Below are 53,264 nucleotides of genomic sequence, written 5' to 3' on the forward strand. Positions count from 1 at the left end.
TCCTTCCTCTGAGCCTCTAGCCCTCCCTCCCTCCCTCCTTGTTTCCTTCCTTCCCTCCTTTCCCCTCCCTCCTTCTTTTCTTTATCAACCTCCTGCTCTCCCTCTTTCTTTCCTTCCTTCGCGCTTTTCATCCCTCCTTCCCTTTTTTCGTCTGCCCTTGTCCTTTCTCAGCCTCCTTCCCTCCCTCCTCCTTCTTTCCTTTCTTCCCAGCCTTCCCTCCTACCCATCTTCCTTCCTTCCTCCCTTTCTTCTTTTTCTTTCCCTCCTTCCTGGCTTCCCTCCCTCGCTACTTCCTACCCTCCCTTCCTCCTTCTCATCTTCCTTCCTTCCTCCCTTCATACCCTCTCTTCCTCCTTTACTCCCCCTTTTCTACCTTCCTACCTTCTGTTCCTCTTGTCCTCCCTTTTCCTACCTTTGCTCCCTCCTTACTCTCCATCCCCCCTCCCTCCCCTCCTTCCTACCTTCTTTCCTTCCCTCCCTCCCTCCATTTCTACCTTCTTACCCGCTCTCTCTCCATCCATCCCTCCTTTTTCCCTCCTTCTTTTTTACTCTCCATCCCTCCCTCCATCTTACCCAATTTTACCTCCTTCCCTCCCTCCTTCCAATCCTCCTCCTCCTCCTTCCCTCCCTCCTTCACTCATATTCTTTCACTTCTTTTTTCTCTACATTGCTCCCTTTCTCTGCCTCCCTCCTCCTTATTCTTTTCCCCTCCTTTTGCCAATCTTCCTTTTCTCTCTTCTGTCTCTCTCCCCCCCTCCATCCTTCCTTCCCCTTGACAGTTGACTGTTGGCCTCTCTCTCCCCCTCTCCCTCTCTCTCTCTCTCTCTCTCTCTCTCTCCAGGATAAATAAAACATGGTTGTGTTTAGTGACATATGGACACAGCCCACTGTGGCATACTAATGACACACACACACACACACACACACACATACACACACACACACACACACACACACACACACACAGACACACATACACACATTAATGACTGCACACACACATCAGGTGTGTATATGCGTGTGTGTGTGTGTGTGTGTTTGTCGAACATTAGTGGAACCCAGAGAAAACATTTGCTCACTTATGATCACTCATTAGCTTACACACACAAACACACACACACATGCACACACACATGAACACACACAAACACACACACACACACACACAAACATATGCACACACACACACACACACAGACACACGCACGTGCACACACAAGCACACACGCAGGGAAACACAGTTGGTTGTCTTACGATGTCGCATTCCGCCTCAGTCACACACACACACACACACACACACACACACATACACACACACACACATACACACACACACAGTCGGTCGTCGTAGCAGTCCTGCGTCCATGGAGACGCCACGTTGCCGGGGGAGACGGGCCGTTGTTTACGACCTCGCGGGCGCCACGGCGATGGGGGGCATCGGCCAATCACAGACGGACATTTATCATACTGTTAGGAAACACAGAGAGAGAGAGAGAGAGAGAGAGATAAAGACAAACAGGGAGAAAAAGAAAGAAAGACGAGGAGAAATACATAAAAGAAAAGGAAGTAAAGTATGAACAGAATGTGTGAGAGAGAGAGGAAAGAGGAGGAGAAAGACGGAAGAGAGAGGAAGATAAAGAAGAAGAGAGAGAGGGAGAGAAGGAAAGGAAAGATGAGTTAATGGACAAATGAGAGGAAAAGGAGGAGAGGGAGATGAAAAGAGAGAAAGGCAGAGAGAGAGAGAAAGATAGAGGAGGGAAGAAGGGGGAGAGTGAAGAGAGAGAGAGAGAAGGAAAAAGAGTTGGAAGAAGAAGAAAAAGCTGGGAGGAGGGAGAGAAGAAGATGGAAGGGAGAGAAGGGAGAAAGGGAGAGAAAGATAGAAGAAGAAACGGATGGAAGGAGGAAGAAGCGAGAGGGAGGAGAGAGGGAGGGGGGGAGAAAGAAAAAGAGACGATGGAGATGAGAGAATGATGGAGAGAGAGAAAAGAGAGAAACGTCGGAGAGACAGAAGAAAGATGCAAGGAGGAAGAAATAGAGGAAGATGGAAGTGAAATGGAGGGGAAGAGAGAAAAAGGGAGAATGATGGAGGGAGAGAGAGAGAGAGAGAGAGAGAGAGAGAGAGCGATATCAGTTTAATTGGCCTCATCTTTCTTAACAAAGAAGCCATGATGATAAGCGTGGGAGAGAGCATGAGTGTGTGTGTGTGTGTGTGTGTGTGTGTGTGTGTGTGTGAGAGAGAGAGAGAGAGACAGAGAGAGTGTGTGTGTGTGTGTGTGTGTGTGTGTGTGTGTGTGTGGTAACCTATGCAGGGTGCTGCAGTACTCATTTGACTTGTTAATTCACTTCAAAAACAGCTCAATGGTCCGCCTTGTCTTCTAACACACACACACACACACACACACACACACACACACACACACACACACACACAGCTACAAACACTTTGGATCCAGAGACACGAACACGACCACACACACTTTGCACACACACACACACACAAAAATATTTTTTGAACACACGAACACACATATTTGGTACACGCACACACACACACACACACACACACACACACACACACACACACACACTTGTGATAGAGACATATACACACTCACACATGCGCAAAGACAGACACATACACACACTTACACATTTCTTCTCTTAAACACACATGCACACTCACACACCTTAAAGTACACACACAACCACTTTGCACACACACGTGCATACACACACACACACACACACACACACACACACATTGCACTTCGTATAGATACTTTTTTGATGTCACAAATATATACACACACACACATTTGGCGCACAATCACACACATATTTGTTGTGCACGGACTCTCACACACACACGCATACGCACACACACACACACACACACACACACAAGTACTGTGTAGGTTATAGATGAAGTGCTTTCAATCTTGTCCTGAAAAGAATACACTGATCTGAGGACTCTTATGTGCACCTGCAGAGAGAGAGAGAGAGAGAGAGAGAGAGAGAGGGAGAGAGAGAGGCAGAGATGAAGGGGGAGGAGTGGGAAAAAGAGGGAGGAGGGCTGAAGAGGACTTAAGTGACATTTAGTCTCTCTTTCATCTCTCTCTCTTTACCCCTCCTCCTCCTCCTCCTCCTCCTCCCTCAACCACTTTTCTCCTCTTTTTCTATATTAAGGCCAAACACACACACACACACACACACACACACACACCATGATCAGTGTGTGTCATGTGATAGCTAGCGCCCCCGCTGGTCTCTTGCGAAACCTGAGGAAATCACTAGTCATTTTCTATTAAAGTAATACTCACATCAATATTGATTCAACCTATATCCAGTTGATGAAATCTTCTCCTCTGTCTGTTCTAAACAGCCGGTGTCTGGTCGCTCTTTCCCGGGAAAAAAATCCTCTGCCGCACAGGAAGTGATGCGTTTTTTACGTTTCCTGGTTTGTTTGGAATAAACAGCAGAAGAAGAACTGGGTAGTTAGCATGAGCAGCGATAGCCACCATGGCTGAACAGACAAAGAAGAGAGAAACTCAAACCGCATCAAGAGGAAATCCAAGCTCCGCCCACACTGTTTGATTGACAGGTGATCTGTGGGAAGAGCAGAGGAGAAACACCACAGTGAGGCTGAGGGACAAAGATGGAGACTAAATAAAACAAACACAGATTCTTGCAGATTACCACTTAATTATAAAATCATTGCTCGTAAACTAAAAGCGAGAACTTTTGCCAGAACAAAATCAATGAGGTTATAAACTGTAATAACCTGCAGCAGTTCATGACAATAAAACACTGCAAATGCCTTGTTTCTAGCAGCCTGCAAGTAATTACAGCCAATAAATAAGGATTGTTTGTTTGTGCAGAGTTGTTTTGGATGCCCACCATTTTAAAAAGGTGACGATACTCTTATGGTACTTTTTGCAAAATAAGTCCTTGTTCGACAAAAAGAAAACACTGTCTTGACCCACCGTGTTTCAGAGATATCGAATCATGAACTTTAGGTCATTTTTGTTTTTTTACATTTCTAAATAGATACAGTGCTTTGGAAATTAACTCCATAGCACTAACTAATTCATGTCATGGTTTAAGTCAGTGTACTAATTTTTGTATTTTAATTTTATATCAAAATTTTACCATTTTAAAAGTTAATTTTCCCAATAGAGAAGTCGAGCCTTTCGCACAGCGCTTCTAGTGCCTTGCATTGACTTTAAAGGAAAACTTTATTTATATAGCACATTTCATACACAAGGCAAATTCAATGTGCATCACACAAAACACAAAAAAATGCATAATCTGCCTAGTAAAATGACATTAAAAAAGAAAGAAAGAAAGATAAAAAAAATAGGACTTTAACAGGGAATTGAACCCCCAACCCTTGCAGTTTTAGACTCAAATTAGCACACATCACCGAGACCAAAAGTCCACAATTCATGTTGAGCTGTTTACGCATTCAAAATGAGGCTAAAAGTTGTAAACTATGCAGCAATAATAACTTCAGTTGCCAGAGGAAGAGGAAGGTTTTCAGCCTTGAAGCCGTCGCCAGCGTCTGGGAGAGAGACACAAAATGGCCGCTGCAAAATGGCTGCAAATGGGGGTCTTTGGACATCCAGTGAAAGCGAAAAGATGGGCGACCTAAGTGCCGGGGCGCCGAGCTGAAATCTATTTGACTCAGCACTACTTGTGCAATCGAGTGCGTTTGCAAATTGGCCCTCGGAGTGCCGGAGCGCACTCTCCATGCGGGAAAGAGAAAAAAAAAACACCAACAACAACACAAAAAGCAAGAACAGAACGTTTCTAAATTCAGAACACAAAGAGCAATTCCTCTGTTTTCCTGTTTGTTTTATTCAAAGTGTCACTCCGTCTCTGAGAGAGCAGAGCACTTCGTCAGAGATGTAGGTGCAGCGGATTAAATATTTACGACCCGGCGGCCAAATGGGGCGGGTTTCACGCGAGCCGGGGGAGGGGGGGGGGGGGGGGGTTAGGACTCTCCAAGATCAACCGGCAGCCTTCAGCAGCAAAGTCGAGGCTGTTAGAGAGCGTTCAGACCGGGAGAGGAGAGGACACCGTCACCGTCTCAGCTAGAAGACGTACCGGGTGCCATTTGGATGCTCTTCGTCCAAAAAGTGCCTTACGGTACCAGAAGTACGTTTATTTTTTTATGGTGGGCGGCTCCGGTGGGAGTTGAACCTCTAACCCTGGCAGCGTTAGTGCCTTGCTCTGCCCACTGAGCTGCACAGAAGTCTAGCACGTACCGATCGGAGAATGGAGTTATTTTGCACGGGATTTTGAGGGGGAATCGGATGGTTCATGCAATTCCCACATGTCCAAAATGAATAATTAATGTCCAAAACACTGTATAGGCCTGTCCATTTGGGTGGATAATCATTACTTTAGGTTCATCATTGAATATTTCTGAGATACAGAGGGAACCATTCTTTAAAAGTGGTTTCATTTTGTCAGCCAAAGACTTAAGTTGCCTACCTTCCGTCAAAAAGTACCATCTTTTGTACTTTGTATTCTTTGTACTTTGTATTTGTGCCGGTGTCATGATTGTCAAATTGAATATTTCTCATTGTAGAAAGAAACTCTAAATGTTTCAGCACTATTAACAAGTGTTGAGTCCATTTCTGTTAACTACCCAGTTCTTCTTCCTCTGTTTATTCCAAACAAACGGTTGTGGTTGCTGTCGTAAAATGTAAAACGGGAGATTATTGTCTGGAAAGACACCAGAGTCTTTCTCAATAAGCATTCTTGTGCAATCTTGTATCGTCCTTGAAGCATTTGATGTAATATTTAATGGCCGAAGTACGACTCCAAAACAAAAGAATGCAAAAACAGAGAAAAGGTAAAGATCCTAGAAGTGTACTTACCGACTGATGAAGCATCAGATGGCGACTTGTCCGACGAGAACGTATCAGAAGCCCCAAGATTCATTGTGAGAACGATGCTTCACGTCCATTCAGCGCTGCAGTCTGTAGGACGGTCAGTTGAAACCGATGGGAAAATGACCAGCTGTATGTCTTCATTGATCGCACGATATCAAGCTCACAATCCATCTCAAATTGCAAAGATCCACTGTCTGTTCTCGTGTTCTTGAGCAGTTCGTTCTCTCCAAGACGACTCGGGAAGATCGTTCTCCACGAGGACACGAGTATCGGCTTCATCAGAGTTCTTGGATTTGATTTTCACTGTGGGTGTTTGGAACAGCAAATGGCAAAGATTTCATTACCTGGCTATAGCTTGAATCAATATCGTGTTAGAGCAATCGGTGATAGAAAGGAGCAGAACGGACATTTATTTATGTGAAAGTGTGGCGGATTGTTACTTACAGTAAACACGGTTTCCTACTGGTCATGGCATTTCTGGAATATCATGGAATCTAGACATGGAGAGATGGGGAATTTTGATAAATTTATGGGGAAGTCAGGGAATATCAGGGAATTTTTTTTACAAATGAGTCAGAAAATAGCAGAGTGTATTTTACAACTTCACTCATTCATTGCTTTAGATAGTTTTCAGCCCAACTGGAGTGGAAACCACACACAGAAACATAATGATTCTTAACTGGCTCTTTAAATGTGGAAAATACCCAAACCCCTCCAAAGTAGGCCTTTATATTGTCAAGTCAAGTCAATTTTATTTATAAAGCACATTTAAAAACAACCAGAGCTGACCAAAGTGCTGTAGGCTACAACATGTGAGTTAAAACAGCATAAAAAATAACAGACAGACAATAATACAGAGAACAGAAGATAAAAGACGTGCATGATACGCAGAACATTATAAAAAGAATTCAAAGCATGTGAGTTAACAGCATGTGAGTTAAAACAGCATCAAATATTACAGACAGACAATAACCAAGAGAACTGAAGATAAAAAAGACGTGCATGATACGCAGAGCGATTTTAATAAGATTCAAAGACCAGGGAGAAAAGGTAAGTTTTTAGTCTCGATTTAAAAGTGTCCAAAGAAGGTTCAGACCTAACAAGGAAGGGCAGCAGGCTATTCCACAGTTTTGGGGTAAGCAGCAGAAAAAGCACATTGTGCAATTACAAATGAAGCTGTACAAGGGCAGATAAACAAAAACACAACGCAGGAGTCTAAGCACAGGAGAGCAGGAATGGTTCTTTAAAGAACCTTGTGGAACCAGAGATGGTTCTTCTATGGCATCACCTTTATTTTTCTGTGTGTGCAGGCTGTTTAAACCTTTAGAAAAACATGAACAAAACAATTTTTCCAGTCTGATTTATTCTGGAAAGTCATGGAATTTTACATTGGGACCCACAGTGGGAATTCAACTCTTTGATTTAACCAATCAGACTTGACCTTTCCCCCCCCCCCTAAAAAACCTGGATGAGTCATTTTCTAACAAAGCTATTTATTTGACTTGAACCTGTGGCTTTTATTTTATCAGGCAGCTCCACTGAGACTAAAACAGCAAATGTTACAAATGACATGAGCATCGGTGGGAAAAAATACCTCCTGATTTTTTTTCAGTCCGGCTTGACTTCTCACACGACGCTGATGATTTCTTTCTTATCTTTCATAATCCCCGTCGATTTTCTCCTTTCCTTCTTTCTCTCTCTCTCTCTCTCTCTCTCTCCTCTCTTTTCCCTCGTTCGCCCTTCGGAAAGCATTAGGATGCACGGGAAGGAAAAGGAGATGGGTAAACAACGTATGGACAACCCACAGGGGACAGCTAAAACACACACACACACACACACACACACACACACACGGAAATGGACATACACTCACACACACACCCACACACACACACACACAGGAATAGACATATGCAAACACACGGGAACAGACGCACAGTGGAAAGGACTAAACACACACACACACACGCGCACACACACACACACACACACACTGCCTCTGTATAATGCGTGTGTCTTTGAAGCAGTCTGTCAATCAATCACTCACTAATTCCCAAGGTTCCGTGGTCGCCATTAGCGACGGGGGTCGATGCTCGGTAACCGTGGACACAGCGGACAGCCATCGATCTGAGAGAGTGAGAGAGAGAGAGAGAGAGAGAGAGAGAGAAAGAGAGAGAGTGTGTGTGTGTGTGTGTGTGTGTTTGATAGCCATGATGGAGAATACTATTGTGGCTCTGCCCTCTCTATTGATTGTCTTCTGGTTGCATTGAGGCGAAGCGGGCGTTCTGACTCTGTGTCCGAGTGTGTGTGTGTGTGTGTGTGTGTAAGAGAGAGAGAGATAGAGAGTGAGAGAAAGAGAGAGAGAGTATGTGTAAGTCTGCATGTTTTTGTGTTTGTGCACATGTGATTGAGTGTGTATGTCCATCTGTGTGTGTGTGTGTGTGTGTGTGTGCCTGTGTGTGTGTGTGTACCTGTGTGAGGCTGTTTATCTGTCTGTCTGTATCTGTATCTGCATCTTTGTGTGTGTGTGTGTGTGTCAAGGTGCTCCTCAGTAGAGTAATCAATGTGTGAATGCAGTTCAGATCCCATGGGGGGACTCCATTTTCCATTTTTATTTCTCTCTCTCTCGCGCTCTCTCTCTCTCTCTCACACTCTCTCTCTCTCTCCCCCCCCCCCCCCCCCCCCTCAGTCTTCATTATTAAATTTGAAAACCTTCATTTCCAAAATGCTCTGCCACTTTAGTAAATACAAAGTTATTTGTCCCACAACTCTAAAATCTAAAGGATCCAGTTTGTAAAAGTCTGGACTAAAAGTATTGACTTAATCCCCGACATTTTCATATAAATAAATCTCTGCCTGCTCCAAACCAACAGTGATCCAACCTGTATCCAGTTGATGAAATCTTCTCCTCTGTCTGCTCTAAACAGCCGGTGTCTGGTCGCTCTTTCCCGGGAAAAATCCTCTGCCGCACAGGAAGTGATGCGTTTTTACGTTTCCGGGTTTGTTTGGAATAAACAGAAGAAGAACTGGGTAGTTAGCATGAGCAGCGATAGCCACCTAGGGCTGAACAATTAATCGAAATTTTATCGAAATCGCAATATGGCCTACTGCCATTTTCAAATCGCAGGAGGCGCAATATTTGTTAAAGGTGAAATGTGTCAAAATAGCATTTTAAAGTAAATATTGTGGTGCTGCAGAGATGTCCTGGCCTACACATCATATTCTACAGACTTAAGAAAACATCTTTGTTTGGTACAGATCCCCGCAAAAATCACACCATAATCATTTTAATACGTTTTTCAATGAAAATGAGAATAATGAGGCAAAAATTATCATTCCCTCTAATTTCGCAAATCATATCGCAATTGCAATATCAGTCAAAATAATCGCAATTAGATATTTTTTCAAAATCGTTCAGCCCTATAGCCACCGTGGCTGAACAGACAGAGAAAAGAGAAACTCAAACTGCATCAACAGAAAATCCAAGCTCCGCCCACACACTGTTTGATTGACAGGTGATCTGTGGGAAGGGCAGAGCAGAAACACCACAGTGAGGCTGAGGGACAAAGATGGAGACTGGAAAAAAAACCAAGGAGCTTTATTTAGATGTCACTTCTTTCAAACAGTGGCCATCTACTTTTGGAATAAAACTCAACTATCGTGTTACAGCTCACATCTCTCATCTCTCATTACACGAGGATTCCTTTTATTAGTAACATGTGTTTAACGTGTATATAACATGTGTAGTAACATGTGTATATTACTATCTTATCTCTACTTTTTTTATACCTTGTGTTTCTTGATAAATGGCATTTTTTTTGTCATAATCCAAAACTTAAAAAAACAAACAAAAAACAAACAAACAAACAACCTATCCCAAACCAAGTAATGAGGAAAAATACTAATCCTAATACTGATCCTTAAACAATAAATAGGACCTTCACTTTACATTCTCAATGGTATAAATGGTTATTATTTGTTGTATTTCCTAGATATTACCCATGGCATTTAAATTGGTTTCGGCACATTTTTACATATTACAAATAAAAAAAATGTAATAATAAAATGAATTTCTATAGCACTTTACTCATGAAAAGTACAAAGTGCTGCACAATTAAAAGAATAAAAACACACAAAAAATACACAAATAGAAGACATACATAAGACAGTCATAGGGAAAGTTACATTTGAGAGGAAAATGAGAGGAAAAAAAACAAATTCCACTGAATCTGATATTTTAAATCCAAATACTGCACATTTACTGTCCATGAATTGAAAAAATCCGACTGTTTTTGACTTTTTTTTAGATATATATGTTTTCTTTCTTATCCTTCATGACCCCGCCTCCCTCTCTCCATCATCCATCCCTCCCTGTTCCCTCTCTCCTTCTGGTTTTCCTCTAAAAAATCAGGATCCGAACAGTTATTCCTCCCTCTCCATCTTTCTCTCTATCTGTTCGCCTTCATCCATCCCACTTCTTCCACGTGACTCATTCTTCTTTCTGTCCAGGTTTCCATTTCCACCTCTCTCTCTCTCCCTCTCTCTCTCCCTCTCTCTCTCTCTCTCTCTGTCCAGCCTTTTCCATCTTTATATCCTCTCTATCCCTCTCTCTTTCTCCTCGTCTCCCATCAATCCTACTTCTCTCCCTCTTCTATTTTCTCTCTTCATTTTTCCTTCCTCTCTCCCGTCGTCTTTTATGCCTTTTTTTTCGGTCTATTCTTTACATCCAGTGATGTAGCGGTAAATAAAAAGATCGGCAAACATCCGATCGATCGATCACCATAAGGCGAATGCCCGCCAGTGTGAGCAAAAATCAATTATATTTTCTGAAAAACATGAATTGATGCATTGTTTACCTTAAAAAAATCCTATTTTCATGTAACTTACATCAGTTTTATACTATTTACTATGATGTATAAGGCATATTTATGTCAAAAAAATTGATTTCAGAAAAAAAAAAAATGGGTATAATCTCTATTCCTGCTAATTAAAAGGTGGGTAAACTGAACTTTTGTGGGTTTATGCTCCACTACATCCCTGTTTATATCTCTATATGAAGAGTTTGGTTCCTAAATGTGACTCCTAATGTTACAAAACGATTGGTTGAACAAAATTAAAATAAATGACGGAATATTTTAACAGATAATTAGGTAAGTTATGTCCTTAACTGCCCAAATGTGAACAACTTTATTGCCTGGATCCTCTTTATTTTAGAGATATTGAATGATGAAGTTATGGTAATGTTTCTAAAATGGACATATGGAATAAAACTCAAACACATACGTATAAAAACGACGTTATCCATCCTTTCCTTCCTCTCCTTTTCCTCCCATCAATCCCACTCTTCCTCATCTTCCCTCCCTCCCCCCCTCCTTCCTAATCTCCTTGCTCTCCTTTTCTTCCCCTCCATCCATCCGTCCATCCATCCTAGTTTTCCATCTCTCTCTCGCAGACAGTTGTATTTGTCAGAGTGGTCAGCCCTCGGGCCTTTAGTCTAGGAGATATGGCTTTCATTCTCCCATCTTCATCTCTTTTTTTTTTCCCCCTCCGCCCATCTTCTTCACATCATCCCCCTCTCTTTTTTTCTCTCTTGCTACAAGACAACGGCATGCAATTTGTCTCTTTTATCTATTTTCTTGTCTGCAGAACCTCAAGAGCCTTAACAAAAATTGCCTCAAATTGAATTGTATAAGTTTGATTCAATTTTCAATTCAGTAAAATGTAACCTTTCATTCTTAAATACAGCTTCATTTTTAAATGCATGTTTTAAATACAGTAATGTTTGTGTGTGTGTGTGTGTGTGTGTGTGTTGTGTGTTGTGTGTTGTGTACATGAAAGTCAGGATTTAAATTCCTTAAAATATAGCCTATAATTCTGAAATTTAGTTTCAATCTTTATGATCTATATACATATGCTCAATCAATCAATCAATCAATCAATCAATCAATCAATCAATCAATCAACCAACCAATCAATATCAACCCTACATGCAGACTATTCTATTCTGCTAAATTGACAATTTTTGTTTTTACTTTTCACATTTTGTTTAATTTCAAAATGGCATAAATCCAAGAATGTTGCTTGATTTAATTTTTTTTGACTCAAAAATACAAATGTTTCTTGTCCACTGAGCGTATTAAATACAATTGCGACCAATGTCCTAACTTCCCAACATTAAGTTTTATCCACTTTTACACAATACACAACTCTATTGTCTCCCGGCTTATAAATCCCTCTCTACCTGGTCTTTTCCTCCGTGATAAAACCAGATTCATTCAGTTCCTCAGATGGAAGCTTCTACCTGGACTCACCTGGTCGCTTCAACCCTCCCCGATGTTTTCTACCCCGAGTTTAGTTTATTCAAAACCTGATTCCTCTCCTCGTTCTTGGCCTCATTTTCTTCATCATTTCTCTCTGTTTCTTCCCTCCCTCCTTCCATTCCTCTCTCTCTGTCTTTCTTTCTTTCTCTCTCTCTGCAGGACAGCAGACAATACGTCTGGTCACTCTGCCTCAGGCTGTTAGACTGGACCTCTCTCTCTCTCTCTGTCTCTCTCTCTCTCTCTCTCTGTCTGTCTCTCTCCCTCTCTCTCTCTCTGTCCATCTCTGATCTGTTCTTCATTTTCCCTTCCATCTCTCTCTCTCTTTCTACCCTTTCTTCTGAAGGTGCACTGATGAAGCGATTTGGCTGATTAATCGCGGCTGATTAGGAGTTTTAGAAACAGTCAGTTAGCGGCTGATTACAGCTGATTATTTTCTAGATAGATTCAGTTTAAAGGTGACATTTAAAAAAAAAAACGGTACATTTCACCCTCTTATTTTCACCAAGAAAAAGCTATTTTTTTTCAACATTTATTTACCTAAGCAAAGTTAATTGAGCATACAATATTTTTGCAGCTGCATCACATATCTCCTCACAACCAGATCTGGATCATGGAGGTTTATTGGATAATTGGTTGTCTGCCTAGCCTATATATAACCAAAACACTCTGAGTTGTAGCTTGAGAAGAGTCAGCTCAGTTAACCTGAACAAACTGTTAGCTAGCTAACTAGCCAGCAAACACACTGATGTTAATGTGAACATGCTAACGCTAGCTGCTACTAGCAATGTTAGCTAGTGTGCTAATCAGATGTGTTAACAACAATACAGTGATGGTTAGCTGAACAGATACTATGGTTAGCTAGCTAACAAGCTGACATTATCTAAACACTAAATCAATCAGATGGATCAGTGATGAAATGATCAGTTCAGTCAGAAACAGACAGAAATTAACCGTCTGTTCAGTTCTGTTGAGACTCCAATATGGCCGCCAGAAAGAGTGTTGTGTCACGTGAATGCTCTTTGGCAGCGTTAGCTTGCTAGTTAGCATAGAACGTTAGCAACTGTATGTGCAAGTTTTGTATCACAAATGTTCAACCAATTACCACACAGATGTTTCAATACATTTAAAGTCGTGTAATGATAAACTGAATTTAAATGTATTTTGACGTGACCTGAAGTTTTTCCTACTTCAAATGCCAACTTCCATCACATTTCTCCTCGTTGGAAGTGAAAAGTTCTGCTTTTCCGATACGTCTGGGATGCAGAATTACAGTAAAATGACCAAAACAAACATCTGGGTCTCACACTAAACAACAGTTTTTATCCTGTAATCTTGCAGGGAATGGAATAACTCCCAATTCTCTCCCTCCCTTTTTTCCATCTCTCCCACTAACTCCAATTTAGTTTCCTCCTTCTCTCCCTCCCTCTCCTCATCCATCCATCCCTCCATCCTCCTTTAAATTAAATTTCAAACAACTTGTCCCCCCCCCCCCCCCCCCCACCCGTCCCCCCGTCCCCCATCCCCCTCCCTCCCTCTATCTTGTTTTCTTTATAGCTTGCAGACAACTGTACTGTGTGTGTAATGGGCATTCCTCTAAGGCCCTCAACCGTGACTGGGGCAAAACCAACTGACCTACACACACACACACACACACACACACACACACACACACACACACACACAAACACATAAGCATGCGTGCATTCATTCACACACACACACTTATATGTGAAAGCACACATACTGTACACACATACTTGCGTGTACGTTTACACACACGCGAAAGTACACTTGCACACGTGCACATACACACAAAGTACGCACACACACACACACACACACACACACACACACACACAGCCAGGCAGGGTCATCTCTCTCACTCTGCTGGTTGTTGTGTATAGAAGTCAGTTCCAGGTCAGTGCACAGAGCCAGGGATCTTAGTCCATACAAAAGGGTGTGTGTGTGTGTGTGTGTGTGCGTGTGTGTGTGTGTGAGTGTGAGAAGGGGTGGGGCTGTGTGTGTGTGTGTGTGTTTTGTTTTTCTACGTGTGTATGAGTGAATATATAGCAGCCTGCGGCCTCAGAAACAGCACTCAGACCCTGAAACACTTCAACAAAACAGTAAAACTAAAGAGAACAGACGCCGGCAGTGGGGTGTAAAGTGTCAGTATGTGTGTGTGTGTGTGTGTGTGTCGTGGCTCGCCGCAAAGCATCATGGGTAGGCGAGACTGGGATGAGGCATTAATGAGGGCCGGTTGATTGGTCGGTTAGTAGAAATATCGGTGGGATGGATTTTTAGAGTAGACGGTGATATCGATTGAAATAGTGTTTGCCAATTAGGGACGTGTCACCTCTGGATGACACACACACACACACACACACACACACACACACACACGTACACACACATACATACACACACACACACCTACATGCATGTTAATATTTAATGGTGGCAGCTGCAATGATAATGTCATTTTTGGGTTTGTTTATTTCTATGTCTTCCTTTTTGTACTAATTGGATGATGATGAAGATGATGATGATGACACTGTGTGTGTGTGTGTGTGTGTGTGTGTGTGTGTGTGTGTGTGTGTGTGTGGTACAGGCCTGACGGCGGCAGCCATGGCCGAGCTCCAGAAGCTTCAGAAGATGAAGATGATGATGAGTCTCCAGAACGGCAACGAGTCGGACAACGATGACATGCACTCCAACACAGGTAACACACACACACACACACACACACGCACACACACACACACACACACACACACACACACACACACAGGTGCATTTCTGCAAACTGATCACTGAGTCTATCTCCAGCTGTCACCGGACTCGAGTCACATGACTTGGACTCGAGTCCCAGTTTTAATATCTTGAGACTCGACTTGATGCATGAAGAGAAGACCTGAGACTGGACTTGACTTGGGTTCTGGTGACTTGGGACTTGACTCTGACTTGTACTCTGATGACTTGAAAAGGTTTCTAAAGTCTTGACTTGAGATCTTGTGTTTGTGTAAATGACTCAGATTGAAAGTGATGAGATTTGTTCCAGCAGACGACTGAATTGAAATTCTGTTTTCTGAATTTGTATGGAATGATTGAATTTATTGAAGTTGAAACTGATTATAGAAATCAAACTCATGATGCTCTTACCAAGTTTTTATCCTATTAAAACCATATTGCATTGAAAAGTCCTAGATATTTAGTTTTCTTTAAGATATTAAATTGATACTGGACTCTTGATTTGTTCTGACTTGACTTGCTGTTCTACATTTAGACTTGAGACTTGACTTGAGACTTGAGCCTCAAGACTTGAGACTGACTTTGGACTTGAGCAGAGTTGACTTGGTCACACTGAAACCTTTATTTCATTTTATTGTGATTCATATCATTTGCCACCTTGCTGTTTGTTCCCTTTAGTACTTTTCACTCTTCTCTTTCCAGCCTGCAACTCTATTCTTTGCTGAATTTCCCCCTCAAGGATCACTTACCTTCATTTATTCTTTTCTTTTCTTCTTTTTTTTACCTCACCTTACTATTTATTAAATGAATATCAACACCTGGGAAAAAGGAAACCAAAGAATGAAAGAAAGAAAGAAGAGAAAGACGTTTAGTATTGAAACCCGACCGCTCCTTATGCAAGAGAACTGAGTCTTTTCACGAATATCATTAATATTATTGTGTGTGTGTGTGTGTGTGTGTGTGTGTGTTCTCTGCTTCATTTCATTGAGGTCACCGTGTTGTTGTAAGTGTAATGGTGAAAACGATATTAGTGAAAGACAGTTTTCTTACATAAGGGGGTCAGGTTTCAATACTATTCAGTGTTCTTCCTCTTCTTCTCTCATTCAAATATCTGTTCACTCTTTTTCTTCTATCCCTCTTTTTCCACTCCCTTCCTTCCCACGTGTTTCTCTCTTCTTCATTCATCCAGTCACATTAGTAGTTCTTATAGTTTCAGGTCCAAATCTTATATTTTCGGTGCGGCTGTTTTCTACTGCAACTGACAGCTGATTTATGGACTTTATTAGACAATTACACCAGATTTTGTCGTTTTTAATAATAATAATGATAATAATAATAATAATAATAATAATATATAGACAAATAATAGACAATAAAATAGAAGAATACTATATAAACTATACTGTATAATACTGTAATATAAAATACAATAATATTTCACAGAAATATGCCACAAAAATGGCTGTTCAAATACTATATTTTAGGGAAATGGTTGTTTGATCATGAATTATTTGTCAGAATACAATAATTAATAGAAACATTTAACAGAGATGGTTGTCTGAATATAATATTTCATGTAGATTGTCGTCCGAACATCATATTTTATGGAAGCGGATGTCCAGAATAGTTGTTGGAATGCTGTTTTTCACTTTAAAGTGAGTCTGAATACGACATTTAAAAGGAAATAGTTGTACGAATATGATAATTCATAGACACAGTTAACAGACATGTTTGTTTGAATACTATATTTCAGGGAAATAGTTGCCTAAAATCAATATTTCCCTTAATATTTTGCGGAAACAGACCTCTGAATTCTATATTTCACTGAAAAGTCTGTCTGAAAACGATATTTCATGCTATTTGTCCGAATGCGATAAATCACAGGAACATTTAACAGGAATGTTTGTCCAAACACTACATTTTGTGGAAAATGGTTGTCCAAAATCACAATTTCACTAAATATTTTGTGGAAATAGTTGTCTGAATATTATATTTGACTGTAAAGTCTGTCCGAATACAATATTTCATGGAAGTAGCTGTCCGAATGTGATAATTCACAGTAACATTTCATGGAAATGATTGTCTGAACACTAGATTTTGTGGAAAATGTTTGTCCAAAATCACAATTTCATGAAATATTTTATGGAAATTAGTTGTCCCAATGCTATATCTCACTCTAAAGTCTGTCTGAACAGGATATTTCAGGAAAGCGGTTTTCCGAATACGATATTTAACGTGAATATTTCCCAGGGAAACGCTTGTCTGATACTCTGTGTGTATCTGATATAAAACCACAGAGGAAGAAAGCGTGCGGCGACCCACACCTCCGTCCACTCACTCCATCTCTCCGGGTCCGCCTCTTTGAATTATTGAAAGGAGAGAAAACAAAAAGCAAAGAGAAAAGAAAAGAGAGGGAGAGCGATCCTTTCTGTTTCCACCCTGACTCTCCTGTTTCTATTTTTCTTTTTTTTCCTCTCTCTCTCTCTCTCTCTTTCTACTCTTCCATCTCTTCCGCCTTTTCTTCAGCTGACCTGGCAAATGGGGTGATAGAGTTTCTCTTTCCTATTCTCTCATTTTTATTCTCTCTCGCCTTGTCGTTTTTTATTTATTCCCTCCCTCTCCCTCTGCTCTTCTTCGTCTTCCTCTCTCTCTTCTTTCATTTCATTCAGAGTGATTTTTTGTGTGTGTGTGTATGTGTGTGTGTGTGTGTGTGTGTGTGTGTTAGTCTTTTCATTGTCCGACCTTATTTTCTTTGTAACAGACACTCACACCGGCCTGGGAAACTACCGCAGACAATAGAGGCAGAGGAACGAGTGTACCGCCGAAAAGAAAATAAAGAGAGGGAGGAAGGGGAGAAATAGACAAAAAGAAACAGAACGAGAAAGGGATATTTAGGGCGAGAGGAGAAGAAAAAAAAAAAAAAGAAGAAGAAGAGAGATATCCGATCGCCCGGGCTTGTTCGGCTTGTGGCGACGGCAATATTGTTTTCACACCGCGAAACGGGGGGGAAAAGACACTGCGATCGGAGCGAGGGATGAAAGAGAGATGGAAGGAGAGAGAGAGAGAGAGAGAGAGAGAGGAAGAGAGTTATGTCGTTTTATCTGTCATCGCTGTCGTCCGAAACCTCATATCTTTCGTTTCTGACAGTTAACTGTGTGTGAGAGAGAGAGAGAGAGACAGAGAGAGAGACAGAGAGAGAGAGAGAGAGAGAGAGAGACAGAGAGAGAGAGAGACAGAGAGAGAGTGGGAGAGAGAGCGAGAGAGAGAGAGAGACAGAGAGCGAGAGAGAGAGAGAGTGACAGAGAGAGACAGAGAGAGAGAGAGACAGAGAGCGAGAGAGAGACATAGAGAGGGAGAGACAGAGAGAGAGTGGGAGAGAGAGAGAGAGAGAGAGAGAGAGAGAGTTAGAGAGAAACAGAGTTGGAAAAGAGTGAGAGAACAGGTAAAAGAAAGAGGAGAAGAAGAGAAAGAGAGGGAGAGACAGACAGCTGGAAAAGAGTGAGGGAATAGGTAAAAGAAAGAGGAGAAGAAGAGAAAGAGAGGGAGAGACAGAGTTGGAAAAGAGTGAGAGAACAGGTAAAATAAAGAGAAGAGGAAGAGGGAGAGAGACAGAGAGCTGGAAAAGAGTGAGAGAACAGGTAAAAGAAAGAGGAGAAGAAGAGAAAGAGAGGGAGAGAGACAGAGAGCTGGAAAAGAGTGGGAGAATAGGTAAAAGAAAGAGGAGAAGAGAAAGAGAGGGAGAGAGACAGAGAGTTGGAAAAGAGTGAGAGAACAGGTAAAAGAAAGAGGAGAAGAAGATAAAGAGAGGGAGAGAGACAGAGAGCTGGAAAAGAGTGAGGGAATAGGTAAAAGAAAGAGGAGAAGAAGAGAAAGAGAGGGAGAGAGACAGAGAGCTGGAAAAGAGTGAGAGAACAGGTAAAAGAAAGAGGAGAAGAAGAGAAAGAGAGGGAGAGAGACAGAGAGCTGGAAAAGAGTGAGGGAATAGGTAAAAGAAAGAGAAGAAGAGAAAGAGAGGGAGAGACAGTTGGAAAAGAGTGAGAGAACAGGTAAAAGAAGGAGGAGAAGAGAAAGAGGGAGAGACAGAGAGCTGGAAAAGAGTGAGAGAATAGGTAAAAGAAAGAGAAGAAGAGAAAGAGAGGGAGAGACAGAGAGTTGGAAAAGAGTGAGAGAATAGGTAAAAGAAAGAGGAGAAGAAGATAAAGAGAGGGAGAGACAGACAGCTGGAAAAGAGTGAGGGAATAGGTAAAAGAAAGAGGAGAAGAAGAGAAAGAGAGGGAGAGACAGAGTTGGAAAAGAGTGAGAGAACAGGTAAAATAAAGAGAAGAGGAAGAGGGAGAGAGACAGAGAGCTGGAAAAGAGTGAGAGAACAGGTAAAAGAAAGAGGAGAAGAAGAGAAAGAGAGAGAGACAGAGAGCTGGAAAAGAGTGAGAGAACAGGTAAAAGAAAGAGGAGAAGAAGAGAAAGAGAGGGAGAGAGACAGAGAGCTGGAAAAGAGTGAGAGAATAGGCAACGAGGAAAGAAGAGGAGAAGAAGAAGGGGAGGGAAAGAAGTGAGAGCAAAACAAGATAGAGGGAAGGATGAAGAGAAAGAGAGTGAGCAAAGGATAGAGAAAGATGGAAAGAGTGAGAGAACAAGTGGAAGAAAGAGGAGATGCAGAAGAAAGAGAGAGAGGGAGAACAGGGAAAAAGGGCAAAAGAGCAAGTGAGGGAAAGAGGAGAGAGGAGAGAAAATGAAAAGAGAGAAGGAGAAAGACAGAGCTAGAAAAGAGAGGTGAAGAAAGAGGCGGAGGAGAAGAAGAGAGAGAGAGAGACAAATAGACGGGGCAAATCAGACAAGAGAGAGAGAGAGACGTGAAAGAAGGGAGAGAGAGAGCAAAAGAGAGAAGAGAAACAAGATAGAGGGGACACTAACAGAAAGAGAGAGAGAGAGAGAAAGAGAGAGATGGAGAAAGAAGAGAGAGCTGGAAAGAGCGAGAGAACAGGTGGAAGAAAGAGGAGACAAACAAAAAGGAGAGAAGACAGGAGAAAAAATTAAAAGAAAGAAGGAGAAAGAGACAGAGAGGTTACAAAAGAGGAGGGGGAGGAGAAGAAGAGAGACAGAAAAAGGAGAAGAAGAGAGAGGCACACAAATAGAGGGAGGGACAGGGCAAATCAGAAAAGAGAGAGAGAGATCGAGAGAGATGTGAACGAAGGATGAGAGAGAGAGCAAAAGAGAAACAAGATAGAGGGGGCACTAACAGAAAGAGAGAGAGAGAGATAGATGGGGAAAGAAGAGAGAGAGAGCTGGAAAGAGCGAGAGAACAGGTGGAAGAAAGAGGAGACTAAAAGGAGAGAGGGAGAGGGCAAAAGAGCGAGTGAGGAAGAGAAAGAATAAGAAAAGGAGAGAGAGAAAGAGAGGTACTGACAATTACACACACACACACACACACACACACACACACACACACACACACACACACTGATAGTAGGATTCAGGATGTTTTAATATTGATTAACTTGATATTGTTCTCAATATTTATGCCAATAAAGCTTGTTCAATTGAAAATGGAGATTGAGGGAGGAACGAAGGGAGAGAGAGAGCAAAGGAGCAAGTGTGAAGAAGAGAGAAAGGACAAATCAGAGAGAGAGAGGAAAGAGAAGAAAGAGAGAGAGAGAGAGGAAAGAAGGAAGGGAGAGAGACAAAGACAAATAGAGGGGAAAGACGAGGGAGAGAGAGAGCAAAGGACCAAGTCAGCGAAAGACAGAAAAGAGAGAGAGGAGAGGTAGACGGAGGAGAGAAGAAAATGAGAGAGCAAGAAAGGAAGTGAGAGAAAGGAGTGATAGAGGAGAGAGAGAGAGAGAGAGAGAGAGAGAGAGAGAGAGATAGAGAGAGGAGAGAGAGAGAGAGAACATCTGCCCATCTGTTTATACTTCTTTTCTTCCCCGGTGTAAATGGCAGAGGGGATGAGGCCCAGCTGTCATCTGCACACACACACACACACACACACACACACACACACGCACACACACACACACACACACATACACACACTCCGAGATAGACACACACACACACACACACAGAGCGCAGGGAATTCAGTAGGCAATAATAGAGAGAGACGGTTGCTAATTCAAACTAATGGAGGGAGATGAAGATGGATGAGAGAGGGAACAGGGGAGTAGAGGAGAGAGAGAGGGAGAGAGACAGAGAGAGAGATAGAGAGAGAGAGAGAGAGAGAGGCAGCGACAGAGAGAGAGAGAGCAGGAGGAGAGAGAGAGAGGGAGAGTGCAGGAATGAGAGGGAACGGTAATAGAGACAGAACAGAGAGAAATTGACAGACATTTCACTCTTTAAGTAATAATCAGAGACATTTTCATATTAATAAATGTCCGTTTTGCTCAGCGACTGAACGCGATAGGAGTTGTTCAACCTTTTGAACCTACAAAAAACTACAAAAATGGTTTCCTCTTATGAGCAAACAATGGCACAATCTCATTTTTATGATTTTGTTTGAAAGCTATTCAACAGCAAGGGCAAACAGTGCCAGAGCCCGAGGAAACTTTACTAATTCAGCAAATAAAACGCCACAGTGTTTTACGCCTGACTGCAATAACAGAAGAAGAAAAAAAGTGCAGTTTCTACCGATTCCCCGGAACAGAGAAAACGCTGGATCGAGATGATATTAAGATCTTTTGTGTAGTTTTTAAACCAAATTGTACATAAGGGGATAGAAATTTTCCATAGTAGACTGATGTGTGAAAAACATCTTTTTGATGAGGTTGTGTCGTTGTTGTTGCTCAAATTTGTTTGTCGTCTTCTGTGGCAGAGGTGTGACCAAGTCAACTTTACTTGAGTCCCGAGTCAGTCTCAAGTCTTGAGGCACGAGTCTCAAGTCAAGTCTCAAGTCAAGTCCATGTCATTAATATCAAGTCTCAAGTCTAAATGTAGAACACCAAGTCAAGTCCAAGTCATTAATGTCAAGTCTCAACTCTAAATGAAGAACACCAAGTCAAGTCCAAGTCAAGTCCATGTCATTAATGTCAAGTCTCAAGTCTAAATGTAGAACACCAAGTCAAGTCCAAGTCATTAATGTCAAGTCTCAAGTCTAAATATAGAACACCAAGTCAAGTCCAAGTCAAAGTCAAGCCAAGTCATTAATGTCAAGTCTCAAGTCTAAATGTAGAACAGCAAGTCAAGTCAGAACAAATCAAGAGTCCAGTATCAATTTAATATCTTAAAGAAAACTAAATATCTAGAACATTTCATTGCAATATAGTTTTAATAGGATAAAAACTTGATAAGAGCATCATGAGTTTGATTTCTATAATCAGTTTCAACTTCAATAAATTCAATCATTCCATACAAATTCAGAAAACAGAATTTCAATTCAGTCGTCTGCTGGAACAAATCTCATCACTTTCAATCTGAGTCATTTACACAAACACAAGATCTCAAGTCAAGACTTTAGAAACCTTTTCAAGTCATCAGAGTACAAGTCAGAGTCAAGTCCCAAGTCACCAGAACCCAAGTCAGAGTCAAGTCTCATGCAATTAAAACTGTGACTCGAGTCCAAGTCATGTGACTCGAATCTCCACCTCTGCTCTATGGTAGATCATCACTGTCCGGCTCTCTTCTGGGGTCCAGGTGGGACTTTAAGACTGTATCCAGTTCATGAAAGCTTTTCTATTCCAAGTGTTTTGTAGCCAAACGATTGTACTGTGGTCCAAACACAATATTTACCTCATAATGTATTTTCCTCAGTGACATTGATTCAATCTAGAACACGCCAACACATCTAAAACATGCCTTTTTTTTAACTTAAGAAGAGTGTTAAAGATTACCAAGTGCACACATTGCTTCTTGGTCACAATTAAAATGCATTTTGACATAACACAGGGAGGAGGGATCATTCAAAAGTGTAAACCAATAGGAGATCAGTCAGGGAGAGAGAGAGTCAGTTTTATTGGACTGTTCAAAAATCTGTGATCTGTGATTTTATTGGTTGGAATCCTTATTTACGCCTGCTGGTGCAGCATGATGTCACCAGTAAAGATACACTGTTTTCCATGAAGTAAAAGTAATGGGAAATTGATATATAAAAATACAATCAAATGAAAATTTTGTCATTTGTTTTCTTTTAATAAATTGTAAAATATATGTATGGTGTAATAGTTTGAATGAGCTAAAAAATTGAAGTGATTTTGCATTTCAGTGTGACTTTAAAGATACACTGATCAGCATAGAAAAAAACAAGAATCTAAGAATTTTGTACATTTTTATACATTTTATACATATATTTTTTTAACATTAATTCTTAAATAGGTGTATATTATGACATGAAAAATTAGCAAACAAGGTGAAAAGGACTTTCAGCCTGCAGCACTTCCAGCGAGTCTCTGAAGTATTGATAGTATTGGAAGTATTGAGTTTGGACGAATGAACATCCAGCCCCCTCTGTCTCTCTCTCTTTACCCAGGAGGGAGTGAGTGTTCCTGGGATAAGGAGCGTCTGACCAGCCCCCCCTCTGGAGCCCACAGTGGAGGAGGAGGAGGAGGAGGAGGAGGAGGGGCAGGGGGCGGGGCAGGAGGAGGGAGGGGGCCGGCCATCGGAGCTGTCAATCAACAACAACTACAGCAGCAGCAACAGCTACTGGCTAACAGTGAGTACACACACACACACACACACACACACACACACACACATACATACATCGGTATCATTAGTCAGTGATGGCTGACATAACACACACACACACACAAGACAGATATGAACACACACACAGACAATACACTTACACAAACCACATGGAAAAAAGATGGAGAAAACACATGCACACACACACACACACACACACACACTCGGGGTGTGTGTGTAAAGGGTGGCGATATTTGTTAATGTACGCCATTTAATCTGTTCCCATCTCCAGTATTAACACTCTGCCTGGATTAATCAGCACACACTCTACTAAATGACTCAATTCATCAACACCACACACACACACACACACACACACACACACACACACACACACTAATGCACATACAGACACAAATTTAAGCAGGCAAACACACAAACTCGCTCTTTCAAAAAGCACATCTACTGTGGTTTGAGTGCGCACACACTCACAGACACACATACACACACACACACACACACACACACACACACACACACACACACACACACGGCTGCAGCAAGCGACAAACACTCACATTGATTATTCTATCACTTCAGTCGTCACGACAACAGCAATCAGTGTTATTGTTTCATTGGAATGAAAGCTGCCGCTGTGTGTGTGTGTGTGAGTGTGTGTGTCATTGAGAAAGAAATAGAATCTTTATGCTTTTGTGTGTGTGTGTGTGTGTTACATTTGCTTGCGTCTGCATGCGTGTGTGACAGAAAGAGTGTGTGTGTGTGTGTGTATTTTTTCCATAGATGAATCCTCCAAAGTGAAAATGGGGGGTATTTTAGGGTCGGTGTGTGTTTGTGTGTGTGTGTGTGTGTGTGTGTGTGTGTGTGTGTGTGTGGTGTCAGAGGTCAGGGGTCAAGGGTCAAGGTTAGGCTTTTAGGAGGTTTGGGGTTAAAGAATGAATTAAAGTTAATGGAATGTCGTGTTATGTACTGGTGCTAATGTGTGTCTGGATATGTGTGGGGGAGAGAGAGAGAGAGAGAGAGAGAGGGAAGGGGGGAAGAGGTAGAACAAGGGTGGAAAAGAGAAAGAGTGAAGGGGGAAGAGAAAGAAAGAAAGAAAGAGGGAGAAAGGAAGAGATGCTGAAGGAGAGAAAGGAAAAGTGGGGAGAGGGAAGGAAAGAAAAAGGAGAGAGGGCTAAACAGGAGAGAAAGAAAAGAGAAAGGGAAGAGAAAGAAAGAGGGAGAAAGGAAGAGGAGTTTAAATTGAGAGAGAGAGAGAAAAGGGGGAGAGGAAGAAAGAGGAAAGGGGAGAGAGAGAAAGAGAGAGGGCAAACAGAAAGAGACAGAGGAGGTGAAAGGAGAGAGATGTAAAAAAGAGGAAAAATAGAGAGATAGAGGGTGAGAGAGAGAGGAAGAGGAATGGGTAAACAGAAATAAGATTAGAGAGACAGATAAGAAGACAATGAATGTAAGAGAGTGAAATAGAAGAAAGAGAGGGCATGAAAAAGAGGAAGATAGAGGAGAAAGGGAAGAAGGCAAAATGGAGAGAAAGGAAATAGGGGAGAATAAGAGAGAGAGGGAGAGAGAAACAGAGGAGGGTTTGACCTCTTTTCTTTCACTTCTCACCCTCTGCCCTTTGCCCTCCATATTTTCTCCTCTTTCTTTCTCTCTTTCTCTCCCTCCTCCTCCTCTCCTTTGTCAACTTTTATTAGCAAGACATTTGACACTGAGCTGACAAGTCACGTCTCTCTCTCTCTCTCCCTCTCTCTCTCTCTCTCTCTCTCCCTCCTCAATGTTAAGTTCAGCACAAGTTCATAGACACAGTACCCTTCTCTCTCTCTCTCTCTCTCTCTCTCTCTCTCTCTCTCTGTCTGCCTTTCAAATCAATTCAGTTCAATTCATTTCAGTTCAATTCAATTTGGCAACACTGTTAGATGAACACTGTTGCCAAAGCATCTAAATATAATTGAATGGAAACGATCAAAATAAATAAACATCTGTTCCACTTATATGAGTGAGTGTGTGTGTGTGTGTGTGTGTGTGTGTGTGTGTGTGTGTGTGTGTGTACATGATGCACTACATTGTAAATGTGATTGATTTCATTCCAAAACACTAAATAAACATTTTCAAAAAATGTTGCCACCTGATATGTATCAGTCAGTATTTGAAAAACATGATTAATTCTGTCCACAAAAAAATTTATTATTTTATAAGCACATGTCTAAAGATGACTATTAATTTCAATTCTAACCCATAACATGATTCACTTTCATGCCAGCAGTCAATATGGGAGAGTGGGTGTCATTTTTTTTTTTAATGGTGGATATAATTTTGGAACGAAACTCTAAAACATTCAAATTACGTTTTAATGAATTAAATCTCTCTCTCTCTCTCTCTCTTTTTCTCCCCCCCCCCCTCTCTCTCAGGGTTGGACCTGCCCTTCATGATGATGCCCCACCCCCTGCTGCCTGTGGGGTTGCCGCCGGCGTCCGTGGCCATGGCGATGTCTCAGTTGCCGCCGGCGTCCGTAGCCATGGCGATGTCTCAGATGAACCACCTCAGCACCATCGCCAACATGGCCGCCGCCGCGCAGCAGATACACACTCACACACACCGCGCGCCTGTCATCAAGGTAACACACAGAAACACGTGGAAAAACAATCAAAACTAAAAGTAAAAGTGCTTTTAGGAACCTTTAGGAGTTTTTCAAATCACAACCATAGGGGATCCCAGTAGGTTCCTTGAGGAACTCCTTTATAGAGTTCCTGAGCTTCCACAAGACTTTTACATATAAAGGTTCTTCAAGGAACCGTTATGGGATATTTTCTTCTTGTGAGGAACCCTAAGGTGCTTATAGACGCCTGTCAGAACATTTGGACTATGGTTGCCGATGGTTACGAGGGCCATGCCACCATATTGGAGGAGTGACAACAAAAGGAAGAATTTAACTCAAATAAATAAATAAAATATCTACCTTCCATGTCAAATTACACTATAAAAAAAGAGGAAAAAAAGACCACAGAGGAAGAGGTGATAATATGACAGTCTGTAATTTTGTTGCTACTCCTCCAACATGGCGGCGTCTTCCTCGTAACCATTGGCAACCACTGGTAACCTGTAGTAACCAGCCTCCAAACAGGCCCCTGTTGGCTCACTTTGGATCATAGAAGAACCTTGGATTAACTGCTAATATTTAAAGTGTACTTACAAGTAAGTAGGTGTGCACATACATACACACACATAGACGCTCACACACACTTAACATCAAGGTTACACACACACACACACACACACACACACACACACACACACACACGCACACGTTAACAGAAGCTTTTCAATAACTTAACATAATTTTGACTGTCATTTCTTTCCTGTCTCTCTCTGTCTCTCCGTCCCTCCCTCTCTCTCTCTCTCTCTCTTTCTCTCTCTCTCTCTCTCCAGGAGAGAGTGTGTGACAGTCCTTCTCTCTCTCCATCTGTTGATGAGACGAACACTCCTCTGCAGTCGCAGCCCAGCAGCTCGGCCTCCAGCTCACCCGAAAGACTGGGTACGCGCACACACACACACACACACTTAAATAAAGTTACACACACAGACGCACACCTGTGTATTTCCAAACATGTCTACATGCACACACACACACACAAACACACAGTTACACACACAGACACAGATACACAGACACACACATACACGATAGTAGATACATGCACATACAGTATATAAACACACATGTATACACACTTGAAAGGCACATGCATACACTCGTACACACTCATGCATATATTCATGTACCTATCCACACACACACACACACACACACACACACACTGACTGTCACTGGTTTCATATTTCAACAGGACTGGCCTCAGCTGATGCAGATGTTGCACTGACCAACCCTGCTGCACCCATCAAGAAAATGACAAAGGACAAAGGTTGGACCACACACACACACACACACACACACACACACACACACACAGAAATGCAAACTCAGAAATACACACTTACCCCTGTTTCCTGTTACAACACACAAGATAGAGACATCCGCACACACACACACACACACACACACACACTTGTATAACTGAGGATATTCCATTACCCACCTTAATCCAAACCCTCACCCATTTTCCTCTGACATCTGACAAATTGTCCTCACTTAGAGGGCTTTCCTCATCTCTCTGTCTACACACACACACACACACACACACACACGCGCACACACGCACACACACACACACACACACACACAAACAGATTAAGACACTCATACACAAACGCACGCATAAGCACATAGATACACACAAATATACAGGCAAATACACACATACACAAATGCACAAAGGTACACACACACACACACACACACACACACACACACACAAACAGACACAAACAGATACGTCAGGATGTTCTGCTTTCCCTATTGATCACCTGTCTTCAAGCCATCAATCAGATGAGAGAGGGAGAGAGAGAGAGGGATGGAGGGATGGAGGGAGGGGAGCTAAGTGAAGGAGGGATGGTTAAAAGGGGTTAAAGGGTCAGACACTAAAAGCATGCAGGGCCTCTCCTCCTCTCCCTCCCTCTCCCCCCTTCTCCCTCCTTTTTTTTTCCATTCTTATAACCCATTCTGTTTTCATCTAATTCTTTACTCTCCTCTCTTCCCCTCCCTCCTTCTCTCCCTCCCTCCTTCCTTCCCTCTCTCTTTCCCTTCATTTCCACTCCATTCTTCTACCCCGAAGCTTCACTGCAGCCGTCAGCCACAGAGGGAATGCTTCCTTGGAAATCAATAAGGGCAAAAAAAAAAAAAAAAAATCAGTTGCAACCTTGCAGCTCCTCTAAGGTGCATGAATAAAAAATAATCAAAAGAATTAAATTAAAATAAAAAAATAAATTCAGCTACTCTTAGAGAGCAATTGCCAAAGCTTTAATATTAAAAAGACGACACATTTCGGGAATCCATGATGAAGACTACTGCAGCCGAAACTCATTGGTTTTATTACAGTAAAGCTTTGCTGATTGTTCTCCAATAGTAGCTGGGTTTTTAAAATCCTTTGAAATCAATTGCATTTATGTTGCGTCGCACTGGCATGGCATCGGTTTTGCGTTGGTGTTGTGTAGTGGAAGCTTCATCTTAATGACCAGAACGGGTTTCGTTCAAACTGAACATTTATTCTCCAACATGCTGCAGTTTTACTGAAAGGGGAGAAACATCGGACCTTGCATCCGGCATCTTGAATAGGCTACACACAAGCAACAAAAAAAAAAGACCTAGGGCAGCTATTTCGTTGAAACTTCAAAATAAAAGCATCTCTGTCTGTAGCTTGAAACAAGGCATTTCAAAGTAAATAAATCCATAGTAACATTGAATAATTACCATTACCAGGTTTCTCATGACGTGTCACATTTACTGTAAATACTATAACTGTAAATACTGTAAATAGTACATCTTTTACATTTCTTGATATACAGTTTAAACTAAACATTAATTGCCTTATTTAGTTACTTAAATCAAACAATTCACAACAGTTGGCATGGCACTGTGTTGGCGTTGTGTTGGTGTTGCGTTGCACTGTGTCGTGTTGGAATTAGATCGCCATTGTGTTGGCGTTTATTTTTGGTGTTGTGTTGGCATTGGCTGGTGTTTCGTTGGTGCTGGATCGGTATTGCGTTGGTGTCGGGTTACCACTGCATTGGCATGGCGTTGGTGCTGTGTTGCTGTTGCATTCGCACTGTGTTGACATTGTCTTTGGCGTTGGAATTGGATTGGTGTTGTGTTGGCGTTACGTTTGGTGTTGCGTTGGCATTGTGCTGGTGTTTTATCGGTGCTGCACCGTTATTGCATTGGTGTTGGGTTGCCATTGTATTGGCAAGGCGTTAGTGTTGCGTTGCTGTTGCATTGGTGCTGTGTTGCCGTTGCATTCGCGTTATCTTGACATTGGATTCCCATTGCATTGGCATTGGAATTAGATTGGTGTCGTTTTGGCGTTGCATTTGCGTTGTTTAGCCGTTGCACCCACGTTGTTTTGGTGCTGCACTGGTATTAGTCCTGTGTTGGCATTGCATTGGCATTGCTGGTGTTTTGCTGGAATTGCGTTTGTGTTGTATTGGCGTTGCATCCAATGGAAGAGTCTAAGGTCAAAAATTGCCAAGGTTCAGTTCTCAGTTGGTTGATGTGTTCACCCTCATCCTTCCTCCACCCTTCCCCTCCTCTTCTCCATCTCTCCTCCCTGCTCTCCTTTGTTTTAATCCTCTTTAGCTCTCACCACCTCCTCTCCCCGCCCGCTTTGCCTTCCTCTCCTTCCTTCCTCCCTCTCTCCGTTGTTCCTCTCCTCCTCCTCTTTTTTGCCTCCTCACTTCCTCAAATGTTCTCCTCTCCTCCCTCTCTTCTTCCTTTTTTCGTCTTCTCCCCTTCATCTTTTCTACCTCCTGCCTGTCCTCCACCTCTTCTTCTATCGCTCCTCCACTTTATTCTCCACTCATCCTCCCATTTCTTTATTTTATCCTCCTTCAATCTCTCTTGTTCTCTCCATACCTTTTTGTACCCCGATAATAAATACATAAAAACAAAATAAAATGAGTGTAAATGGAGAGAGAGAGAAAGAAACAGAATAGAAAGGAGAAGAGGAAGACAGAAAATGGAAATAGAATAAGTGTGGAAGAGAAACAAAGGGTAAGAGAGGGCTGAACGAGAAGAGGAAGACAAGAAGTGAAAGGTAATAAGTTGGACTTAGAAAAGAGAGAGAAAAGAGGGTGAAAATGATGAAAAAAGAAAGAAAAAGAAAGAGAGGGCAGAGAATAAGTGAGCAAGGGAGGGAATGAGAGAGAGAGAGAGGGATAGAGATGGAAAGAGGGAGGGAGAGGGAGAGAATGAGAGATGGGTAAAGATAGAAAAATGAAAGGGAGAGCAGAGAGGAATGGAAAGATAGAGGGAGGAAGAAAGAAAGTGGTTCGAGTTTAAGTGACAGAGAAATGGTAGAAGGAATGAAAGAAAGAACGAGCGAAAGATAGAAAGAGGGAGAGGGAGAGTGAGGGCAGCGAAAGAAAGAAAATGGGTAGATAATAAGTGAGAGAAGAAGGAAAGAGACAGAGAACGAAGGGCGGTGAAAGATGGAGAGAGAGAGAGGAAAGGAAGTATAATGTGCAGGGAAAAAAGAAAGTGGGCAAAAAGTGATGGAGAGAGAGTGAAAGAGAGAGAGAGAGAGAGAGAGGAAAGGTGGTGGAATAGAGTATAGGGATGTATGGATGAAGTGGCAGATAGGGGAATAGAGATACGTGTGTGTGTGTGTGTGTGTGTGTGTGTGTGAGTGTGTGTGTGAGTGTGTGAGTGTGTGTGTGTGAGTGTGTGAGTGTGTGTGTGTGTGTGTGTGCTCATCGTGAGTGCGTCACAGTGCCTGCTCAGCCCTTAATGCCTAACACACTGACAACTGGGTTAACTCTGCTGTGAAATTAACGCTGATTAAGATGCTCTCTCTCTCTCTCACACACACACATACACACACACACACACACAGTCAGTAACAGACACACACACACACACACACACACACACACACGCACTCACACACACACTCAAGGATGTCTTTAATCCTTGCCAATTAGTACTGCACATGATTGTCAGAATACTAACGACCTGTGTGTGTGTGTGTGTGTTTGGTGTAATTGATTTCTCTGATGCTGCTTCATTGCCTTTTATACCTTAGTAAACCTTAACATTGCATAAACTTCACTCTAAGCTCCTGAAAGCGTGTCATTGATGAAAACCACGCACGTATATATTTCTCAGCAACGAAGAAAAGATTATTTTCTAATTTTGACGCCATTTTTGGAATTATACATCGGGTTGTTGATGGAATGGAGTTGATTGGTCTGTTGGTCAACTTACCTGTCAACTGATGAGAACATAGACACCAAAATCATCCGTGTATCTCCAGTAGCTCATTGGCTCCGATGCTTCATGCTAACACTTTAGCATACACTATGTTGAGTGATAGGAGGTTCCATGCTAATGCTATAGCATACACTATGTTGAGTGATAGGAGGTTCCATGCTAATGCTATAGCATACACTATGTTGAGTGATAGGAGGCTCCATGCTAACGCTTTAGCATACACTATGTTGAGTGATAGGAGGTTCCATGCTAACGCTATAGCATACACTATGTTGAGTGATAGGAGGTTCCATGCTAATGCTATAGCATACACTATGTTGAGTGATAGGAGGCTCCATGCTAACGCTTTAGCATACACTATGTTGAGTGATAGGAGGTTCCATGCTAACGCTTTACCATACACTGTGTTGAGTGATAGGAGGTTCCATGCTAACGCTTTACCATACACTGTGTTGAGTGATAGGAGGCTCCATGCTAACGCTTTAGCATACACTATGTTGAGTGATAGGAGGTTCCATGCTAACGCTTTACCATACACTGTGTTGAGTGATAGGAGGTTCCATGCTAACGCTTTACCATACACTGTGTTGAGTGATAGGAGGCTCCATGCTAACGCTTTAGCATACACCCTCAACTGAATACAGTAAATAAAGGCTTTAAAAATAAGTGAAAACTAGCTCAGCGTGAGTTTTGAAAAGCAACCTGAAAATATAACTGACAAAATCAAAAATGAATGCTCATTACTACAGGTTAGCAACTAACGTTACTGCTAACATACATTTAGCAAGGTATGCTATGCTAACGTTACATGTTCAACAAAGGAAGCAGCTCAGTTACAATGAAGAAGTCTGAAAAATACTATCCAAAACATAAATAAATTGAATGTTGTAAAATTACTTGACTTACATCATCAGGAAACCAGGAAACCTTGAATTGAATCTTCTCCCAGCTAGCCAAACTCTTCCACAAGCTGAAAACTGGATCGGCATATCGCAATTTGAAGTTTTAATCATTTGTGACTCTCTCTTACAGAAGACTCCTCATTGGGTCTGCCTGCAGTGAAGCCAGGTTTTGATAGGCTGCCGTCGGGACAAGCCCTGCCCCCCGGCTTCCCAGCTCCGTTCCTATTCGCCGACGGCCTGTCGTCAGTGGAGACCCTGCTCACCAACATACAGGTACGATGATTTTTATCAAGTCTGATTTTAACACTTTTTGTTTTATTTGTTCGTTTTTGGGAAAGGGGTTGAGGGTGGGATGGCTGTGTGATTGTTTTAGCAAAAATACATGAAAGGAGGTTTTTTACTGTGATTATGGATGATTAAGGGCAGTGAAGTCCATAATTACAATAAAGTTCATCCTCTCAGGTATTAAGGCTTTTGGACAATGTATAAAATATATGATAAGATGAAACTAATGATCCCCGTGGGGAAATTGGGGCGCTGCAGCAGCAAAATAATAAGAGCATTTTAGTATATAGATAAGACTATAGCAAAAAGGAGGAATTACACATAACACAACCAACAATTTCAACACGTTAACAATATTAAGTGGAAATGTGTGAAAGGTATGAAAAACTAACAATTACAGCATGATGAGGGTATGCAAAGTAGAGCATACTGAGGCAAAGATAAAAATGAATGAGAAAAGGGCTTTTATAGAAATGTTATAATACACTTTAATAATAATAAACTTTATTTGTGCAGCAGCTATCTTACCAGTGTTACAAAGTGCTTCACAAAACAAATCCAGCAGTAAAACAGAATAAAAAAAACACAAAGGATCAGAAAACATAATTGAAAGGTAAAATTTAAGGAAAAGATTTAAAAGAGGACATAAAATCAACAGTAAAACCAAATAATATGATGCTAATAATATGATGTACAAACTGATTATGGATTTTACACTAATAGATTACTTGAAACTGTTTGAGCAGTATATTACCCAACATAAAGTTTCAATTAAGCAATCAATTTGTCAAAGACTCAAAGATGCAAAACTGTGATGAGTTAGTAATCTTTGGTTTTTTGTTTTCCTTTGGTTTTATTTTTATGGATATACACAACTTTGCATTAAACTTCTCCGCCATTGTCAACTGTGGTATAAAAGCCATAATACCCTTGTGGACGTTCTTTACTGGGATTACAGGGACTTCAGTGCCACCAACATACCCATTATCCCAATAAAGGACGCCATCTGCTATTGCTACCCAGCATGCATCTGACAGACGGCGACGCGCGGGAGGCGGCCAAGTCCAGCCCCTTTAGGTTTATATGTGACAGTTCAACATTAATCCAAATGAACACCAAATATTCATAAGAAGATATTATAGCTTTGTAAAAACATCATATTGAAACAGCTTTGGAAACTGTTTTAAAACTGTTTCATGAAGACATTTAGGTCCAGATTTCACAAAACGAGACTACAGATGTCTCAACTTTCATTTTGGTGCTAGATTTACACCTATATTTTTGGTGCAGACTGTCGTATTGGCATCTATTCAACGTAAAAATGATGAAGTGATGTCTTTAAGGTTGATTTTGTACAATCAGACACCTCTAAAACCTTTGGTTGATCACCCTTCTAAATCAGCGGGCTGCCATATTTAAGCATTCTCTCTCTCCCTCTCTCCCTCTCTCTCTCTCTCTCCCTCTCTCTCTCTCTCTGTCTCTCTCCCCCTCCTCAGGGCCTGCTGAAGGTGGCGGTGGAGAACGCCCGGGTGCAGGACAAGCAGATCCAGGCGGAGAAGAGAGAGCTGAAGATGGAGCTGTACAGAGAGAGAGAGATGAGGGAGAGTCTGGAACGACAGCTCACCTCCGAACTACAGAGCAGAGGTTAGACTGATAGATAGATAGATAGATAGATAGATAGATAGATGGTATGAATATGTGTATATCTCTTCAGTAAAACTCACCTGAATACAGTGAATAAAGGGTCTAAAAACAATTGAAAACTAGCTTAGCGCTAGTTACATGCTAGCTAGATGTGAGTGTCTTGGTGTACAAGTTTTGAAAAGCAATCTGACAATATAACATATATAATATAACAGTGAAAAAATTACATAAAATCACCAAACGGCTCACTACTACAACTTAACCACTAAAGATACAGCTAACATACACTTTGCAAGGCCTGCTACGCTAATGCTACATACTGAAAAACAGAGTATTACAACAAAGAACGTCCAACAAACAAATATGCAAAAGGTAAATTGCACACAAACACACAAATTTTGTAAAATGACACTACTTATCTCATCAAGAAAGCAGGGAAGTTTAAATAAATCTTCCACCAGCTAGCCAAACACCGGCTGGTGGAAGATTAATTACAAAAAAATACCAAAAAAATACAAAAACAACAAGCAATTTGAATTGTAGAGAAATGTGAAATGGAAAAAGCAACTTTACGATGAAACTGCAGTGGAAACACAGTGACAGTCACTGACCTACAAAAGTTACTACTACAGACTCGACGGAAAAAAATGTGAACAGGGTGAAATGCAAACAAGGGTTTTTTACCCATTTATTTTTATTTTCACAGGCATTTTAGGAACTTTCAAGGAAAACTTTCCCCCGATGCTTGCCTCCATTACTTTCTGTTTGTTTCCAAAGCATTTCAATGTACAGTATTTATATGTATAAATTATATAATGTGAAAAAATTTAATAAATACTACACTTGAGGTGGTATAAATTGAGGAAATCAAACTTCAGAATATAAATAATCATTATCTATAAAGACAATAAAGTTTTCATTCATAAATACATTTAAAAAATATGTTTTTAGTAGCATGGTTTCCACCTACACACAAAATATTTTCCTCTTCACCAAACACTGGGAAGTTTTCCTCGACATTATGGAGAGAAGAGAAAAATCTGAACACATTTTTAAAAATCAGGCTAGTGCCCCATAAATAACCACATATTAAAAGATTTATATTTTCGGGAACACAACTTCAATTTTCAGGATGTGCTGTAATCCGATTACAAACCCATTAGAAACACTGAAACTGATACATTTTTATTGCACAATTAGCATCAGAAAAACATGCAATTATGTTCGATTTAATATTACATCATTAACTGTACAGTCGCCCCATTAAGTATTCAACCCCCTAGAGTTTTTTGTACATTGTGTTTATTCTTTTATGCTCTGATTATAATAATTATCATGCACTCACAATGGGTTTATTATGCTCTGAAAGGAAAAAATCCACCTGGAAACGCAGTTAAAAATCAGATGTTGTTGATGTATCTTTGCATTTCTGGGTCCATTTAGTTTGATGTATTTTTCCAGATATTCCCAGCAGCTCCAGTGGAATTTGATATGAGAAAATGTTTCAGGATGTAAAACCTCAGCGGTAAACGTCAGGTTTTTGGTGTCAGTCCCTCAGAATCAAAGAGCGAGGGCTTCTTTCTAGAGCCGCCATTTTGCACCGAGAGACGTTCAACAATCATACAGGGAGAAACCCATCGTAGAAGAGGAAGAGAGACCAGTTTCTCCACCCACAGGAGCAGGAGAGAGACCAGAATGCAATGCAGCAGAGAGACGGGTTGGGGTTTGAGTAAAGGGGAGACTGGAAACTTGCTCTTCGCTATCTCTTTCTCCACCTACGTGTAAACCCACAGCTGAATGCAACAGGTTCAGGCCCGTTCTCTCTGGATTGTCGGAGTGCATTCTGGGAAATGTAGGAAATCACTACCTGAAGTAGAAGTAGAGGAAGCAGGTTGAGGGAAAGTGGGTTCACCAAAAAAGTAAATCAAATTTCTCCTTTAAGATGCTCTTTATAACTTATAATTCAAGTAAAATTTCCTCTTCCTCCTCTTCTTTCTCCTCCTCCTCTTCCTCCTCCTCCAACTCCTTCCTCTCCACCTCCTCCTCCTCTTCTTCTTACTCCTCCTCTCCCTCCTCCTCCACTTCCTCTTACTCCTCCTCCTCCTGTTCCTCCTCCTGCACCTCCTCTTCCTGCTCCTCTTCCTTCTCCTCCACCTCCTCGACCTCCTCTTCCCCCTCTTCTTCCTCCTCCTCCACCTCCTCCTCTTCCTCTCACTCCACCGCTTCCTCCTATTCCTCCTCCTACATCTCCTCCTCCTCTTCTTTCTCCTCCTCCTCTTCCTCTTACTCCTCCTCTTCCTCCTCCTCCTCCTCTCCCTCCTCCTCCTCCTCCTTCAACTCCTCCCTCTCCATCTCCTCCTCCTCTTTGTCCTCCTCCAACTCCTCCCTCTCCACCTCCTCCTCCTCTTCCTCTTACTCCTCCTCTTTTTCCTCCTCCTCTTCCTCTTCCTCCTCCTCCTCCACTTCCTCTTACTCCTCCTCCTGTTCCTCCTCCTGCACCTCTTCTTCCTGCTCCTCTTCCTCCTCCACCACCTCTTCTTCCTCCTCCTCCTATTCTTCCTCCTCCACCTCCACCTCCTCTTCCTCCTCCACCTCTTCTTCCTCCTCCACCTCCACGTCCTCCTCCACCTCCTCCTCCTCTTCCTCCTCTTCATCCTCCTCTTCTTCCTCCTCCTCTCCCTCTCATTCCACCGCTTCCTCCTATTCCTCCTATTCCTCCACCTCCTCTTCCTCCTCCTCCTCCACCTCCTCCTATTCCTCCTCCTCTTCCACCTCCTCTTCCTCCTCCTCCCCCCTCCCCCCCAGCCTCCATCCAGAAGCGTCTGAAGAAGGAGAAGAAGGCTAAGCGGAAGCTGCAGGAGGCTCTGGAGTTTGAGTCGAAGCGGAGGGAGCGGGTGGAGGACGCTCTGAAGCACTCCTCCTCCTCCTCCCCCTCCCCCGAGCCGCTGCACGCCGCCAACTCCAACAAGAACGGTACGAGGGCACGTAGGTTACCTTCCTTCAGTCTTCTTCTTCTTCTTCTTCTTCTTCTTCTTCTTCTTCTTCTTCTTTTTCTTTTTCTTCCCTTCTTTGGTTCTTTCAGTCTTTTTTTTTTGGCATCTTACTCTCATCTTAACTTGATTTCTTGTTGTAGTTTTTGTCTTGCTGAGTCAGCTTCTTTCTTTTCTTTGGTCGTTTCTTATATTCTTGCTTTCTTTGTTTTCTTCCCTCTTCCTTTCCTTTTCTTTCTTTCCTTCTTTCCTTCCTTTCTTTCTTGTTTTTTTCTCTTCCTCTATCTCTTGCTTGCTTTTTTCTTCTTCCTTCCTTCTCTCCTTCCTTCCTTTCCTTTCCTTTCTTCCTTTCTTTCTTGTTTTTTTCTCTTCCTCTATCTCTTGCTTGCTTTTTTATTTTTCCTTCGTTCTCTCCTTCCTCTCCTTTTCTTTCTTTCCTTCCTTTCTTTCTTGTTTTTTTCTCTTCCTTTATCTCTTGCTTGCTTTTTTCTTCTTCCTTCCTTCTCTCCTTCCTTCCTTTCCTTTTCTTTCTTTCCTTCTTTCCTTCCTTCTTTTCTTGTTTTTTCTCTTCCTCTATGTCTTGTTTGCTTTGTTTTGTTTTTCATTCCATTTCATCATTCCTTCCTTCTTTCCTTCCTCTTTTTTTCTTTCTTTCTTACTTTTTTCTCTTCCTCTATCTCTTGCTTGCTTTTTTCTTCTTCCTTCCTTCTCTCCTTTCCTTTTCTTTCCTTCCTTCCTTTCTTTCTTGTTTTTTTCTCTTCCTCTATCTCTTGCTTGCTTTGTTTAATCCTTCTTTCTTTTCATCATTCCCTCTTCCCTTCTTTCCTTCCTTTCTTGTTTTTTCTCTTCCTCTATATCTTGTTTGCTTTGTTTTCTTCTTCCGTCCTTTTCATCATGCCTTCCTCACTCCTCCTTTCTTTCTTTTTTCTCTTCCTCTACATCTTGCTCGCTTTTTCTTCATCCCTTCCTTCATTCCTTTCTTTCTTGTTTGCTTTGTTGTTTTTCTCTCCCTGTCTCTTGCTTGCTTTGTTTTCTTCTCCCTTCCCTTCCTTCTTTTCTCTCTCTCTCTTTCTTTCTTTCTTTCCGTCTCTCTTTCATGTTGTATATGAGTTGTTGTCGTCTGGAGCGACTCTTAAAACAGAGTTACAGGCTGCTGCTGTTTTTCTGTCTTCCTTCTATAAAACTCACTTTAATCACCAGCAGCCGTAAAGGTGCAGCAGTCTGTGCAGAGAAATATGTAGAAACAGACAGATTTATCCTCCCACCTGTGAGTTGTTGAAATATCTGAAAGAATTATTGAGAAACATATTTCAACCAAATCACAAACCTAATGATAATTTTAATAAAGTATGTGCCTTTAAAGTGGTAATCCGCGTCATCTTCAGGTTTTTTTTTTTTTGTTATTCTGCCTCCATCTTTGTTCCTCAGCCTCACTGCTGTGGTGTTTCTGCTCTGCTCTTCCAACAGATCACCTGTCAATCAAACAGTGTGGGGGCGGAGCTTGGGTTTTCTGTTGCTGCAGTTTGAGTTTCTCTTCTCTCTGTCTGTTCAGCCATGGTGGCTATCACTGCTCATGCTAACTACCCAGTTCTTCTTCTTCTTCTGTTCGTTCCAAACAAACCAGGGAACTATGGAGCCCGGGAGTGGCCATTGGGAGAGAAAAAAAGTGATATTGAGTCCACGATATACTGTAACGTGCACACGTTTTAGTCCATTCGTGCGCACAAGATACAATTCATTCCCTCGATTTCGTTAAACTGTGCAATTTAGGAAAAAAGTTAATTTAAAAGGAACCTTTTAGGTATTGCAGATAGGCCTAGTAAGGATTTGGTATGTTAATATCCATTGTCTGTTTACACTGAATAGGCAAATCCCCCAAATATTGCAACATATTTATCCACTTAACCTTCAAGTCATGTAAACACAATCAGGTGCTGCAACAGGCCACATTTAAACATAATCACCAATATGTGCACTGACTCTTTATAAGCTGGTGAAGAGCGTATTATATATCGAGAGCACCATATCACTATTTCGAGTTTTGGCAATTTGTGCACGAAAAAATAAATATCTGTTACAGTAAATCGTGGCCACGACATAAATTACTTTTCTCCCGATGGCCACTCCCGGGCTCCGTAGGAAACAGACATTTATTTATATGAAAATGTTGTGGATTATTACTTTGAGTGTGTCTTCAGACTCCAGCGGTCGGGGAGTTTTTGTTCCAAAACAACGGTATGGAGGAGAAAGTGAGTTTTGAAAGGCGGGAAATCTCAGCAGCTTCAGTAATAGTTGAGTCATCGGTATCGATCATCAACTCTGTCGACCCCCTGCAGAGAGATTACAGTCATTTTCTGCTATGAGGCGGGAAAAACCTGAATGAACTCAAACTGTTTTCTTTTACCAAACAGTTTAGTCACAGTGCGGTTTGAGAGGCTTACAGAGCAGAGAAAAGCCTAAAGTAAGCAATTAAAATGGAGAGGATAAAAAAGGAAATAAGAGGGAAACTGTAACTCATGAGACTCGTACACGTCTCTCTTCTGTCTTGTCTCTCTCTGGTCAAACCAGACGCTGCTGCAGCCGACGATAAACCTGAACTTAATGGAAACCAGCAAGACAACGGCTCTGTACAAGGTACCTGAGCACACACACACACACACACACACGCGCACACACACACACACACACACACACATACGTACATACAGACAGAGTCAAATGCCTACAGACACGCATACACACCTCCAGACAATAAAAAACACACACATACACACACAAATAGTTATGGATATACACACACACACACACATAATTACTGACACACACACACACACACTCACTCTGGATACACACGTATGTAGAGATATGCAGATACACACAAGCACGACACACACTGTACACACACATGTAACTTATAAAAGAAATTCACACACTCTGTACACAAGCATGCTCAAAGGCAGACTCACATGTTGGTGCACACACACACACACACACAAACACACACAAATATAACCCCAGTCTGTCCACATGTACGTATGTTGCAAACACACACACACACCTAAGTTCTCAGAAATATTTCCGTGTTGACATACACACACACACACACACACACACACACACACACATGGTAGGCACATGTGTGTGTTGGGGCCCCGGCTAGATGAGTGCAGACATTAAGCAGACACAGAACTCACTATGGCCTCCCTTTGATGTGGCCCTATATCAGACACACGTGTGTGTGTGTGTGTGTGTGTGTGTGTGTGTCAACATGGAAATATTTCTGTGAATTCAGGTGTGTGTGTGAGTGCGAGTGTTTGTGTGTCAACATGTATATATTTTTTATGAGCTTGTCTGGAGGTGTGTTTATGTGTGTGTGTGTGTGTGTGTGTGTGTGTGTTTATATATGTACACCATCATTTGAGTAGCTCTGAGTGGACATGCTTGCGCAGTGCGTGTGTGTGTATGTGTGTGTGTGTGTGTGTGTGTGTGTGTGTGTGTGTGTTAATATGCATGTGTCATCCTCTTTACACCAGCTGTGCTCAGTCCTCCCTGACATTGAAAACCTACACCACAACCTGTGTGTGTGTGTGTGTGTGTGTGTGTGTGTGTGTGAGCGTGCATGAGTGAATCGGTGTGACTAGATATTTTTGCAACCACATATGCACGTGCACACACCTGCTTTGTGTGTGTGTGTGCACTCTGTACCTGCATTTATGCATTTTTAGTGTGTGTGTGTGTGTGTGTGTCTGTTTGATCCGTGCGATGAGGTGAGAGAGGGAACTCTAATTAGCTCTCTCTCCTCTTTAGACCCCTTTTAGATCCCCTCTCTTCTGCAAGCCAAGCACTCCGACACACACACACACACACACACACACACACACACACACACACACACACAGGCCCACCTGATTTCATTAACGTTGATTGGCCCAGTAGGACCCCTTTGCTGCCTCGCTCACACACACACACACACACACACACTGACAAACACACACTCATCCCTCCTGCTATAAAAGCATTTTGCACCTACGGTGGTTTACACACACACACACATACACACACACACACACACACACACACACCTCTCCCCTGCCTCTCTCACCTTCCACACTCTTAATTAACGAGTGAGGAGAAAACTGCTGAATACAAAGAAAGACATCGCATTACAATCAGAGAGAGAGAGAGGAAAGAAAGGAGAGAAAAGGAGAAAAAAAGGAGTAGTGGGAGAGAGAGAGTGAGCGAGAGACAGAGAGAGAGAAAGAGAGAGAGAGAGAGAGAGTGAGAGAGAGAGAGAGCGAGGTAAAAGGGAAAAAAAAAGTAGGAATGGTTTCCGTTGTTCAAAGCAGACCGGATTAATTGGCCGTAAAAAATGGAAGAGAGGGATGAAGAAGAAGAGGAGGAGAAAATGAGGGGGAGAACAGATGAAGAAGAGGAGGAAAAAAAGGGAGAGAAAGAGGGTAGGAGAAGGAAAGGAAGAGAAGGAGGGAACGAAGGAGGAGGAGGAAAGATAAGGAAAGAATAGGAGAGGAAGGAGGAGAAGAAGGATGGCTAGAAGGAGGGGAGGAGATGAAGAGAATGGAGGATAGGAGTAGAGGAGGAGGAAAGGAACGGAAGGGAAGGATGAGGGGAAAGAAGGATGAAAAAGAGGAGGAAGGGGCGGAGGCGAAGAAAGGAACCAGATGAGGAAAGGATGGAGAAGAGGTGCAAAAGAAGGGAAGAAAGGGGAGAGGAGAAGGAGGAGAGAAGGAGGGAAGAGAGAGGAGGATGAGAAGGAGGGAATGGAGAGGAGAGGAGTAGGAAAGGATGGGGAGGAGGAAGAAGGGAGGAAAAAAGATGATAGGAGGAATATGGAGAAGAGGAGGAAGAGGGGGAGAAATGGATAGAGAGGAGGAATAAGAAGAAGAAGAAAGGAGAGGAAACATTAGAGGATTGGATGAAAAAGAGAAAAGAAAACAACGAGAAAGAGTAGAGGAAAGGGAAACAGAGGAGAGAATGGGAGGATACGAGAGGAAGAAGAGGAGGGAAAGGAGGGCAGGAGAACGAGGGATGAGGGGAGGAGAGGAAAGGATGGAAAGGAGGAGGAAGAGAGGAGAAACAAAGGAGACGAAAGATTAGAGGATTGGACGAGACAGAATAGAGGAGGAAAGCAAGGGAAGAGAGTAGAGAATGGACAGAGGGGAGAGGAAGAGGAAGAGGAGGAGGAGGGAAAGGAGGGCAGGAAGAGGGAACGAGGGATGAGGGAAGAAGGAGAGGAGGAGGAGTGTGTCAGTTCCTCTGGGACGGCGTTGAAAAATGTGACCTTGTTCCAAGACCTGGTGACATTTCCTCCACCTAGCTTATAGACTTTTAACAAGGCAGGTCAGCTTCATTTTTAACCAGGACAGACACACACACACACACACACACACACACACAGGCTAGAGGTTTTTTTATAGTGACAGAAGAGAGAGAGAGGGGGTTAGGGGGAAATGGGTTGCCAGGTCAAAATAGTGACAAAAAAAAAAAAAGCAATTTATATCGACAAGTGGAGGCGGCCCGGTCGCGTTTTCTCTGTTTCAGCAACATTCCGCAGGTTTAGCCCCGCCTCCAAACTGTGGCTATTGGTGGAAAACTGTACTGGCCTGGACTTGTACTTCCTGTATTTTGCATTCTCCTACACAATATGAATGTAAATACCTGGGTCCTGTTGATTATATAAGATTATACAATCCAAAAAAAAAAGTCAGATAGATCCTCATTAATCTATTTCTAATAATGGTTTAGATCAGTGATTCTCAACCTTTTTCATACCAAGGACACCTAATTTAGTCCACATTAGGGCCACAGACCTCCATTTGATGAGATTTTGTCTCTTGGACCCAAATCTGAGACTATTTTTATTGTTAGATATGATTTTGTCCAGAATCCCATGACTGTAGGTAGAGAGATAACAGAGAAACTATGATCAAAACAGTCATTCTTCTACATTCTCTAACTGTCTTAACTTCTTGTAAATGAAATAATGGTGAAGTTTAACAATTCATCCATTTTCTGGGGACCCCCTGGAACCTCCTGAAGGACCCCTGGTGGTCCCCGGACCCCACGTTGAGAACCATTGGTTTAGATCATATTCATATCACTAATTATTCATCACTAATTATTAATCAAAAATATGAAGAAGACACAGGAAAAAAAGCGCAAAATGAAGGTTAAGGGGCCACACTGAAAGCTGATTGATTCCCGTTTTGTACCCGAAATCACATGTGAAAATGTGAACAAAAAAAAAAAAACATGTTTAACCTTTTCACATCTGAAGTAAAAAACATATCAAATCATATGGGATGTCAGAGTGCAACATGGGAAAAATTGTTCACATGTGAAAACCGACATGTGAAAAAAACAAAGTACATGTGCTTTGTGCGTTTTCACATGTGACTTTTTTGTCGCCTGGTTTTACCGAGAGAGAGAGGAAAGTAGTTCAAGGACATTTTGGGACGTTTTCGGGATCGAACCGGTGACTCCTCGGTCACGGGACGCTCCCTCTAAAACCGGCGGGCCGCCCTGAGGAGGAAGAGGAAGGACGAGAGAGGACAGGACAGTCCAGAGAGAAGGATGGGTCGGGATAAAAATAATATGAGAGTAACAGATAGAGGACAGAGCGGAGCAGAGGGGAGGTGAGGAGGAGGAGAGGAGGGGAGGAAGGTAGGATAGAGGGATGAAAGGAGGAGGAGGAGCAGGAGGAGGAGGGGGTTCGAGCGGATAGTAGAGTGATAAAAATAGGGAAGGGCAAGGGGGATGAGTGTAGAAGAGAGGGATGAAAAGGGAGGGAGGGCAGGGAATATGACTGAGAGAGAGAGATAAAACGGGGAGAGCGAGGGATGAGAAGAGAAAATTAAAGACGCCTTTTTTTTTTTTTTCTCCTCTTCAACCTGTTTCGCGGAGTTCGCGTCACGACTCGCGGAGAGAGAGAAAAATTAAAGATAAAGAGAGGACAAAATGGAGGGCAAAGGGATGAGTAGAAAAGAGGGGGAAAAAGGTAGAGGAAGAGAGCGCGGGAGAGAGGGAGAGAAGAAGAAAGAGAGGGAGGGAGGGAGGGAGGGAGGGTTTATGGTTGCTGTTATGCAGAAATGTAAACACTCTGCAACGTCCGCAGAAAACAATGACACCGCGGGGAGAGGAAGGTGTGCATGTGTGTGTTTCTGTCTGGTTTTGTTAGGTGTGTGTGTGTGTGTGTGTGTGTGTGTGTGTGCGTGCGCGTGCACCCCAGTGTGGGTGGGTGCAGCAACAGCACCACAGGGAGCGGAAGGAGAAAGACGGAGGTGAAATGAGAGAGAGGGAGAGAGAGACAGAGAGAGAGAGAGAGAGAGCCGACCGTGGCAAAATTGGAGATATGAGATTTCTGTCTGTTTCGGACTCTGTGCAGACGGAGAGTGAAAAAAAACAAAAAAATGTCCCTCTTTAATAGTTAATCATATTAAAAGCGCAGCGTTCTTCTGGTACACGTGGGAGTTCATCAGATTTGGACAGATTCAGACCCAAACGTCACATTTTTTTTAGCCGGATTTAAAGCCGCAGTGGGGGAGAAAACCGTTTGACAAAATTTGAACTTTCAATTCCCCAGAAATCCTGCAGTGTGTGAGGTCAGTAAACGTCACATGACCCGGCCGGTCTGTGGCGCTTTATACCGAAGAAACGAAAAGAGACGAGAGAGAGAGGAAAAGACAAGATGAACGTTTTGATTCGTCACATCCTGCAGGTGGAGAGGGGTCTGAAGTGTTTAATTTGGCAAATAAGGTGAATCTGCAGAGTCTTAATTAGTGAGGACCGGTCCCGCTTCTCTGCTGCAGCCCCACTTTATGACTGACAAAAATATTAAACATAGACCCTGATATTTTCATGTTTGTCTGAGCAAGGGATGAAATTCATTAGCAATTTAATCAGATTCATGAATTTCTTGTGTGTTGTGAATGTGTGTGTGTGGGTGGGGGGGCAAATAAAATACATTTTATATGCCTATTTTTATTGTTTTGTTACTCTCATTTAGGGCTGGGTGATAATTCAATATTATCGCTTATTGTCTTTCAGTGGAATCATGTCGTGATGATATGAAGATGTTTTAATATTAATATCGTGACACACATTTCTGCTGTCTAAATTGATGATGACAAGCAAATTTTACTTTAAAAACTCTCATAAAATGAGGTATGGTAGGAATATTATTTGAAATTTTCAGTTTTGTTTGATACCATCTAACATTACCATTCGGTTCAATGAGATGAACATTCATTTGATTATTTAACTTGATTTTGCACACATGAACCATATCATGATATATATTGATATCGAGAAAATCCATTTCAACCATATTGCCCAGCCCTACTTTCATGTTTAGTCAAAAATGATATATTTACCCAGAGTGTGTTGAATGAGCAGAAGGGTCTTTTTCCTGCAAAACAACATGGTTCTTTAGAGTTCAGGAGTGTGGTGCCGAGCCGTTTAGACAGGTGGAGGCGGACAGACTTTTTGGACTGTAAAATTGAAGGCTAATGTACTGTATATCCAGGTCTGAATGAATATACACTCCCATATTCTCCAAAAACAAAACAGAAAAAAGTGATTCATTCATATGAAAGTGACACGACTGGACCTCAATTTTGCCACATCGTATTGAAGGGAGCATGTTCCCAGGGTTCTATGTTCCCAGGGTCCTATGTTCCCAGTGTCCTATGTTCCCAGGGTCCTATGTTCCCAAGGTCTTATGTTCCCGGGGTCCTATGTTCCCAGGGTCTTATGTTCCCAAGGTCCTAAGTTCCCAAGGTCCTATGTTCCCAAGGTCCTAAGTTCCCAAGGTCCTATGTTCCCAGGGTTCTATGTTCCCAGGGTCCTATGTTCCCAGGGTTCTATGTTCCCAGGGTCCTAAGTTCCCAGTGTCCTATGTTCCTAGTGTCCTAAGTTCCCAAGGTCCTAAGTTCCCAGTATCCTATGTTCCCAGGGTCCTATGTTCCCAGGGTCCTATGTTCCCCAGTTCAATATTCTGTTAACACACATTAACCCTCCTATTGTGTTCGGGTCAAATTTGACCCATTTCAAGTTAAAATATTTCATAAATATTATCCAGTTTTTTTTTTTATTGGAACAAGACTTCAAAACAGCTATATAAACACAACAAAACCAATGGTTAACATTTTATTTGGTTTTGAAGGTCTCTAACCCTAACCCTAGAACTGGGGAACATAGGACCCTGGGAACATAAGAATGACTCCGTATTGAAGACCAACATCATTATTGTATATGTGATGAATTGGACAGGAGGTTTCAATGAATGATGTAGATCTATGAGCTCTTTGTCTTTGATCAGGTAATTAATAGCACCTGTGCTCCTGATAACACCGTGAGGAAGGCCGGCATGTGCCGAATCTGTGGTGTCATGCATTAGTTGTTCAAATAAAGGATTTGTTTCTCTTCATTGCTCTTTACTTCAAACTCTGATCTTCCAAAGATCTTCTCTCTGACACTGAAGCCAAAGCAGCGTTCCTCCTCCAGTTTGAGAGGGTTACATTTTTGCTGCTGATTGGCCCAGAGGGGGATTACATCACTCATAGGGGATGTTTACTGTTGCCTTGTTTAGTTATCTTTTTTTTATTACTATATCTCATGCATAACAGTTACAGAGATAGAAAGGAACAAGACGTCCCATACCAGGATACCACAAGAAAAGCCAAATAAAATGAAACAACAAGAGGGGGAACGAAAGAAAAAAACAGATGAATAATAATTAGACCCAATTCCTTATATATTCCCCAGGATCTAATCATCAATTCATCATTATATTTAGTCTAGACATAATTTTTTGACATTTAAATTTGTTTTTGTATCTGTACTTTTGTATCTCTGTACAGTAATTGGATTACAAGTCAAAGATGGAGGAAAGGTAGAAAAGGAAGGGAATTAGAATAAAAAGAAAATCAGTAAATAGAGAGGAAGTGGTTGTGATTAATAGTAAAAGTAATAGATCGATTTGTATTGATCGATTTTTGTTTCTGTGTTTTGCTTTTTTACCCAGATTCCCGGCCGTTTCTGAAGACCCCCATGATGTTCTAGAGAGAGGGACTCCGCCCCCCAGGAGCCCCGCCCCCTCCCCTCCCCTCCCCACCCCCAACCCAACCCAACCCCCCTTGCACAGAACTCCACACCAGCCCGTTACCGCAGCGACCACGGCCTCCACGGCAACCCTGGGATCACCATGGCGATGACCTCCGCAGGCGGGACGTTTGACCCCGTTGCTAAGAAACGACGACGAGGACAGCCCCTGGTTCGGACTCACGGGGGTCGTCTCTCTCTCTCTCTCTCTCTCTTTTCTCTTGCTTCTTTTTAGACAAAACTTCACTCCCTTCATTCATTCCTCTCTTTCACCGTGACTTCTCTCATCCCTCGTTCCGAAAAAGAAACCGAAAGTTAAAAAAAAAAGACGTTCCCGAGCAACGGCAAAGGAAAGCAACCCACCAAGAAGAGACCCGAACGTCTACGAACTCTCGGATTTTGGACGTTTCTCATCGCGGCCTCGCCAGGAAACGACCTGATTGGACAGCTGTCAATCAGGGGGATCGATCTGATTGGACAATTCAGACTTAAGGACAGTCCAATCACACTCCTGGATCCTGGTTTTTGCTCCATGGGTGGGTACCCGAAGCGCGTTCTAGACCGCTTCCTGATGGGTGCTGACAAGACGAAGAGTATGGATTCGCGAAAGACTAAACTTTCATATTTGGGTTTCCCTGGTTTAAATAATAATAATTCAAATTAAAAAAGTGTAAAAACTCCCCTCTGGGATTCGACGGTAACCAGAATTTCAGACAACCTCATTGGCTGGCTGTTACCCAAACTCTGATTGGACGGTAATCAGCTAATCAGAGGAGCTCAGGACTGGGGAAGAGGGGTTGAGTACAAAAAAAAATACAAAAAATTTGAAAAAAAAAAATGAAGTGTACAAAAATCGGGAATGAAAAAAAAAAAGAAAAAACAACTGGAGAGACTATTTCTGTCTCTCGTGTTTCATTCATTTTTTTTTTCTTTTTTCCGTACAGGGACAGAAAAGAATGCATGGGAAAAGTTTTCTTATGTTGTCATTTGGCTTATTTTATCCTTCGTACACTCCTCTCCTCCAACTCTCTCTCTCTCTCTCGTACTTTCTCTTCCTCTCTTTCTCTCAATTTATTCCTCCCCCTCTTTCTCTCTTTTTCTGGTTTCTTTGTTTCTCTTCTTTCCCTATCGAACCGTTCCTCTCTCTCTCGTCTTGCTTGTACTTTCTCCTCCTCTCTCTTTCCCCTTTTTCCTCTTTCTTCTCCTTCTCCTCTCTTCCTCTTCTATCTTCCTCTTCCTTCCTCTCTATCTCTCTCTCTCTCTCTCTCTGTAAGGAGGCATTACTCTGAAAATGTTGGATGCAGCTTTTCGATGTATGAAGTATTTTCTATCACCTCTTAACCTGTGAAGTCGGTTTCTCAAACGATGCAAAAGTAAAAAAAAAACAAAAAACCCTTTTTTTATTACAAACGGAGTGATTTTTAGACACAATATTATATCCCGAAGGTACGTGAATTCTCTTCCCCCTGACTTTGGACCTTTTCACCCTCTGACCCCCGTTCCCCTTGACCAGGCAGTAGTAGTCGAGTGCGTTTCCGGTGTTTGTGGAAATTAAAGACGAGGGGCGCTTGGTTTGTCTTAGCGGTGCGTCCGCTTGGGGAGGTTGAATCCAAACAGTACATAGCCATTTTGAAGAGAATAAGAAGCCTGAAGTTCATCATTGAATTTCTTTAAAATATAGAAGAGTTTGTGAAATTCCAGGACTTTTCCATGACTTTCCATAATAAGTCGGAGCGCTTCCATCATGTGAAAATGTTCTTCCTTCCTGCTTTGAGGGATCTATTGTAGAAGTCCTGCTTCATTCCTGCAGACAGTTCTTTCTTGAATGTTATACAGTAGAGACAAATAGAATATTGTGACACAGAACTAACTTCTGGCAACTAGTTACTCGACTCTGACGGCTGGAAAATCAAGAAAAGTTCAACTTTTTTTTAACAGTTCTTCTGGATGGACAAAAGTGAAGCATCGGTGCAACAATTATATATATTGAAATATCTACATTACCAGTCAAACGTTTGGACATGCCACATTTGTCTTTATTTTTATTTATTTATTTTCCACATTTTAGAATAACAGTAAAGACATCAAAACTATGACACAGACACAAATGGAATTATGCAGCGGCCAAAAAAAAGTGTTAAACAAATCAAAACTATCTTATATTTTAGATTCTTTAAAGTAGCCGCCCTTTGCCTTGATGGAAAGCCAAAAGGCTTTGGAAAGAAATTCATACACAGGATCAACGTCACTATTTATATTTGTCTAAGAAACTAATTCCAAGCATTTAAGCCTTTAGATCAAAATGGCTTTAAGAGAATGAAAAATCAGGTGGGTCCAGACTTTTGACTGATAGTGTGTAAGTAAATGGAGTTACAGTATCCTCAGCTCTGCTCAGTGTATCAGGTTCATTTCTGGAATATCGTTGAATTTAGAGAGTTGTATTCCAGACAGGGAAAGTCAGGGAATTCAGTAATTCAATAACAAAAGAGTCTCAATGAGCACAAACTCTGACACATAATGTGGAGAAAACACAAACTGGAAACGCCATTTTCACCTGTTTACCATGTGAAAAGGTTAGCTAGCGGTTAAGTTTAGCCAAATAAAACAATTTGGTTAAGGTAAAAAAGGTAGGAGTTGGGAATTGAACCTGGGTTGTCGGAGTTGATGGTAAAGGTCTCCGCCCATCCCCCCTGCCAAAAACCATCAGTCAGTCAATCAATCAATCAATCAATCATCAGTCTCTCTTGTTTTCCAGCCTCTCCTCCCCTCAGTGCACAGCAAGTTCAGAAACCAAGCGCTCCTCAGCGGCGTCAAAACACCGGAAACCGTCTAATTCCCCAGATCTTCTGACCTACTAAGAGTGCAGACTGTTGTGTTGCAGTTTTGTTTATTCCTTTGCGTGTTTATTTGTTTGTTTATTTGTTGATTACTATTTGAAAATGTGTATGGGGAGGGGTGGAGTTGGGTGGAGGGAGGGGGTGGGGGGGTGGGGTGGGGTGGGGGGTTATTAAAGGGATATTCCGTGTAGATAGAAACGACATAACAGCGTTTTTTTTTTTTTTTTTTGGTTTTGTTTTCTCTTGATCTCTCGGTCTGTCACTGTTTCTGGGTTTGACCTGACTGCAAATATACAGTATTATAACGACTGGTGTCTGGTGATGTCACACACACACACACACACACACACACACACACACACACACAGACAAATACACAGTATGCAAGACACAAATGTTCTTTCTGGTATTTTATATATCACATTTAATAAATATATATATCACATTTACAAATACACACATATACAGTGTATATGTGACTAAAAATGTACACACACACACACACACACACACACACACACACAAACATTATGCAAAGGCAAATCATGTCCATTTTACTGCTTCTATTTTGTGTCTACACACACACACACACACACACACACACACACACACACACTCATGTACACACACTCATGCACACACACACACAATTGACAATACACATAGCCTACAAATCATGGTTCTGGTATACATACAAATAAACACACACACACACACTCTACACACACACAAATACAAATAGTCATTCTGGTATTATATATATCATACACAAACAGACACACACACACACACACACACACACACACAAGCAGACAAATATAGATATACACTCTGGCATTTAGTGGAAACACACACTCACACACACACACTAATGCACATGCAAGCAAACATAAGGGTATACACACACACACACACACACATACAGATGCATGAGAGTAAACATAAGCACACACACACACACACACACACACACACACACACACTCTATGTTCCATTTAGTCTGTATATTTACTCTGCATTATGGGGTTAATGAGGTGAAGCCTTTCTCTCTCTCTCTTTATAATGGATCTCTCTCCCTCTCTCTCTCTCTCCATCCTGTTCTCTTTAATTCTCTCCCTTTCATCTCTGCCGCTCTTTCTCTATCTTTTTCTTCATCCCTCTTGCTCTCCCCCTCTCTGTTTACCTCTCCTTTTTTGTCTCTCTTTGTCATTTTTCTTCTTCTCTCTCTCTTACACTCATTCTCTATTTGTCCCTCTTCTTTTTTTTCTTGCTTTCCATCTTCCTCCTCTTCCCTCCTTCTTCCTCTTTCTCTCTCTGGCATGTCTCTCTCTCTCTCTCCCCTCCATCCATCCTCTGTCTCTCCCCCCCCCCCCCCCCCCCCCCCCCCATCTCTCTCCGTTTACCAAATAGCTGATGTCACTTTTTCCATTTCCTCCTAATGGAGGGAGAAACACAGAGGGATGAACGGAGAGAAAAATAACGAGAGATGAAGAAGGATGGATAGAAAGCGAAGGAGAGAGGAGAAGAAAGATGAAAAGGTGACGGCGCGAGTGGAAAAGAGAGACTGAAGGATGTGGGAAGGAAACCTGAGACAAAAATGAAAGGAGGAAAAGAGGGAGGGAAAAAGAGAAGTGGGTGAGATGATGGACAGAGCAAGGAGAGAGGTACAAATGATGAAATGATGTAAAAAGAGAGGGAGAGAGGGGGGAGAGGGGGGGGGGAAGAGAGAAAGGGGGGAGAGAGGGGGAGAGGGAGAGAGAAAGGGAGGAGAGAGAGAGGGAAAGAGAGAAAGGGGGGAGAGGGAGAGAGGGGGGGAGAAGGCGAGAGAGAGGGAGAGGGAGAGAGAGAGAGAAAGAGGATGACAGGATGTAATGAAATGATACAAACACAGCCCATCATGAAAAAAAAATCTGGTTTATTATTGATTATTAAAGGAAAAATCCACATTAAAACACATTAATACTGTTTTAAAGATATTGATAGATTGATTTTTTTTGACAGATATTGGTGATGTATCTTTGCATTTCTGGGTCCATTTAGTTGTTTGATATATTTTTCCAGATGTTTCCAGCAGCTCCAGTGGAGTCTGATATGAGAAAATGTTTCAGGATGTAAAACCTCAGCGGTAAACGTCAGTTTTTGGTGTCAGTCCCTCAGAATCAAAGAGCGAGGGCTTCTTTCTAGAGCCGCCATTTTGCACCGAGAGACGTTCAGCAATCATACAGGGAGAGATCCATCGTAGAAGAGGAAGAGAGACCAGTTTCTCCACCCACAGGAGCAGGAGAGAGACCAGAATGCAATGCAGCAGAAAGACAGGTTGGGGTTTGAGTAAAGGGGAGACTCACTTTTTCTCTTACTCTCACTCTGCTATCACTATCTCTCTCTCCACCTACATGTAAAACCCAAAGCTGGATGCAACAAGTTCAGGCTCGTTCTCTGGGGGTTGTCGAAAGGCATTCTGGGAAATGTAGGCAATCACTAACTTAAATAGAAGTAGACGAGACAGGTTGAGATCACTGACATCACTTCATGAATTGTATATAGATTAGATTGGAATAGGTTGGATCACTGTTGTGTTAGCAATCACTGATAGAGAGGAGTATTATGCAAATGTGGCAGATTATTACTTTAATCATAAAATCAATAAAGTGTAAGTTTGATCTAGCTCTTTTCCGATTGGCTGTCGTTTAAAATGAAAGCCTGGGTTCATGATGTTTGGTCACATTCACAAATACCTGTTTGTTTTAGTCTTCCTTAGCTGCCAGGCGGGTGGGGTTTACCACATCGGACAGAACAGTAAGTGCCAGAAAGTTTAAACAACTAAAAAGTCATTTTACTAAGCCCCACCCATCTGCCACTGCCAGGACAGTGAAACAAACATGACACAATTTGTTGGCCCTATTGTTATGGTCCAGGTCTGAAATAAGAAACGGGCATGAACGAGGGAACAAGATAGACGACAAGAACAGGAGGGAGGGCTGCATTTGTTTTTGTTTTGTTGTCTTCAGTAAC

At 42.0% G+C, this 53,264-nt stretch overlaps 1 protein-coding gene across 1 annotated transcript; it reads left to right on the plus strand.

Moving 5' to 3' along the window:
- The first annotated feature begins 14,436 nt into the window (after window positions 1-14,436).
- Window positions 14,437-47,376, plus strand: LOC139666519 (dachshund homolog 2-like). Its single transcript, XM_071545775.1, has 11 exons — window positions 14,437-14,440; window positions 14,829-14,939; window positions 23,424-23,606; window positions 26,005-26,210; window positions 27,023-27,128; window positions 27,442-27,516; window positions 32,508-32,650; window positions 34,159-34,306; window positions 37,112-37,279; window positions 39,865-39,930; window positions 47,339-47,376. The coding sequence occupies exons 1-11, from the start codon at window positions 14,437-14,439 to the stop codon at window positions 47,374-47,376; spliced, it is 1,248 nt and encodes a 415-aa protein (XP_071401876.1).
- Window positions 47,377-53,264: the final 5,888 nt, after the last annotated feature.

The sequence above is a fragment of the Centroberyx affinis genome, unplaced genomic scaffold (assembly GCF_046629955.1).
Source record: "Centroberyx affinis isolate AG114_WGS23_722 - 3 ecotype Tasmania unplaced genomic scaffold, CSIRO-AGI_Caff_v1 ptg005046l_1, whole genome shotgun sequence".
Taxonomy (NCBI): Eukaryota; Metazoa; Chordata; class Actinopteri; order Beryciformes; family Berycidae; genus Centroberyx; species Centroberyx affinis.

Excerpts from the sequence above, each read along its gene's own strand:
- LOC139666519 (XM_071545775.1), top strand. Across the intron at positions 27,517-32,507 it reads GAAAATGACAAAGGACAAAG|AAGACTCCTCATTGGGTCTG; the intron begins GTTGGACCACAC and ends TCTCTCTTACAG. Across the intron at positions 39,931-47,338 it reads AGACAACGGCTCTGTACAAG|ATTCCCGGCCGTTTCTGAAG; the intron begins GTACCTGAGCAC and ends TTTTTTACCCAG.